This window comes from Sorex araneus, chromosome 1 (genome assembly GCF_027595985.1).
Source record: "Sorex araneus isolate mSorAra2 chromosome 1, mSorAra2.pri, whole genome shotgun sequence".
NCBI lineage: Eukaryota > Metazoa > Chordata > Mammalia > Eulipotyphla > Soricidae > Sorex > Sorex araneus.
In genome coordinates, this window is record NC_073302.1 from 224259563 (window position 1) to 224324190 (window position 64628).

At 45.1% G+C, this 64628-nt stretch overlaps 2 protein-coding genes across 2 annotated transcripts; one reads left to right on the forward strand and one right to left on the reverse strand.

The window, feature by feature from the left end:
- The first annotated feature begins 1031 nt into the window (after positions 1-1031).
- On the forward strand, positions 1032-22313 carry EBPL (EBP like). The gene is made up of 4 exons (XM_004604613.3): positions 1032-1250; positions 13451-13520; positions 19787-19925; positions 21822-22313. The coding sequence occupies exons 1-4, from the start codon at positions 1080-1082 to the stop codon at positions 22060-22062; spliced, it is 621 nt and encodes a 206-aa protein (XP_004604670.3). The 5' UTR covers positions 1032-1079; the 3' UTR covers positions 22063-22313.
- Positions 22314-47369: 25056 nt separating this feature from the next.
- ARL11 (ADP ribosylation factor like GTPase 11) lies at positions 47370-47918 on the reverse strand. Its single transcript, XM_004604614.1, has one exon. It carries the CDS (start codon positions 47916-47918, stop codon positions 47370-47372), a length of 549 nt encoding a protein of 182 aa, XP_004604671.1.
- Between the last annotated feature and the right edge of the window lie 16710 nt (positions 47919-64628).

Here is a 64628-nt window from a genome sequence, read left to right on the forward strand (position 1 = left end):
TTGGTCAGTACGAGTCTCTTGTTTTTTTGACTATCTTCTTAGGGTGTAAGTCTGCAAGTGGAGAGAAGGGTAAAAAGCAAACAGATTTTGGCAACATGCAAAGACAGTGACTAGGATAACGTAGAATAAAACTTTAAGAGTGCATATGGAAAAGCAAGGTCTGTGGGAACTAATCAAGGCTTTTGGGCTGCCCTAGTCACTGAAAATCCTCAGGAAAGTTCTTTAATATCTCTGAGCCTGTTTTCACATTTGTATAACAGGAGAACACCATGTCCTTACACAAATGGGCTTGGTGAAGATCAAACAAGGTAGGTAAAACTTCCAGCTCCAATCTGATAGGACCCATTCTCCCTTTTCCCCAAGTTTCTGTTTCTTTACTGGGTTTAAAAAAAAAAAGTATCAAAACAAGACACTGGGCATTATAAATAAAAATAAAAAGCAAGCAAGCGTGTGTGCGTGCGTGCGTGCGTGTGTGTGTGTGTGTGTGTGTGTGTGTGTGTGTGTTGGAGTGGTAGGTGGGAGGTCTGGGTAACGATAGGGACAGTGGGAGAAAGAAAGTTCAGCAACCAGGGGCTCGTGTCTACCGTCATCACATGCGCCCCTAAGCCCACAGCGTCCGGGTGGCCCCTGGCAACACAGGTAGCTCCACATCTTGGGGCCCAACATTGAGTCCGCTGCCCAGTTCGCTGAATAGCCGAGTATTCTCAGAGTCGTTACCTGGCCCTTGAGTACCGCCCCTGCCATCACCATCACCAAGTAAAAGTCTAGTGGGGGTCTGAAAACCCGTGTTTTCTGCAAGAACTTTTTGTCTATCCATCAGGAAAAAATTCCATCTGGACTTAACTTTGCGGCTTAAGGTTTTGAACAACCTTGCCCCAAACGACAGTCCTCTGGGCTTGGTCTGGGTTCGAGTTGGATCTGGTAGGAGCGTTGTCCTGCCTCCAGGGAACACCCCGCAGGAGAGGCAAGGCGGGAGGGCAGGCCCCGCCCCTCCAACAGGCCCCGCCCCTCCCGGAAGCCCCGCCCGCCGCTCTCCGGGTCTGGCAGGGGTGCGGCGTGCCCGCCTGCGAGCCGGGAGCATGGACGCAGGCCCGGAGCCGGAGGCCTCGGTGGGCGGCTCGCTGCTGCTGGCCACCGCGCTGCTGGCCGCGGGCTCCGCACTGGGTCTGCTCCTGGGCCGCGGGCGGGTGGCGGCGGACCGCGGGGCGCTCGCCTGGCTTTGCTACGATGCCCTGGTGCACTTCGTTTTGGTGAGTAGCCGGCGCCGGGGACTCCCCTGGTCCGAGTCCCGGAAGGACCGCGCGACCCTCGGCCCCTCCGTGCTCGTGCAGGAAATCTGCAGGACTCGGGAGTGCCGGAGCCTTCCGCGTGCCCGACTCTTGGCCGGGCTCTGCACCTCCCCGAGTTCCCGATTCTGCGGAGCGGTTGCAGATTTAATCAACCGAACAGAAATGTACCGTGTTAAGTTAGTTTGATCGTAAGCTGCTCAAAGGCCCTGGGCTCACCTGAGTTGGTATTCTGCGCCTCATTGTAAAGAAAGGAGTTGGTCCAAGACCGAGCGGTAGCTGGGAGAAGTGATGAAGCGTGCAGGACGCGTCTGCTGGACCCTACCACGTCTTCATTGTGTGACCACTCTGCGCCAGGCATCCTTGAAAGGTCTAAATCATTAATAAAGTCATAAGTGTTTGATTTTTACATAGCCCCATAAATTAGTTGTTATTTCCCCATGGGGCACGGGAGAAAGCAGCTTCTGCAAAGCGAGGAGAAAACGAGGCACGTTTCGGCCACTAGCAGAATTCTGAGTTACTTCTTTCCAAAGCTTTGCTCTTCGTGTCATGCCAGGTTTAGAGAATGTGTCCTTAAATTCAGCCGATTTTACAGGTAGCCAGGTTTTTATTTAAACAATGCCAAAATGTTATCGTGTGACTTTGGCTTCCCCCACCATCTCTTATTTTTATTCTTTTTGTTTGTTTCCGGCAACAAGACTGCATTCTTTTTTTTTAATTGAATTACAGTGATACACACTGTTACAAAGTTGTTCATGATTGGGTTTGTCATATAATGTTCCAACACCCATCTCTTCACCAGCTCATCAGTGTACATTTCCCACCACCAGTGTCCCCAGTTTCTCTCCCCAACCCGTCCAGCCTGACTCTATGGCAGGCACTTGGGCACTTTTCTCCCTCTCTCTCTTTTGTCTCTCTCCCTTTTCCCCCTCTGTCTCTCTCCCTCCCTCTCTTTCTCTCTCCCTCTCACCCCCTTCTCCCTTTGACCCTTATGGTTTGCAATATAGATAATGAAAAGTGAAAGGTTATCAAGTATATCTCTTTACCTATTTTCAACACTCAGTTCCTGTTCAAAATGATCCTTCCCAGCTATTATTGTCATGTTTGTCCCTTTTCTATCCTATCTGCCCTGCTTGCAGGGGAAATGGCCCCAAGGCTGGGGCATAGGCAGCCATATCCCAGCGTCTGATCTCTGGCACCAGCTGAGGCGTTGTGGGGGGGAGGGGCGCCAGAGCACTGCTGGGGATGGCCCTCCAAAAACAAAAAGAAAAGAAATGTGATGTGACACAACATAGCCGGCACTCACACGCTAGTATCTTCCCCATCTCCACTGGAGAAAGTCCAGTGGAGATGGGGGTACCTTCTACCAGCTCTGCTGGTTCTGCCTCTGGAGTTCAAGGGTTTGTTTTCTTTGACTTGGTTCCCTGGCTCTGTTTCTCTATAAGCCTCATGCAAGTGGTATTTCAGGCATATATACCACAGAACCCCCTTCAGTTCTCTCCATGTTGCAGCAAAAAGCAAGTTTTTGTCTTTTCTTATAGCAGTGTATTCCATTGTGTTAATACATTACATTTAAATACTAGTCTGTTCTTAGGGCCCTTGGATTGTTTTTTGCTTTTTGGGTCATACCCGGCAATGCACAGGGGTTACTCCTGGCTCATGCACTCAGAAATTACTCCTGGTGATGCTTGGGGGACCATGTATAGGATGCTGGGAATCGAACCTGGGTTGGTTGCGTGCAAGGCCCTACCCACTGTGATATCACTCCAGCCCCCTGTTTCCAAGTTTTGACTGTTGTGAATAACACTGCAATGAACACAAGAGATGCATATATTTTTTAAAATTAGTGTTTTGTGTTCCTTGGCTAGATACCCAACTACGGAATTGCTGGATCTACTTTTATTTTTTATTTTTTTTTATTTTTTTTTGCTTTTTGGATCATACCCAGCGATGCTCAGGGCTTACTCCTGGCTTTGCACTCAGAAATTACTCCTGGCGGTGCTTGGGGGACCATATGGGATGCTGGGGATTGAACCTGGGTCGGCCGCGTGCAAGGCAAATGCCCTACCCGCTGTGCTATCCCTCCAGCCCCTATATATTTTTTTTTTTTGTTTTTTTGGGTCACACCCGGCGATGCACAGGGGTTACTCCTGGCTCTTCACTCAGGAATTACCCCTGGCGGTGCTCAGGGGACCATATGGGATGCTGGGATTAGAACCCAGGTCAGCCGCGTGCAAGGCAAACGCCCTACCCGCTGTGCTATCGCTCCAGCCCCCATCTGGATCTACTTTTAATACCTTGAGAAATCTCTAGACTGTTTTCCACTGAAGCCCACCTTATATTCCCATCGAGAATAATGAGAGTTCCATTTTCTCTGGTTGGCACTCATCCTTTTGGATGTAGGCAGTTCTCACAAGTATGAGATAACTCATTATTGCTTTATATTGCATGTCCTTGATAGTAAAAGATAATGAGCATTCCTGTGTGCCTGTTGAACATCAATATGTCATCTGGGGCAGAGTTATCTGTTCAGCTCTTCTCCAATTTTTTATAGAGTAGCTTATTTTGTTGTTGACTTTCATGAGTTCCTTTTGTATCTTGATTTTTTTGTTAAGATATATGAGGTTTAAATATTTTCCTTTAGTCAGATGTCTTTTCAATTTAATAATAGTTTCTTTTAGGCAAAACCTTTTTAGTTTGATGGAATCTCATTTGTATATTTGCTTTTGTTTTTCTTGCCTTTGGAGTTGGATTCCTAAAGATATTACCGAGGCCAGTTATCTTGGTATATTTTGCTGTTTCTTTCCTTCAGTAGATTTTATGGGTTTAGTCCATTACCCAACTCTTTAATTTATTCTGAGTTAAATTTTGTGCTTGGTGTGAAATTGTGATCCAGTTTCATTTTTTTGGCAGTGGCTATCCAGTTTTCCCATCATCATTTATTCATGAGAATTTTCTTCATTATATTCCATGCTACAGTTGTCCAGATATGTTAGGATTTAGTTACGGGCTCTCAAATATATTCCTCTGATTTGTGTCCATTTTTGTTCTAATAGTAGTATTTTTACTAATACTGTAGTTTTGATGTAGTTTGCAGTGGGGAGAGTGCTGCCTCCTTTTCTTTTCTCTCAGGATTGCTTTGGCTATTTGGGATCTCTGGTTTCCATAGGAATTTCAATAACATTTATTCTGTGTCTTTGAAGAATGCCTTGGAAATTTTGATAAGGATTTCATTGACTATGTAACATGCTTTGAGTAAGGTGGTCATTTTTTAGTTTATTGTTTACACGGTTTTTCAGTCAAATTTATGACTCTAATGTTTAATATTATTTTATTGGAAATGGTGATATTTTACTACTTTTCCAATTTGGGTCTCTCTTACATTTTTTTCTTACCTGAGTGATTCTGGCTAGAACTCTTAATATTATATTGAATAATAGTGATGAGAGTGGGAAATCTTCTTTTGGGCCTTATCTTTAAAATCTTTTGCTTCTCCCCATTGAGTATATTATTTGTGAGTTTGTCACTGTTGATCTTTACTGCGGAGGTATAGTTCTTAAAATAGGCACTATATCTATTATGCTGAGATTTTATTTTTTAATAATCATAAATGGATGTAGAATCTCACCAAAAGTCTTCACTGCCTCTATTGAAGTCATGATTTTTATTTTCATCTGTTCTTTTATTAATGTCATATATTACATTAGTTGATTTATATATGTTGAATCACCCTTGCATATCTGGATTAAATACCCACTTTGTAAATTTGACCTTACTTGAACCTAGACAAATCTGTGACTAATGTAAATGTCAATGGCTAAGATGTCAAGAAAAAAGAGAAAAGGTTGGTTTTTTTTTTTCTTTTTGGGTCACACCCAGCGATGCACAGGGGTTACTCCTGGCTCTGCACTCAGGAATTACTCCTGGCAGTGCTCAGGGGACTATATGGGATGCTGGGATTTGAACACGGGTCGGCCTCGTGCAAGGCAAATGCCCTCCCCACTGTGCTATCGCTCCAGCCCCAAGAGAAAAGTTTTTAATAATCATCTAGACCTGTAAGTGCTCATCATTTTAGTATGTGCATATACAGGTTATTGGAATAATGAAATTCTTTCAAAAGAATTAGAAATAATAGCCAACATGTGGATATTTTCCTCAACTTCATTTATGGAATTATTTTAAACTATTACTCAATACCAAGTATCCCAAAGAACAGGAGCATTGAAAAGAAGCAGGGACAGCTTTTTTTTTTTTTTTTTTTTTTTTCCGTGCAGCTGGCCCAGGTTCCATCCCTGGTACCATATGTGCTATAAAGGGAGCTAGAAGATCCTTGCATAAAGTAAAATGTATTTCAGCATGTTGGCACACACACACCACATACACAAGCCCCAAATTGCTAAAAATATATACCCATATGTTGGCCACCCAGCTTAGAATGAAACTTGCATTTCAAGCACAGACTATTCAGAAAATATTGTAGCACTATTGTAGCCCTGTCATCCTATTGTTCATCGATTTGCTTGAGCGGGCACCAATAACATCTCCATTGTGAGACTTGTCGTTACTGTTTTTGGCATATCAAATACACCATGGGTAGCTTGCCAGGCTCTGCCGTGCGGGGGGGATACTCTTGGTAGCTTTCTGGGCTCTCTGAGAGGGACAGAGGACTCGAACCAGGGTTGGCCATGTGCAAGGCAAATGCCTTACCTGCTGTGCTATTGCTCCAGTGCAGAAAATACTATATACTTCATTCGTGGCACTTAGGAGTATACCTGATGCCTGGGCTCTTCTCTCCCCGTTCTGAAGGAAATGTCATGGCTGGAGTCCCTTCTTGTGCCCCTATCTGTCCAGGCTACAAAATGTTTCACTGTTTGAATGCACCATGCCTTAATTATTCAGTTCTGAGATGCATGAGCTTTGAGACCAACTACTGGAGACCAATTTATCCATATCTTGATGTCTCTGAAGTAGAGTTTATCTTACAGTTGATGATGAAATATGATCATTCAGCCTGTCCCTATCAATGGGTATGTTTTTATATTGCTACTACACACTTCAGCTAGAACCTTTGCACACACAACTTAGAAAGAGATAGTCGTTGGGACACACGTGAATTGCATGATGCCTTCAAGAAAACACATGCCCTTATTACCTTTGGTTGGAGTCTATTGCAAGAACACCTAAAAATACAGGATGAGGAATGTAAACCTTCATGGAGAACAGAAACCACAAAAAAACTTGTTCACACAGACCCTGGACTGCCTCTCCTTGCCCCTCTAAATTTGACTTATTTTTGTTTGGTTGCTTGTGGGCCACACCCAACTATGCTCCGGGCTTGCTCCTTGTTTCACACTCAGAAATTACTCTTGTTGGTACTTGGGGAACCATATGGGATACCAAAGCCTGGGTTGGTCATGTGCAAGGCAAGTACCCTACCCACTGTGCTATCTCTCTGGCCCCTCTAAACTTGACTTTTCCAGTGGGAGATGTTCACATTTCTGGCTGTAGTCAGTTGCTGGCCCCGTTGTTGGCCACCCCAGAAGTGCTCTGCCTGGAGGTGTGGGCCTGATGATTCAGTGCTCTTGGTAACAGCACTTGGGGCCCCCAGGGCTGGGATGAGGGGGTTGGTCTTACCTGCTGGGGCTCAAACTCAGGGTCTCACATCTGCTAGACATGTGCTCTGCCACTTACTTATTCATCCTGCCCCTATAGAAGGTTTCTGTAAAGCATCACCCTATAATAAAAGGTTTCTCCTGCCCTTTTGCTGGCTTCCAGCTCCTGAAGCAGTGATTTGCTTTCTTGTCATGGAGGTTTCACTGGTTTGGGGGAGTTCATCTAAATGAGATTGTGGTGTTTATAATCTTTCACATAGTATTATGTGCTAATGCATCCCATCTACAGTTGATGAACAAAACATTTGATTTCTAGTTTTCAACTGTTAAATACTGCTACTGGGTGTACCTGTTTTGATGTCTTTGTATGGGCAGGTGTAGGGGACTGGGATTCTTTTTTTTTTTTTCTTTTTGGGTCACACCCAGCGATGCACAGGGGTTACTCCTGGCTCTGCACTCAGGAATTACTCCTGGCGGTGCTCAGGGGACTATATGGGATGCTGGGATTCGAACCAGGGTCGGCTGCATGCAAGGCAAATGCCCTACCCACTGTGCTATCACTCCAGCCCCTGGGAAACTTTACTGAAGCAGGAACTACCCCACCTGGCCTCCAGGCCAGCAGTGACAGTCGAGATGTGGTCTGGTCTCTTCACATCTGCACCCGCGTGCTGTGCCTTAGTCCATCTGGGTTCCTGTAATCAAATACAGCAGATGTTAAGATGTAAACCCGCAGGTTTCTCTCTCAGCTCCTGAGATCAGGGGCCATTGTGACAGATGAGCATCTACCACAGGCTTTACTTCTGGCATCTTCTTGTGTTGTCCTTGGAGACATGAAGACTTGAAGAGGGTGGGGCTCCGGACTCCCTTAGAAACCATGAATCCCATTCCTGGTGACTTCCCCTCAGGCTTTTAAGGTCCCAGAGGTCCCACCATCTGATGCCATCACCCTTGGGGAACTAGGGTAGAAGTTGAACCAAGAATTCGTGTGGCTCACAGTCAGATTGTAGCACTTCTCCAAAAAATATGGAGTGTCATTTTCTTCAGGAGGTTGTTATGGCAATGAAATGACACTTTGTAACTTAGCCCTGTGCATCTTAGACTTGACCAAGACAGGAGCTGCCTGGGAGGGTGGAGGTCTCCAGGGTGTGTCTGATGCCGTGGGTCTGGGGGAGTTCCCTGGAGAATTTGCGTTTATAAACCATCCCAAGAGATGCCTACGAGAGTGTTCATGGATTTCACTGAAATAGCTAGGATGAGAAACTCCAGCCCAGTGTCTGGCATCTAGTAGAGTTTGGCAAAGTTTAATTTTTTCCCCTCTGTTCATTTCTTGATCATTTCCTACCATATTTGGATTAATCTTTTCTTTTCATTTCATGCCTGAGTAATGAAGTGATATTGCACATGGCCAACTGAGACTTGCAAAGCATCCTTTCAAATCGTTAATTTGAGAAGTAATGATATATCTATAGAGAAGGATATATTAATTTTGCTTTATTTTGTTTTGGGCCACATCTGGCAGTGCTCAGGGCTCATCCTTGATCTGTGCTAGGGATCATTCCTGGTGGGACTTGGGGGACCATATGGGATGCCAGGGCTTGAACTCAGGTCGACTGCATGCAAAGCAAGCACCTTATCCACTGTACTTCCTCTCTGTCACTGAGAAGGATATATTCTTTTTGTTGTTGTTTTTGTTTTATTGAAGCACTGTGATATACACAGTTGCAAAACTGTTCATGGTCAGGTTTCAGTCATACAGTGTTTTAACACCCTTTCCTCCACCAGTGCACATTTTCCACCACGAATGTCTCCAGTTTCCCTGCACCACTTCACTTCCCACCCAGCCTGGCTGCTCTATAGCAGATACCTCCATCTTCCATACTTCCATTCTCTCTCTCTCCCCGCCTCTCTCTCTCTCTTTCTCTCTCCCCACCTCTCTCCCCCCTCTTTTTGGGTATATTCTTTTTTTTTAATAGCTTTATTAAATCATTAGACATTCAATATTCCCACACCAATCCCACCACCACTGTACCTTCCCACCACCATTATTTCCATTTTTCCCATCACCCTTGAGCCTGCCCCCATAGCAGGCCCTTAATAATTTATTTTATACTCCTTGTTATAAATAATTTGCTAAAAGGATGATCAAAAAATGTTTCCTTAGAAGAAAGTGGGTGAAGATTGTATGAGAAATTGATGTTACAAGTTAAGCCTTCTATGTTTATAGTTTGTTAATTGAGATTGGTCATCTTCCACATCATATCCCACCCAATCTGGTGTGCTGCTCCTGGTTTATCAGTGTTACAGAGTTTGAGATGTTGCATGGCCAAAATCACGGCTGCACACTCCAGGATGTCCAAAATCTCTAATCGGATGATATAGCTGGAGTTAATTCTTAACAGACCGATGGCTTTAGGATGTGTGCATGACTGCCAGGCTTCTGGAAGTACAGGGAAATGGGGGGAGGGAGCCCATCCCCAACTTTATAAAAGCTGGAGATTTTGGTCACAAAACCGCATACCTGAGATTTTCAGTAAATTGATATCTGGATGAGGCTTGTCCAAGCATTGGGGTCCTGCCAAGAGCATGGCAGCAATTGTGGAGTGTGAAGGTTTTCCTCTGTGGGGGCTCACCCACCCCGCTCTGGGCTCCCCTGAATGACTCAGCCTTGTGTGGGATTCAGAGAATTCTGCTACTTGTAGATCTCTTTCAAGATTTATTTCCAAGTCTCTAAATCATGGCCAGTGAAAGAGCTTACATGGTGCCAAAGGTGCCCCATTCACTCTTACATTAAATTTTGCGCCCATTTTCCAATAGAAGACTCAGCAGCTCTTGCATTTATTTTTACATTTTAAAAGAAAGTAAAAATCAATAATCCCTAACAATTCCACAAGAACCAAGTGCCCCTCCTCTTCTTCCTCATCCTCCTCATCCTCGGAGCTGTGGTCTGGCTCCTCCAGCACTGCCATGATCTTGAATCAAGATATATTCTTAAGAGAGGAAAAATATCTCTAAATCCTACATCAAACTCTGGACTGCCATGTTGGAAGAACCAAAGAACCTGTGTGGTTGGGTTTATCCCAAAGTCCTGAAAGGGACAGCATGGTCCAGACCATGGCCCATCTGTGGAGCATGTTCCCTCAAAAGGAAGTTGCCATCTCATCAAAATGGCAGCTGAGCAGCACACACTCGTGATGTCACCAAGCCTTGGCATGGACGAGCTGGAGGAGGCTGCAGCAGCTGCTGTTTCTAATGCAGCGACGGGGGCTGTTGCCTTGACATGACAGAGTCGAGTCTGACTCTGCTGAGGCCTCATGAGTCAGACTGGAGAATGCTAACACACTTCCACAAGATTTGGGTGCTGGTTCTATTCTTACTCTGTTCTCCCACTCTTAATAACTAATGTTGCTCTGTTTTCTCTGGCTCTTAGTTATACATACTTTAAAAAAATATATTCAAATACAAGCTCACCCATTAAAAATACACACAGAGATTACAGAAAAAAAGAACTGTGTTTTTTTCTTTTTGTAAAATCTTTTCTGCTAAGTTTTTTGGTAAGTGTTGAAAAGAGGGAATATCAGGGTTGCAATGAGGAAGCTGAGCATTCCCGACAGAATAATGTTTGAATCCCAGAGATCGGTGCCCTTTTTAAATACTCTGAGCTTTGAGGAGAGCATATAGTGCCAATGACAGTGTGCTTGCCTTGTGCGTGGTTGGCCCAGGTGCAATCCCCAACGGCACATATGGTCTCCCAGAATACCACCAGGAGTGACCCTTGAGCACAGAGCCAGGAGTAAGTCCTGAGCACTGCCTGGTGTGGTCCAACAACAAACAACAAACAAAAATATCTGAGCTTCAACGTGTAGCTGTCTTAATTTCTGCCATACCCTAATACATTGTTAACATATCAAGTCTACAAAAATGAGACTGAAAAATGAGACTGGCTTTATAACTTAATTTTCTTTGGCATGATACCGTTTAGCTTTACAGCAGTTTTTTTTTTTTGGGGGGGGGTTACACCTGGCGATGCACAGGGGTTACTCCTGGCTCTGCACTCAGGAATTACCCCTGGCCGTGCTCAGGGGACCATATGGGATGCTGGGATTTGAACCCGGGTCGGCCGCGTGCAAGGCAAACACCCTACCCGCTGTGCTTTCTCTCCAGCCCCCTACAGCAGTTTTTGCTGGCTCTCATTCCATCTTGTTATAGAGCATCAATTATGTTCTTTTTTTTTTTTAAAGAAACTTATATATCCAGGTACTAGATTTTTTTTTTTTTTTTTTTTTTTGCTTTTTGGGTCACACTGAGCGATGCTCAGGGGTAATTCCTAGCTCTGCACTCAGGAATTCCTTCTGGCAGTGTTCAGGGAACCATATGGGATGCTGGGAATCGAACCCGGGTTGGCCACGTGCAAGGCAAACACCCTACCCACTGTGCTATCACTCCAGCCCCCCAGGTACTAGATTTACAATACTGTTTCCTTGCATACATCATCGAACTGCACACTCATCATGAGAGGCCAGTTCCGTCCACTGTGTCACTCCTATACACTCCCCCATGGAAGCCCAGTTCTGGGCAAAATTTCCAGTCTTGAAGGCCGTTTGTTCTTCTCCCCCCCGTGTTTCTGTTGAATCCCACATATGGGAAAGGTTGCTCTCTAGTTTGTTTTTGATTGTGGAGGTGGTAATACCCACACACATATAGAGGAACAGAACTAATCTAAAATTCCACTGTCATCCCCATTGCTCATCGATTTGTTCGAGCAGGCACCAGTAACATCTCTCATTGAGAGACTTATTGTTATGTTTTTGGCATATCCAATACGCCACGGGTAACTTGCCAGGCTCTGCCTTGCGGGCGCTACACTTTCGGTAGCTTGCCGGGCTCTCCGAGAGGGGCGGAGGAATCAAACACTGGTTGGCGGTGTGAAAGGCGAACACCCTACCGCTGTGCTATCGCTCCAGCCCCTAAAATTCCACAAAATTGGAGATAAATTGATTTAAAAGGTTTTCTTTTTTTTTTCTTTTTGGGTCACACCCGGCAATGCACAGGGGTTACTCCTGGCTCTGCACTCAGGAATTACTCCTGGCGGTGCTCAGGGGATTATATAGGATGCTGGGAATCGAACCTAAGTCTGCCGCATGCAAGGCAAACACCCTACCTGCTGTGCTATCGCTCCAGCCCCTAAAAGGGTTTTCAAAAACTGCATCTTTCTTTTTTTAGAGGTATATACATTTTAAAAACTAATATTTATTATGAATAATTCTATGCCAGTATAGTTTAAAGTTTTCATGAAATCTTAGATCCTATGGGTGTAAAATTTAGTAAGAGTGAAGAGAATTAAAATTGTAAGAAGAAAATCCAAATAGGCTTATAAAAGTATAAAAATGTGCTTTATCCAAAGAAAGGGACTATTGACTTTATGTTAGAAAATATCATATTACAGATGCTACTTAATTATCTGCATTAATAAGTTATTGAAGATTATATTGAAAATCTCTATAGAATTAAAAAAAAATGCCCAATACTTGGCTGGAATGTTAGTACAGCAAGTAGGATGCTTGCTTTACATGCTGCCTATCTCTCTTTTTTTTTAATTGTATTGAATCACCATGAGATAATTAAAAGCTTTCATGTTTGGGTTACAATCACACAATAATCAAACACCCATCCCTCCACCAGTGCACATTCCCCACCACCAATATCCCTGGTATACCCCCTCCTTTCCTACCCTACCCCTGCCTCCATGGCAGACAATATTCCCCATAATCTCTCTCTACTTTTGGACATTATGACTTGCAACACAGACACTCAGAGGTCATCATGTTTGGTCCATTATCTACTTTCGGCACCCATCTCCCATCCCAACTGGTTCCTCCAGCCATCACTTTCTTAGTGATCCCTTCTGTATTCCATCTACCTTCTCCCCTCCACTCATGAAGCAGGCTTCCAGCTATGGGGCAGTCCCCCTGTACATGCCACCTGTCTCTGTGTGATCCAGGCACCATGTGGCCCCTATGGAGCTCCACCAGGAGTGATCCCTGAGCGTCGTCAGGTGTGGCACAAAAATAAATGAATATTTTGTAAAACACCAATCATACAAAGAACATGCCATGTAAATAAAACATTAATTCATTATTAAATATGTAGAAAGTCCCTTAGTGAGTTAGGAGCAGCCAGACCCTTTTTAGTCTAGCAGAGGGCAGCCGTTGGCACCTGGGCAAGTGCCACATGCTGGGCAGCTTGTCCTGTCTTTTGAAGAAGCTTCTTTACACCTGCACTTTTCAAACCAAAGGTTCTGGCCTTAAGCACTTGTCTTCATTTGCTCTCCTTGCCTTCCCTTTGTTGTTCCAATGACTCTATGTCCCAGGCACTTATTTTCAGTGCATCCAAGAAACACCAAAACTGAGGGAGACTGTTAATTACATTTTTCATGCATCCATCAACCAGTACCACTGGGTTGTCATGCAGGATCCCAGAGAAGAGCTGTGTGTCCACAGGGCCGCCTTGTGGTTTGACACTAAATTCAACTTCATTTTCCTTTCTCCTTTCTAGGAAGGCCCTTTTGTCTATTTGTCTCTCATGGGAAATATTGCAGATTCGCACGGATTGATTGCTGCATTGTGTAAGTAACTAAACGTTTAATTGAAATGTTCGAGGAAATGATTTGAAAGTGTGACCGTCAATTAAATTATGCCCATATCACTTAGTATATAATTTCATTAATATATGATGTCCAAAATGGACAAATCTACTGAAACAGATTATAGATTACAGTCCATCTTGGGTTGGGAGGAACAAGGAGTGACAAGGTAATAAGTAGATTTTTTTGTTTGGTTGGTTGGTTGTTTTTTGCTTTTTGGGTCACACCCAGTGGTGTACAGGGGTTACTCCCGGCTCTGCACTCAGGAATTACTCCCTGGCGGTGCTCAGGGGATCATATGGGATGCTGGGACTTGAACCCGGGTTGGCTGCGTGCAAGGCAAACGCCCTCTCCGCTGTGCCATTGCTCCACCCCTAAGTGCAGGTTTATATCTGAGTTAGTGAAGCGTTCTAAAATCAGGCTGTGTTAATTCAAATCTACAAATAAACTGAAACCCATCAAAACATATGATTTGAACATTTTAATTCATGTGTATTATGTGTTAATATGGCTTTTTTTTTTTATGTAGTGCAGTAGGACTGGAGCGATAGCACAGCGCATAGGGTGTTTGCCTTGCACGCAGCCGACCCAGGTTCGATTCCTCCATCCCTCTCAGAGAGCCTGGCAAGCTACCCATGGCATATTCATTATGCCAAAAACAGTAACAACGGGACAACAGTGCTACAGACAGTGCTAATGTAGTGCATGCAAATTTAGGAGTATGGGGTACTTATTTTTGTTTGTTTCTTTGTTTTTTGGGTTTCACCCAGCAGTGCTCAGGGCTTACTCCTGGCTCTGCACTCAAGAATTATTCCTTGTGGGCTCAGGGAACCATATGAGGTGCTGGTAGGCTGTGTGCAAGGCAGATGCCCTACCTGCTGCACTACTGCTCCAGCCCAGTGTGACATATTTAAACTGGATGTTTTACATACTTTTAATGTCAGTTTTATAGATGTATGTGCGTGCGTGTGTGTGTGTGTGTGTGTGTGTGTGTGTGTGTGTGTGTGTGGTGTGTGGTGCCAGGAATGAACCCAGACACCTCATACGTGCATTTTGTTGTTGTTGTTTCGGGCCTGGGGCCATTTCTGAGTGCTCAGGGCTTTTTTTTTTTTTTTAATTTTTATTTTTTTATTGAATCACCATGTGGAAAATTACAATGCTTTCAGGCTTAAGTCTCAGTTATAAAATGCTGAAACAACCATCCCTTCACCAGTGCCCATATCCCACCACCAAAAAAAAAAAATAGTACACCTCCCATCCCATCCCTCCCTCCCCCCGCCTTGTAACTGATAAATTTCACTTCACTTTCTATTTACTTTGGTTACATTCAATATTTCAACACAAACATCACTATTATTGTTAGGAGTACCCCACTAGAATCAGACCTGTTGTGAAGGGATATAAGGATATTAGGTTTTGGATTTCTGTACTTTAGCAACTAAGTCCAGGGAAATTTCTTCCAGGTATTGGATCATTGCAAGCTTGTAAACCCCATCTGTGGTTGTCATAATATGGCGGTCACCACACCCTTCACCCCCAGCAAGAAAAAGGCGAGAGAGAAATACCTTTCCCCTCCTGGGTGGGCATGGGGCCATGGCTTAGTTCTCAGTCTGGAGACATTCTGTGAGGAGCTGCCCATACAGAAAAATTTAGCTGGCGCCTGGAGTCACGTTCATGCAGCTGCGGAGAGGCTCAGGGCTTCTTACTGACTTTGTGCTCAGTTAACACTCTGGGTTGGTGTCCAGGGGACCAGATATGGTGACCAGAATTGACCCCGGGGTCTGTCCTGTGCAGGGCAAACACCTTACCAGTCCATTGATCTCATACATTTGTCTCGTGTCACAGAGATGCAGTCCCAGCCCATCAGCTTTATATCTCTGTGATCTTATAATTCCAAATACTTCCTGTTCTACAGCAAGATTAACTGTTTTTCCCCGTGTTCTTCATCCTCCCTACCATAGATCTGTCGGTTTTGGATGGATTTGCTGTGACCGCTACCCATGCCTTATGTCGGTTTTGACAGGGGCTGTGCACCCAGAATGTCTTTTGCCTCCACTACAGAACCTGGGAAAATAACTCAGGTTTTGATTGTGCATTGCTGCGTTGCTTTTGGCCATTGCTGCCCTGTGTCTGAAATTGTCCCCTCTGGCGGGGATGTGGTTGGGTCTCCTGTTCACCCAAGAGTCAAGAGACTTGAGGGCTGAAGCAGCTGCAGTTACTGCTGCTCACCACAAAGCTCGAAGTGGCTGTGACGTCCTGGCCAGAGGCTGCTCCAGGAGCCCGAGACTCTCTGAGACCATCTCTCTGAGGCGCCCGCTCTTTGCACTCCATGGGGCACCTTCATTTTTCTTTACAAGTTTTTTTTAAAAGGTGAAGTTACAAAGTCATTCATGATCGGGCTTCAGGCATACAATGTTTCAACACCCTGCTCTTCACCCGTGTCTGCTCCCCTCCACCAGCGCCCCACATCCTCACTTGCGTCCCACCCAACAGTTTGCTTCTAAAGGGGAACTCTGTGTGTGTGTGTGTGTGTGTGTGTGTGTGTGCGCGCGCGCGCGCGCGCGCGCGCCTGCACTGTGGTTTACAGGACTGTTAGGGTTACTGATAAGATTTCATACCTAACACTTCACCACCTTTTGGCACCACCTCCCCTTCCCAGTTGACCACTTCCCTCCACCATGATGTTTCCTGCCCCCCAGCCCTACCCATGCCTGTGCTCCCAGCCCCCACAAGTGTCATGTTTCCTGCTAAATACCAGTTCCTATGTTCTTTGTTTCTGTTGTCTTTGGGTATTTGTTGTTCCACCAATAGGTTTTTTTAATACCACCCATATGAGAGAGATCATTGTGTGTCAGTCTCTCTCCCTCTGGCGAACTTCACTCAGCATGACACTCTCCGTGTCCCTCCATAGAGCAGAAAATTACATGACTTTATCTCCTCTTACAGCTGATAAATATTCCACTGTGTACATGTACCATTATGTTTTTTCACCCAGTCATCTATTCTTGGGTATTTTGGTTGTTTCCAGATTTTGGCTATCGGGGTGCCAGTGTCTTTCTCTGTTTTGTTTTTGGGCTTTGGGGGTATATTACAAGAAGTCGAGTTGTTGAGTCAAACTGAAGCTCAATTCATAGTTTTCTGGGGGAATGTCCGTATTGTTTGTTTTCCAGAATAGCTGGTCCAGTTGGCATTCCCACCAGCAGTGAATGAGAGCCCCTTTCTCCCCACATCCGTGCAGGACTGGTATTCTTGTTCTTTGGGATGTGTAGGATGTGTGTCGTGCCCTTTTTGGTTAAGAAGGGCTCGAGCAGTCAGAGATGGAAGTTGGCCTGTCCTGGTCACTGTTCTCTCACTTGATTGACCTTCTGAAGATCAGAGAAAGTGAACGGCCTAGATTTTATTCATCCCCGTGACATGTAAATGTATCATGTGACTGTTATCAATCTCTTCCACATTTACATTTTTAGGAAGTTGAAGGAAAACCTGGGAGATAGTACAGGAGTTAAGGCACATCCCTTGCTTGCAGCCAGCCCAGATTTGGTCCCTCGAGTCATTTGGCAATTTTTATGGTGCCACGCCTGCCTCCCACAGCCCCGCCTGGTTAGCCCCATGGAGCCCTGACTGGTGTGGTGTCAACCTGGCAAGTAGCATGGCAAGCCGCTGTCCGTCCTGTCTCCATGGGGCAGGCTATGTTGGGCCATGTCACTCCAGTGGCATGATTTGGCCCCACCGAGATGCAGTCAGCCCCAGCAGAAGACTATGTACATGCTGAGTGGTTTTCTGTTTGGCATAAGATCCATGTCACCATCCACTTGCTCAGGGAATTAAGGCATGAGTGACTAGGGGCAGCATTCCTGTGAATGGTGAACACCCGTGGACCTTCGGTCCCTAAAGCATTGCCATGTTACTGCAGGTGATTTCTTAGCCTTTGGCTGCACCGATGGCACCTTGTGCCATGTCAGTGTGTTGGCGTTTGGAGGGGGAGCTTCCAGCTGGTAACTGCATGCTCTGTGGGCTGCCAGCTCAGGACAGGGAGCAAAGCTTCGCCTGGCCTGCTGATGTCCTTTCCCACAGTCTCCCTTCAGCCTGAGTCTGTGTGTTTTCTCGGGACACAGCCCTTTGTCCCCGGCTCTGAGGGACCCCAACAACGGCCTCTATGAGATGGGAACTTGGTGCTGCTCGGAGTGGCCAGATAAACTTGGCTAATTATTGCTTATTCCTACATTTACTGGCAAATGTAAAACAGTATCGAAAGGAAGGTCCTGTGCTTGTATGGTGCTTGCTTGCTTGCTTGCTTCCTTTCTTTCTTTTTCTCTTCCTTCATTCCTTCTTTCCCTCCCTTTCTCTTAAAACTGATCATTTGAGAATTTAGATCTAGCGTGTATTACTGTGATAAGAGAAAGAGGAAGAGGAGGAGGAGGAAAGATGAAGAGGGAAGGAGAGAATAAGGAAGAGAAGGAGAAAAAGTGTCAGAGTAAATACACAGAGGAGTGGGAGAAAGGGAAGAAGAAGGCAAGAGAAAAGAGAAGGAGGAATAAGGGGCTAGAAGACTCTAGCCACTCTAAGACTCTTGGTCCAGCTCTGAAATCAGATTTCTGCCTTCATAGATTTTTCTATAAGAAACCGGTTATCTTTACGGATTTCTTAGGACATTCCTGCTTGGTCTCAACACGGTGGAGCCTTTGTGGAGACTGTTGTTAGTGAATCTGACCCAGTGACATAGGAAGACTTTGTTGCCCATTTTGGGGCCTCCCTGTCATCCCCACTCAGTTGTTCCCAGCACTCAGCATTCTTTTTCTCTCCAATTATTAATAAATATGCTTTTAAAGAAACATTTATTTATTTATTCACTGTATTACTGTCATCCTGTTGCTCATCAATTTGCTTGAGGGGCACCAGTAACATCTCCATTGTAAGACTTGTTGTTACTACTTTTGGCATATCCAATACACCACGGGTAGCTTGCCAGGCTCTGCCGTGCGGGGGGGATATTCTTGGTAGCTTGCCGGGTTCTCTGAGAGGGGTGGAGGAATCAAACCTGGGTCATCCTCATGCAAGGCAAACACCCTACCCGCTATGCTATTGCTCCAGACATTTCCCCATATCTTACACACTTCATATTAAGAAATTGAAAGTAAGGAATTACTATGTCTTTAACAAGGTAAAAGATCACCTCTGCAAATTTAGAATGTGTCACATTCATTTAAAATCCTGCCACTTTCGGATCGGCATGAAAAGTTTCATGCTAAGTGAAATGAGTCAGAAAGAGAGAGACAGACGTAGAAAGATTGCACTCATCTGTGGAATATAGAATAACAGAGTGGGAGACTAACACCCAAGAATTGTAGAAATAAGTACCAGGAGGTTGACTCCATGGCTTGGAGGCTGGCCTCACATTCTGGGGAAAGGGCAACTCAAAGAAGGGATCACCAACTATAATGTAGTCGAAGGCCATGTGGGGGAAGGGAGTTGCGGGCTGAATGAGGGCTAGAGACTGAGCACAATGGCCACTCAACACCTTTATTGCAAACCACAACAGCTAATTAGAGAGAGAGGACAGAAGGGAATGCCCTGCCACAGTGGCAGGGTGGGGTGGGGGGGAGATGGGATTGGGGAGGGTGGGAGGGAGGCTGGGTTTACTGGTGGTGGAGAATGGGCACTGGTGAAGGGATGGGTTCCCGAACTTTGTATGAGGGAAGCATAAGCACAAAAGTGTGTAAATCTGTAACTGTACCCTCACGGTGATTCACTAATTAAAAATAAATAAATAAATAAATAAATAAATAAATAAATAAATAAATAAAATAAAAATAAAAAAATGAAAAAAATAAAATCCTGCCACTTTCATGAAAAGGCATGGAATTAAAGAGGGTGCATATATGAAAGCTCCCTGGATATGAAATATTTTACAAATATAAGATGATATCATTTGTGTCAGGTGGCCAGTGCACTTGTCTTGAAGGCATTATGAAGAGCAGTGAAAGAAGGAGAGAGAAGGACATGGTGATACTTTTGATCTTCTCCACAAGTGGAGAGAGGCCACTTTTATCAACTGCCATCAAAATGATTGTTAAGAGCTGGAGAGATAGTACAGGGATTCAGTGCTTCTCTTGCATGCAACTGACCTACGTCTGATCGCTGGTTTCCTGTCAAGTGCAGAGCCAAGAGTGAGCACCACCAGATACAAACCCTGCCAAAGAATAAAAATTGCCAAATGAGTAACAGTGTTTTACTTTTCTTTGTTTTAGGGAAAGAATATGGCAAAGCTGATGTGCGGTGGCTTCATTCTGACCCCGTCATCCTGTCTGTGGAAATCCCAACTGTTGTACTGGATGGGCCTCTGGCTTTGATCCTCGTTTATGCCATCATCAGAGAGAAATATTATCGGTTTGTATACTTCTGCTCTGCTAAAAAGAGGCGAAATATCACCTCTACCAAGTGGCATTTGAAATCAGTTATGACCACATGTTAGATGTAAAATAGAGTAGAAGGATTGTGGTGGCACCAGGATAATTTCAGACGGCTCACACAAACAAAAAAGGAAATAGTATTGTGGTAACAACCCACTCAGCACGCAAACCAGCCGCAGGCTTCACAGCACGGTGTGCTCAGACTCCAGAGCTCTGGAGATGAGCAGGTTGTATTTCCATCTCCCACACCCCCGATCACTCTTGAAAACTCTTCTTCCAACTTGACAGAAAGGAAATTCTTTCATATAATGCTGAATGAGACATGCAACATAAATAAATCTTCTCAACAGCAAGTTGTGGGTGGTATGAGGAATGCAGAAGGTTGGAGAAATATGAAAATTAGTCAAATCTGATTTACGGAAAGTAAGCCAGACTCTGAGCCTTGATAAACATTTTTGTTTATTTGTTTGGGTTTTTAAGGCCAAACTCAACCGTGCTCAGAGATTACTCTGTATGCAGTGGATACTCCTCTGTATGCGGAGGGAGCAAGGTAGGATTGGCCCTGTGCAAGGCAAGCACCTTACCCCTTATTCTGTCTGTCTGCCCTGGACTCTGGGATTTGGACCATCCTCCTCCCTCTTCCTTCCTCTCCTTACGGACAGACAGCATGCTCTGGACAAATAAACTGCTCTCCTGGGCATGAGTCCTTAAAATAATGTGAAGTTAAGCCCAATTGCATTCGATACCCTGCCATCTCATATAAAAGAAGCCTTATTTAAAGTTCCATCATAAAATTTTAGACTTGAAAGTGACCTCAGTGGTCATTTAATCCACTTTTCTCACCCAATTTTAAACCAATAGTTGGCAGGAAAAATTCAGTTTGTCCTTAGTGTCTTGACATAGCTTTGATCCCATGAACTTGGTGGTTTACTGCGTGTCCCCAGTAGGTCATCACTGTATCACTGTATCACTGTCATCCCGTTATTCATTGATTTGCTTGAGCGGGTGCCAGTAATGTCTCCATTCATCCTAGCCCTGATATTTTTAGCAGCCTCTCTTTACTCGTCCTTCCCAACGGTGCTGCATTGGAGGCTCCTTCGGTGTCAGGGGAATGGAACCCATCATTGTTACTGTTTTTGACATATCGAATATGCCACGGGGAGCTTGCCAGGCTCTGCCAGTTGGTTATTATGTCAAATATGGGCCATACTTCTATTGTTGAGTATTTACTATGTTCCAGGCACAGGCCTCAGCCCTTTATCTAAGTATCTCCTTAAATCTTTGCAATAGTATTATTGGGGAAGACTCTAATTATCATCCCCTTTTACAGTGGACAAAATTACAGCTCTAGGTCTAGGTCTGTTATTGCTGGTTCAGGTGTACCTTCACTAACTCTTCCAAAACAGGCCAGGATACTCAAGAAGTTGTAGTTAGCCCTGAATAATCTTCTAGAAAGGATAATTCTTTCTCCTATAAAGAATGGGTTTTTTTTTTGGGGGGGGGGGCTGGAGCAATAGCACAGCAGGTAGGGTGTTTGCCTTGCACGCGGCCGACCCAGGTTTGATTCCCAGCATCCCATATGGTCCCCCGAGCACCGCCAGGAGTAATTCCTGAGTGCATGAGCCAGGAGTAACCCCTGTGCATCACCGGGTGTGACCCAAAAACAAAACAAAACAAAAAAAAATGTGGTTTTTTTTTTATAAGTTAGATTGACTTGCCCTATCAAGAATACTACTAGGAACCTGGATCCAACAACAGAGAGGTTTCGTGCTGCAGTGGACTGTCAGTTCCAATCTTGAGGAAGAGTTGTCTGCTGCTGTGCACGGGCCGCAGGACTAACAGTCATCTCTTGTTTGTTTGTTCTCTCTGGCAGGCATTTTGTGCAGATTACCTTGTGCGTGTGTGAATTGTATGGCTGCTGGATGACCTTTTCCCCAGACTGGCTCATGGGAAGCCCCAACCTCAAAACCAACAACTGGCTCTACTTATGGGTCTACCTGGTATTTTTCAATGGTATTTGGATCCTGGTCCCAGGACTATTACTGTGGCAGTCGTGGGTTGAACTCAGAAAAATGTATCTCAAAGGGACTGGCTCAGGGAAGAAGTCCCAGTGAGTCCCCAACATGATCCCTGTTTTCATACTCTCTCAGCTGGAATGGACAACAACTTTATAGTTTCTGTTGGTGCTGTCTTGGTTTTTGAGGGGTGTCACACCTGACAGCGCTCAGGATTTACTGTTGGGTCTGCGCTCAGTTATGTTTGACCAAAAAAACACAGCCATGACATGTGTGACACTCTGGTCAACCCCAGAGCATGTATGTGCCTCTTGTTCCAATAAACTGTCCCATATGGCCTTGGCATGTGATTGGTGTTGCCGTCTGGATTTGTGCAAGAACACTGACATTCACACAATAAACAAGGTCACTTGACAAAGTAATTCTCAGCATATACCCCCATTGTACACCCATCCTACACTTTTTTACATGATTGTTCCTTAGCCACCTATTTCCTGTAGCTTATAGATAGCAAGTTTTCATTGTTGCTTCTTTCAATTAAATGGCAATATCAGGAAAATAAAATTTTGTTTGTTTAGAAGCCACACCTGGCAGTGCACAGGACTTACTCCAGGCAGTGCTCATGGAATGATGTGGTTGCCAGTAGTGGAACCCGCATCAGTGTGTGGTAAATGCCTTGCCTGCTGTGCTATCCTCCAGCCCCAGAAAAAAAATATTTAACTTAGGCTGATAACACTTTTAATTTCACATTGTCCCACAAATAAAGATAATTATTATTAACTATGATTAAGCATGGTCCTTTTTTTTAAATTCCAAAGAATCTTATTCTGCTTCAACTTTAATGCCTTCATGAGCCTTTTAGTTACCAAAGTAAAACCGGAAATGAAATATTTCTGTTTTACATGGTCCTTAATCAAATTTGTGAAGCCAACAACAATTGAAAGAAAGAAAGAAAGAAAGAAAGAAAGAAAGAAAGAAAGAAAGAAAGAAAGAAAGAAAGAAAGAAAGAAAGAAAGAAAGAAAGAAAAGGAAGAAGGGGCTGGAGTGATAGTACAGTGGGTAGGGCACTTGCCTTGCATGCAGCTGACCTGGGTTCAATCCCTGGCATCCCATATGGTCCCCTGAGCACCGCCAGGAGTAACCCCTGAGTATCACTGGATGTGACCCAACATAAGGATTTAAAAAAAGAAAGAAAAAGAAAAGTAATAGAAATTTGTGAGTGGGCTAACACCTCATTGTTGAGTATTAGGGTCTCATCCAAAAAGATGACTGACTTATAATGTTCTTTTTCAAAGAGGAAGACTTTTAGCTACTTTAGAGAAATACATACAACATTATTCAAAAAGGGTGGGGTGAGTAGAGTAATAGTACAGCTATAGGACACTTTTCCTGTTTGCAGCTGATCTTGATTCAATCCTGGCAACACATGTGGTCCACCACGCCTTACCAGAAGTGGTCCCTGAGTGCAGAGCTAGGAGTAAGCCCTGGGCACCACTGGGTGAGGCCAAAACAATAAATAACTAAGAAGAAACATATGCAAAATACGTGCAACCAACATACACAGTGGACAGAAGTGAAGCACACACATAGCCCTTACATTCAGTGGCAGGAGAGAAACATGAGCACATGATGCGTTTTGGAATGCTAGTTCAGAGAGAAGACTGAGTTGGGAGCAGTTCCACTTACAGATGCAGCACCTGCCTTTTCCACTCAGTTCAACGCTCAGACACATTCTCTGTGCAGTACGCACCCCTCCCACTAGGCTCGGATCCATTGTGGTGAGGACCACCGCTCAGATAACCCAGCCTGTATCCCCCAGCCCTGGGCTTCTCGCTCAGGACAGTAGCTAGGGGCCTGGATGCAAAATTGTTTTCCCTTTTCAGAGACCGAGGCAGAGTGGGGTGTTGGAGCTTTTAGGATGAGAACATGGAGACTACCGTTTTTTCTCTTTTTTTCCCCCTGTTCTTGGCCTTCTTTGCTGTTTTGTGATCACAAATAAGAGCATGAAAACATGAAGGGTTTGGACATTAAAACTGACTTTTCAACGGCATGAGTGCAAGAGGTGTTTTCGGGCAGAAAGGACAGAGTTTTGGACTGACAGTGGTGCCCCTGTGGGTGCACCCAGTCGGTCACTGGGTCACTCCTGGTTTAGTCAACGCTTGCTCTTAACACCCCCATGGTTTTTGCAAGACCAAATTCCTTATGTTTCTCCTACTGCTTAAAACACCCAGAGGGTTGGACCAGAGAGAGCGTGGCTGTGGGGCGTGTGGTGGGGGTTTGGTAAGACACTGGCTTTTGTATGTGCTTGACCCTGGATCAAATCCCCAGACTAGGAGTGAAACCATGATCCCAGCCAGTGTCATACCCAAACAAAAATAACAAACCAACAACAAAACCTGAATACTAGCTGACTACAAAATCTATTCCGCAATTGATAAACATGCCAAATAAGTTTGAGGAATATTAAATTAGCACATTAAAGGCTTTAGAAGTCTACAATAAAGATCACTTGTATCACTTGTCACTTGTCATCCCATTGATCTTCGATTTGCTCGAGCAAGCATCAGTAACATCTCCATTCGTCCCTGTCTCGTAGCCAATGATATCTGCTCGCTTCAGGAACAGGAAGAGCGTCAAACTGTTCATTGGTGTTCATTCAAGGTTTTGACAAAGAAGTCTGACCATCTCATTGGTGGGCAGCTGCACGGTCTTTTGACGTTCCGTGGAATCCAGTCAGTAACAGCTCTAGACCAGCAGTCATCTCTGAATCGCATTACGTGTCCAACCCATCTGATTTTTGACACCCTGGCAAACGAGACAGTGTCCCTGATTCCTGACCATTGACGGAGGTCAGAACTCCAGATTCCTTCTCTCACTTGAGTGAAACGTGATATTCCAAGTAGAGCTCTTTTGATTCCTCTTTGGGATACCCGAATAGCATTCTCATCCTGTTTTGTAGGGCCCAGGCTCTTAGGCATATGTTAGTGCAGGAAGAACGGTGGAGTTGAAAAGATGTGCCCAGAGCTGGAGGTTCTTTGTCCTCTTAACCTCTTCTTTGACACTCTTGAAGGCGTTCCATGCTGCTCTCTTCCTCCCGGGCAGTTCTGGCGCCAAGTCGTTCCTCGTGCTGAGTTATTGACCCAGGTACACATAGCTGCTGCATTCGGAGATGTTCATTCCATTGAAGGCAAATGGAACGTCAGGGACTAGTTCATTTTTCATGAACATTGTTTTGGTGGGATTCAGCTGCAGTCCGACCTTTTCACACTCGCAGTAGGCCAGCATTTGTGCCACTTGGCTAATGTTTGGCATTATGAAAACAATGTCATCAGCGAAGCGGAGGTGGTGTAGTTGCTGACCATCTATCTTCACTCCCATTCCTTCCCATTCCAGTTGTCACATTACAATAAAGATAAGTAACTTATTTAATCAAATTATTTCCACCTAATCTATGTACCAAACCATTTTGACCACTGGGATGATGTCAGTGTCTTCAGCGTTTCCTTGAAGTTTCAACATCTCTAACTACTTGGAGGTAAAACTTTGAATCTACTTTAGAAGTCTGTCTTTAGCTCGGGACATTAGAGGTCACTGATGTTCATTTCTGCCCTACCCTGCCACCTCTGTTGTTTATTGCCTGGGAGCCAGCCCTAAGAAGCATATTTGGATGAATATACAAAATATATAAAAAATGTTTTTCACTGGATTATAAATTCTCTCTATTGTAGGTAAGTAGGCTCCTAAAAACAGCTTTCCTCTCTCCAGTGTTATTTATACTAAAATGACATACAAACTCACTAGTACATAGTATGTGAATTGCAAGCTCCTAGTTTCCAGATAAAGCTGAGACGAATACCAACACTACCAACTGAATATCAAACTTAAGGATGCTGTTTCTCTGTATTTCAGCTCTGCAGCTCCTGAAGCCCTTGCTCGGAGGTCCAGGCTAGGTCTATGGATTGCAGTACAAAACTGAACAGCCAAACTTGGCCAGAGAAAGGCTTGATGGAAATTAGTATACAAAATATTTGAAAAATTCTTTGCTTTTCTTTTATTTCATGGTTGGAGGGGCACACCTGGCAGTGCTCAGGGCCTACTCCTGGCTCTGTACTTAGGGATCACCTCTGGTAGGGCTCTGGGGGCCGTATGGGATGCTAAGGATCCAACCAGGATCTGCAACTGCATGCAAGGCAAGCATCCTACCCCTTGTACTATCTTTCTGGATCTTAGGTTGATGTGTGTGTGTGTGTGTGTTTCTGTGTGTGTGTGTGTGTGTGTGTGTGTGTGTGTGTGTGTGTGTGTGAGAAGCAAGATTTATTTTACTGAAACTTCCTTAGAAGATGGAAGGGTAGAGAAAGACAGGAAATACATGTTCAAGAGAGAACTTCGGAGTGCAAAAAACAAAAAGACAAAGAGACAAGCAAACGGGATCCATGTTTAAGGAACAATACAGGCTAGAAGCGCAAGCCTATTTTCATCATTATTATTAAAGTTTGTGAAGCTCCTGTTTGTGTATTAATTTGGATCTAAGGATGACTTATAAAGAGAATAATTTGTTGGGGCTGGAGTGGTAGCACAATGGGTAGGGTGTTTGCCTTGCACGTGGCTGACCCAGGTTTGATTCCCAGCATCCCATATGGTCCCGTGAGCACCACCAGGAGGAATTCCTGAGTGTAGAGCCAGGAGTAACCCCTGTGCATTTCCGGGTGTGACCCAAAAAGGAAAAAAAGAAAAAAGGTTGATTGTTGCTATCCTAGATATACATAGAGCAGTCTTCTGTTCCCAGGGTCCTTCTAGAATGTCTACACCTCCTCTATCCGCTTCCTTGGGCCCCTCAAGGAACCCAAACCTTTCCACTTCAACATTCACTAATTCACATTAAAATGTTAATAACTAATAATGATTATATTGTATTACCCTTCTTAAAGATCTCTATGTTAAAAGCATCATACAATTGAAAAACATTCAATGCTGAAAAAAATGAGCATTTAAGAGAAAAAAAGGAAAAATAAATAATTATCCAAGAATCATCAGTGAGAGCCACTATTGCAAATTTAGTTGCTTCTTCCCAAGCTGTTGGTTTATATCTGGGGCCAGTTTATCTTCTGATAAACCCCATATGTACATGAGAAAACAACTGTGGGTAGCATTTCAGAATGTGCTGCCATTCTTGAGAAATTAATGTACTAGTAGGGTAGCAGTTTTCATTTATTTTTGGAAACTAGTTCCTGAGAAGCTTATTGTGACATATATCAAAATGACATCTCAGAGTCTCTGACTGGTCACTGCCCAACTCTTCAAGAGAGGGATCAAGTGTGCTAAGCATGCTCCTATATTCTATCCTAGGTACTTAAACTTTTCTCTTCCAGAACATTCTCTCTGTCTCATGGGGTTGGAAGGGAAGGAATCTGGACCCCTGGACCCTCATCTGTGTCACACAAGAGACTCTGGGTGACTTTGGATTGTTATTTTGTCCCCTATCTGCACAACGGCTGAGAAGTGTCTTGAGGCTACAGAACTCTTGAATCTTTCATTATTTTTTCAGATACTTTTAGGAGCCCTTGGAAAGGTCTAGTGTATAAGGGACACTGAGTCACAGAAGAGTTGGTCACTCACTCAAAGCCACACAACTTTTTAGGACCCCATTTACATAAGAGCGTGCTTTCTAACCCAGAAATGCTAGACGTTTCCCCTGAACCTTACACAATATGAAGGTCATTTAATTTTGTGATTTTTTTATATGATTTCTTTTTTATTTCTTTTGTGGAAGGGGGTGGGGGCGACCACAGCTGGTGATGCTCGGTGCTCAGGGGTTACTCCTGGCTCTGCCATGGCTGGTCTTGGGAGACATGCGGTGTCAGGGATGGAATTCAGGCCAGTCTCCTGCAAGGCAAGCCCTGCCTGAAGTGCCATCTCTCCAGAACCATTTTTTTTTTAATTTAAACACCAACCCTAAACACATTTCTGACCATCTAGCGATGCCTTCCTTCAATCAGCTCTCAGTTTCATTGTTTGAATTTGTGTCCTGTATGTATTCTTCTTTCTTTCCATTTATGGGTGACACCCAGTGGTGCTTACTCCTGGCTTTGCACTCAGAGATCACTCCTGGAGGGGCTCTGCGACCACTTTGTGGTGCCAGGAATCAAAGCCAGGTGGCACATGTGCAAGACAAGCGGCCACTCCTGTTGGTATTTTTCTTTTCTCTCTCTCTTTCTTTCTTTCTCCCTCTCTCTCTTTCTTTTTCTTCCTTTCTCTTTCTTTCTTTCTTTCTTTCTTTCTTTCTTTCTTTCTTTCTTTCTTTCTTTCTTTCTTTCTTTCTTTCTTTCATCCTTTCTTTCATCCTTTCTTTCTTTCTTTCTTTCTTTCTTTCTTTCTTTCTTTCTTTCTTTCTTTCTTTCTTTCTTTCTTTCTTTCTTTCTTTCTTTCTTTCATCCTTTCTTTCATCCTTTCTTCCTTTCTTTTGAATCACCATAAGATACAGTTACAGACTTAGAAACTTTCACAATTACATTTCGGTCATACAATGATCAAGCACCCATCCCTCCACCAGTGCCCATTCTCCACCGCCAGTGTTCCTAGTATCCTTCCTGCCACGCCCACCCCTTCCCACCCCCTGCCTCTGTGGCAGGCACCTTCCTTCTTACTCTCTCTCCTTTTGAGTGTTATGGTTTGCAATATAGGTACTATGAGGCCATCCTGCTTAGTCCATAGTCTACTTTCAGCACACATCTCCCATCCTAAGCAAGCCCTCCAACCATCATTCACTTAGTGGTCCATTTTCTATCCCAGCTGCCTTTTCCCCCAGCATGTGATTCAGGCTTCCAGGCCGTGGTGCAATCCTCCTGGCTCTTATCTCTACTGTCTTTAGGTGTTAGTCTCCTATTATGTTACTTTATATTCCACAAATGAGTGCAGTCATTCTATGTCTGTTCCTCTCTTTCTGACTCATTTCACTTAGCATGATACTCTCCATGTCCATCCACTTATATGCAAATTTCATGATTTCATCTCTTCTAACAGTTGCATAGTATTCTATTGTGTAGATGTACCAAAGTTTCTTTAACCTGTCGTCTGTTCTCAGGCACTCGGATTTTTTCCAGATTCTGGCTATTGTAAATACTACTACAATAAACATACAAGTGCAGATGTCATTTTTACTGTAATTTTCCTGCATCTCCAGGATATATTCCCAGAAGTGGTATTGTTGGGTCATATAAGAGCTTAATTTCTAGTTTTTGGAGAAATGGCCATATTGTTCTCCAAAAAGACTGGACCAGTCGCATTCCCACCAACAATGAAAGAGAGTCCCTTTCTCCCTGCATCTGTCCCAGCACTCGTTGTTCTTGTTGTTTTTGATGTGTGCCACTTTCTGTGGTATAGGATGACGTCTCATTGTTGTTTTGATTTGCATCTCCCTGATGATTAGATATGTAGAGCATTTTTATGTGTGCCTTTTGGCCATTTGAATTTCTTTCTTTTTTTGAAGGGGGGTCATACGCAGGGGTTTTCTGGGCTCTGCACTCAGGAATTACTCCTGGCAGTGCTTGGGGGACCATATGGGATGCCAAGAATTGAACCCAGGTTGGCTGTATGCAAGACAAATGCCCTACCTGTTGTGCTAGCTCTCCAGACCCTGAATTTATTTTTGGAGGAAGTTTCTGTTCATTCTTCTCCCCATTTTTTGATGGAATTGGAGGGTTTTTTTTTTCTTTTTGGGTCACACCCGGCAATGCACAAGAATTACTCCTGGCTCTGCGCTCAGGAATCACCCCTGGTGGTGCTCAGGGGACCATATGGGATGCTGGGAATTGAACCCGGGTCGGCCGCGTGCAAGGCAAACGCCATACCCATTGTGCGTAATAACTCCAGCCCTGGAGGGTGTTTTTTATTTTTGTAAAGTTCTACACATGTCTTGTATATCCTAGATATTAAGCCCCTATCTGATGGATATTGAGTAAATAATTTTTCCCATTCCATGGGCTCTTTCTGTATCTTGCTCACTGTTTCTTTTGAGGTGCAGAAGCTTCTTAGTTTAATGTAATCCCATTTGTTTATATTTGTTTTCATTTGTTTGGTCAGTGGTGTTTCATCCTTGAAGATGCTTTTAGCTTCAATATCATGGAGGGTCTCCCTACATTTTCCTCCATGTGCCCTATGGATTCAGGTCTGATATTGAGGTCTTCAATCCATTTGTATCTGACTTTTGTGCTTGGTGTTAGACAGAGGTCTAAGTTCTTTTTTTCCTTTTTTTTTTTTTTTTTTGCATGCGGTTGTCCAGTTTTCCCAGCATCACTTGTTAAAGAGGCTTTCCTTGCTCCACTTCACTTTTCTTGTTCCTTTTTCAAAGATTAAGTGATCATATACTTGAAAGGCTGTGTCAGAATATTCAACTCTGTTCCATTGGTCTGTGAGTCTGTTTCTAGGCCAATACCATGCTGTTTTAATTACTACTGTTTTGTAGCACAGTTTAAAATTGGGGGTGTTGGTATTTTTCACTGGCCAGGCAAGTAGTCTGGTGAAAGCAGTTAATTCGTAATGCAGTGCTTTCTCTAGGCAGAGGGGTGGCAGGGTGAAAGACACCTTCTTATTCCCACCAAAGGATCTGGGGGGTGGGGTGGGAGTGGGGGTTGAGTGGCGGGGAGGCACAGCTTTCTAATTCAAGGTAGAATTGGTTGAGTAAAGCTGAACAGATTTTTGGCACTTCTGGGTAACCTTTTCTAAACTGGACTGATTTCAGTAACTCAGGGTGGGATTTAATTAACGGAGCTGGAAGCACCAAGGGCGCTCCTCCCCACCTCTTTGACAAGAGCCGAAAAATTCAGAGCCTGAGCCCCGACCACAGAGATCTGTGTTCTGTCACAGCGGCATCTAGTGGCCCTGGAGTAGTAGGACAGCTGTGTCAGAGGGTGCATTTGAGGAGCAATTAGCTCTGTCCCTTCCCTGGGGCTCTACTCCCCTCTCTCCCGTCCAAGCACCTCAAGCCTGGCTAACATGTGTGGCTAAGAGCACTGCAGCATTAGTCCCGCTCTCACGGCATCCTCCTCCCAGGCTTGTCAGCTAGTGCCTGGAAGGATGATTGGATTTGACCCGCCTGGATTCTGGGCCCCAGGGTGATTTACTGTCCCCCCCATCCCCTGAAGCTGGTGCCCAGAGTCATTAATTTCTGGAGCCTTTGGAAGAAAGATTGAGTGTGGAGGAATGTGGGACAGTGATAATATTCCTTCTTTTCCTCTTTTTTGTTTGTAAATGTTTATTAAATATCAGGATTTTTTTTTTTACAAAGCAAAGATCAATAGCAAGAGGCTAAAGTTTTGCAAACTATCTACAAAAGTAAAAAGGCTTAGTCAACAAAACCAGCTACTCCTTTTATTTTTTTTTAAGTTTTATTTATTTATTTATTGCTTTTTGGGTCACACCCGGCGATGCACAGGGGTCACTCCTGGCTCATGCACTCAGGAGATGCTGGGAATCGAATCTGGGTCAGCCGCATGCAAGGCAAACTCCCTACCCGTTGCACTATCACTCCAGCCCCAGCTGCTACTCCTTTTATAAAACCAAACCATTCATTTTCCCCTATGTGCAGATCCTTTAAAAATCATTTATTGGGGGCTGGAGCACAGCAGGTAGGGTGTTTTCCTTGCATACGGCCGACCCGGGTTCGATTCCCAGCATCCCATGTGGTACCCCAAGCACCGCCAGGAGCGATTCCTGAGTGCAAAAGCCAGGAGTAAGCCCTGTGCATCGCTGGGTATGACCCAAAAAGAAAAAAAAATAATGTATTGCCAGTCCCAAACAAAAGCAATTTTACAACAGTATTAGATCATGTGTTTAGTTCCTGGAGCTATAAATGTGTTTTTAAATAAAAAATCTCAATGCACAAAGACTTTTTAATAGAGATAACACAAATCATATTTTGTTAGGTACAATAATGTGGTTGATACAAAATATATCTTGGAGAAAGCTTCTCCTGGCTGATGAGACCCTTTCTTCCAAAACGTCTTGATTGTGGATCTCATTCCTCGCTTCCTGCATGTTTCCAGGCTCTCAGTATAGGAGCCCACTTTATTTTGTCTTGTTTGGGGAGGGAGCCTCACCAGATGGTGCTCAGAGATTGGACCCAGGTTGGTCACTTGAGAGGCAGTGCTCTCCCACCGTCCTCCCTCTCCAGGCAGCCCCCCTCATGGCAGCCTGTTTCTCTTCCAGGTCGGTGGGTGGCATGAGCTTAAGAAAGTGGTCCTCCCGGGGGCCGCATGTGTGTGCAGCCTCTCCGCAGATGCACAAGTGACTCCAGACACCAGCTAAAGTTTCAGCATGGGCAGCTCCTCGAAGAATGTCTCCAGACTGAGAACTAAGCCGAGGCCCCATGCCCGCCCAGGAGGAGAAAGGTAAAAGGTATTTCTCTCTCTCGCCTCTTCCTTGCCAGGGGTGAAAGGCGTGGTGACCGCCATATTATGACGACCACAGATGGGGTTTACAAGCTTGCAGTGATCCAATATCTGGAAGAAATCTCCCTGGACTTAGTTGCTAAAGTACAGAAATCCAAAACTGACCTCATATCTCTTCACAACAGGTCTGACTCTAGTGGGGTACTCCTAACAATAATAGTGATGTTTGTGTTGAAATATTGAATGTAACCAAAGTAAATAGAAAATAAAGTGAAATTTATCAGCTACAAAGCAGAGGGGTGTGGGGGGGCGGGATGGGAGGTGTACCTTTTTTTTTTTTTTTGGTGGTGGTGGTGGGATATGGGCACTGGTGAAGGGATGGTTGTTTCACCATTGTATAACTGAGACTTAAGCCTGAAAGCATTGTAATTTTCCACATGGTGATTCAATAAAATAAAGTTCTTAAAAAAAAAAAGAAAGAAAGTGGTCCTGCGGGGATGCATCTTAGCAAAAGAACGGGATATAAAACCACACAGGCATGAGTATTCCTCTTCAAACTCTTCTCTATTCGTTATATTGTCTGGTCCTCACCATGATCCTGTGGCTCTGCAGACAGGCCTCGTCATCTTCCTCCTAAATCAGAGGAACCTGGCTAACCCTCTGCCCAGGGCCCGCAGGAGCAAGGTGGGGAAGCCTGAATCTGGCCAGTCCCTGCTTTGCCACCAAACAGTGCTGAGTTGGAACCTGCGTCTGCCCCTCCCAGGTGATGGAATGCAGGACAAGATGTCTAACTCATGTTTCTTACACAGGAATAGATTGTGGTTTTGGATACAGCCATGGCTAAGATGTACATAAATTAAACAGTAGGCTGCTCTTACCCAAATACAAGTTCACACATTTATTTCACTTTGGCTTGGTCTGTAAAATACACAGCATCTATACTTGCTTCTAGGTGAAGAGTCATCTAGCTAGAGAATCTGCTAGCAAACATACCAAATTAAGCAGGCCCCGAGCAGAACCACGCAGAAACTTGGAGTTTGAGAAAAAGCAGGTAAAATGCTCAAAGCTGTGGCTCCAGGGGGATTTGGACAGTCAAGTTGGGAAGCTCAAGGTTCAGGTGTAGTTAGGGTTCATGCTACTGTCTGGGCCTGGCAGTGAAGACCCACACCCTGTGAGGATGGAGGGTTGGGGATCGTGCAGAACCAGAAGTAACCCTTGAGCATCACTAGGTGTGGCCCCTAAACAAAGTAAACAGTTAGAAACTTAACTGCTACATACTATTAACTAAATCACAGACATTGGCTTTCACCAGTCATTTGATGTCCTTTAGTTGTTATTGTTTTTCCAGGATCCTACATTAGATGTAGTTGTTGAATCAGTAACCTGCTGGTGGAGAATTTCACTTACCTCCTGTCTGGAATCTTCTTGAGTCATCCTCTCAGCTTCAGGAAGGAAGAATGGTGGTGAAGCCCCGGCTTGTCCAAGAACCCTGTGACCTGTGTCTGTGTTAGAGCAGAGCCACCAGCTGGCCTCCTGCCCCCCACAGAGACCTCAGACTCTAGGCATCAACGGCTCCCCTTAGAGAACTTGATCTTCTCCTGGAAATGTTCAAGGAGAAACCTTTGCCAGTGACCTGCTTGAGTGTGGAATGCTGGTGTCTAAGAATAAGGCCCCTTCCCAGATAAGACGAGACAAACTTGTCATCTTCCATTCTTGGTTTGTTTTTCTTCCTGGGGCACGAAGTGATATTTCTACCCTTGCATAAATTCCACTCAAAGCATAGGCTACAGTTGATCAAAAAGTGACTTTTTCCATGAAAAGTTGAAGAACCTTCTAGCTGCTCATTGCCTAAGACTTCAGCACTTGCTTCTGAACAGTAGGATAAGAGCAGGGTTTGCTGGTTTGCCTTGTGCCATTCTGCACCCACTTGGTGTCTGATTTCCAACATGTCTGGGGAAGGGGCAAATGGAGGGTGATTGTTTCTAATCATTCCCATTTGTTGAAATGACTCCCCAACCTAGGGAACTCCTGGACCAGCCAAGCCAGTCTGCACGCTCCAGCCGGGGCCCCTTTTCCTCAGTGCCTTGAAGCCATATCGGTCACATACACCCACATCTTCCCTCAGACCTCGTTTCTGAGTGTGGAGGGCCTTGTTGAGAAGGAAAGAGTCAAAAGATGAGAGATGACCTAGAAACACTGGCAGAGCCATGCAAAGCACTGGTGGCAGGTCGATGCAGCAACACTGGTCCTGAAATGTTGACATTGACTGTGTTGTGCCCTCCATCCTGTCCCTCTGTGCTACCTGCAGAGGTGGCTTTATCTCCTCATCCTGGAAGCCCTCGGACCCCTCATGAAGCCAAAGATTGCCAAAGAGGGGCCAAGTCATTCACCAGCGCCAGTCAGACCACTATGCCAAGAACCAGTGTACCTGGCGGACACTCAGAGGCACCAACGAGACAGAACTCAGAGGACTCAGGGCCAGGTCTTGATGCCCAACACTAGTTACAGGAGCAACAAGGAAACAAAGCATGTGCTGTGCGGGCCTTCCAGAAGTTCCTGGGTCACCGCATCATTGAGCCTGAGGTGCTGCGGTGCAGGCGCAGGCGCAGGCGGCCTCTCCGTGGAGAGATCACTCAGTGTCTCCTTGAACACTGCAGAGTGGGTAGAAAGAGCAGTGTGCCTGGCTCCAGACTCTAGTCCTCTGCCAGGCTGCACGGTAAGGAAACAGCTAAGGACCAGAGATAGTGCAGGGGATAAGACGCTTGCACACACCTGACCTGGGGGAGCATGATGGGTATGGCCCCAAACCTAAGTGCAGTGGGGAGGGAGGGAGCAAGGGAGGGAGGGAGGGAGGGAGGGGGTAAGGGAGAGAGGGAAGGAAGGAAGGAAGGAAGGAAGGAAGGAAGGAAGGAAGGAAGGAAGGAAGGAAGGAAGGAAGGAAGGAAGGAAGGAAGGAAGGAAGGAAGGAAGGAAGGAAGGAAGGGAGGGAGGGAGGGAGGGAGGGAGGGAGGGAGGGAGGGAGGGAAGGAGGAAGGAAGGGAGGGAGGGAGGGAGGGAGGGAGGGAGGAAGGGAGGGAAGAAGGAAGGAAATTTGGATTTGGGGGCTGGAGTGATAGTATAGGTAGAGTGCTTACCTTGCATGTGGCTCACCTGGGTTTAATCACCAACACCACACATGTTCCCCACACACTGTCAGGAGTAATTTCTGAGTGCAGAGCCAGAAGTAACTCTTGAGCATCACCGGGTGTGACCCCAAAACAAAACAAAACAAAAAGAATTGTTGAACATGTGATACATTCTAACAAAACCATAGAATGACAACAATGAAAGTAACCCTATTGTAAATCATAGAGGCTAAATTTAAAAACTAAATAATTACTTACAGAAAATGGTGGGTATGTGGTGCACCTCCAGCATGGCTGTAGGCACAGCTGTAACATTCCGGTGGTTCCTTTCTCGCACCTTCTTTAGCTCTCAACTTCCAGCTTCAGTCCCCAAGCACAGCTGCCCCGGAGGTGTCTGAGGACGCGCTCACATTACAGGGCCAACATGCTGCTGCCGCCTTCTTCTAGGGACGTCCTTGTTTAAGCAATTGATTCCCCACTCCCGACACTGTCTCTGGTTCCCAAACACCACAGAGCCAGGCCAAGCCCTGAGCAGCACCTGGTGTGGCTCCCACAAAAAAGAGAAGGGACAAGCTGAGTCCTGGGGTGAATGCGTAGCTGTAGAATTTCACAAAGAAATGGAATTGAGTTTGGAACTTTGTTCCCCATCTCCGGGGCTTAGCTCCCAGTCTCCATGCCTGTTTCCTCAGCTGAGGGGCCAAGGTAAGAGGAACGACTCGGCACCCAGGACAGACCCTGCTGGAATTTTCCGTGCTGATGCTGAGAGTGCTTCAGACCAGGATGCGGCCGAGGGGCTGGAAAGGAGATTATGTCCAGCAGGTTACAGAATGTGTGGCTTTGGGTTTTGGGGGGGGGGGCGGTTATTTTGGTTTATTTAGTTTGGGCGGCACAGTTGGCTGTGCTCAGGGATCTTTCCCGATGGTGCTCAGGAGACTGTCTTGGCTGCTGGAGATCAAACCTGGGCCCTACCCGCCCCCACCCTGTTGTCAGCGTGGCATGCACCAACTTCATTTCAGAACAAGTTGGGTCTGGAGAGAGCTAAGAGTGGAATAAGGGTTAAACAAACAAAAAAATGGGAAGAAGGAAGAGGAGGAAGAGAAGTAATAGTAGTAATAGTTGACATAGCAGTTTGGGTCCTCAAACTCGATGCATCTGGTGTATTTTTAACGTTCTTTAGCGTGACAATATTAACAATAGCCTTTTGCCTGAAGCCAGGTTGTCAGTTGAAGAGCAGGGGCCATGTTTGATTCTCCCTGCCCCTGTAGCTCTCAGGCACTGAACAGTGTTCTGCACTAAGTAGGAGCAAGAGACACATGTTAACTAGAAGAAGGCATGTGTTACCTAATTCTCCTAGAATTTGGCCAGATGTCCCCTACTAGCATGTGATTCTGTACCAAGGCAACTAAGCTTGAGTTAGGTTAAATACTTTAGCCTAAAGGGTTGGTGTGCTGTTTGAAGTTTGGTCCCCTGGCACTGTAGAAGAGAGAGACAGAGACAGAGATATAGACAGAGATAGACAGAGACAGAGAGAAAACAATTAGCTCAAGATTAGACAGTTGGCTGAGTGCCCTAAAACAGATGACTTGTTAAAGAAACTTTGATACATCTACACAATGGAATATTATGCAGCTGTTAGGAGAGATAAAGTCATGAAATTTGCTTATAAATGGATAGACACATAGAGTATGATGCTAAGTGAAATGAGCCAGAAAGAGAAGGACAGACATAGAAGGACTGCACTCATTTGTGGAATATAGAATAACATCACATGAGGCTGACACCCAAGGACAGTAGATACAAGGGCCAGGAGGATTGCCCCAAAGCTGAAAGACTGCTTCATGAGTGGAGGGGAGAAGGCAGATGGAATAGAGAAGGGATCACTAAGAAAATGATGGCTGGAGGAACCAGTTGGGATGGGAGATGGGTGCCGAAAGTAGATAATGGACCAAACATGATGACCTCTTAGTGTCTGTGTTGCAAGTCATAATGCCCAAAAGTAGAGAGAGATTATGGGGAATATTGTCTGCCATGGAGGCAGGGGTAGGGTAGGAAAGGAGGGGGTATACCAGGGATATTGGTGGTGGGGAATGTGCACTGGTAGAGGGATGGGTGTTTGATCATTGTGAGATTGTAACCCAAACATGAAAGCTTGTAACTATTTCATGGTGATTCAATAAAATAAAATTTTAAAAAAAGATTAGATAGTTGGTAAAAAGCAACAATGGTGTTCTAATTCAGTCTTTTTTTTGGACTATTTTAGTTGCTATTAAAAAACAGACTTTTAATCCTACATAGGTTTGAGAAGAGAGCATCATCGTGCAACAGCTGTGCTTGCTCCCTTATGATTACCATCTGCATCCTACTCTTTTAGACTAGCTGCAGACTGGATTCCAAAAGTGAGCCCAGCTTCATCTAAACAGCAGCAGTTTGAGAAGAGTCGGGGCAGCGGGGGGCCACGGGTGGCAGCCTTCTCTTAGGGAAGGCTTTCATAACCTGAAAATCGTTACACACACATTGAGGTAGGCAGGTAGGTGTCCTTGGCAATGAGTTTCTACAAGTAATAAAACCATGATCTAAAAATAGATCTTAACCCTGTTGCCAGCCTCATTTGCCAGACACAGAAAGACACCTTGGAGAGGCATGAAAAGTTGTGAGAAGACTCTGAATGACGTGCCAGTACCAGCCCGGAGAAGACTGGACACCTCCACCTGGCCTCCGCCAACCACCGCCACACACAGAGGGGAAACTACAGCAGGAAGAGAGAAGGTGAGCGAAGGCCAGCACCGGCGACAGTCCTTCCCCTCCAACAACATGCTACAACAGCTCGTGTCTGCACAGAGAACTCCAGTTCAGCACCATCTGGAGAAAATCCATCCCAGCTTCCCAAACGCTGATGAGTTCTTCCTCCTTTCTCCAGTGAAGCTCACGTTCTCGCTGGAACTTTTCACTCTCCGCTTTTTTATTTGTTTTGTTTTGGTTTGACTTTTGGGTCACGCCGAGTCAAGTGCTCAAGACTTAACTCTTGGCTGTGCTAGGGATTCAAAGGGACCAAACGTGGTGCTTGGGTTTGAGCTTGGGTCAGCTACATGCAAGGTGGCTTCTTAATGCCTGGGGTATCTCTCTGCCCCTCTGCCTCTACTTTTAATAAAATTTACTTTGCCTGGGGGCTGGAGTGATAGCACAGAGGGTAGAGCGTTTGCCTTGCACGTGGCTGATCCGGGTTCAATTCCCAGCATCCCATATGGTCCCCGAGCACCGCCAGGAGTAATTCCTAAGTGCCTGAGCCAGGAGTAACCCCTGTGCAATGCAGGGTGTGACCCAAAAAGCAAATAAATAAATAAAATTTACTTTGCTATTAATCTAAAATTATTTTCTGTCAGAGGAGACAGATGATCTGAGAAACCTGGGTGGAGGTCAAAACTAATTTTACTTGCCCACAGAAGAGAAAATCTTTGCTCCAGCCTATGAAACCTGGGTCCCCCAACACTGTGCAGCCCAATGGCTGCTTCAGGGGACTGGCAGAATCAAGGTGTCTAACCTAAGGTCTGGGCCCTGAGCACTTTCCAGGGAGACAAGGTGGGCTGAGCAGGGCTTGGAGGCTTGCTCTCTGCTCACAACTACTTCTGAGTTCACAGGCTCCCCTCAGCTACGCTTCTCTACTCTGCCTCTATGTTCCCATGAGTTAACAATCATGGCCACCTGGGTGAAAGCCAGTGCAGTGCATGGGGGCTGGAGCGATAGCATAGCAGGTAGGGCATTTGCCTTGCACATGGCCAACCCGGTTTCGATTCCCAGCATCCCATATGGCCCCTAAGCATTACTCAGAGGTAATTCCTGAGTGCAGAGCCAGGAGTGACCCCTGTGCATTGTCAGGTGTGACCCAAAAATCAAAAAAAAAAGAAAAAAGAAAAAAAGAAAGAAGAAGAAAGTCAGTGTAATTCAAAGAAAAAGTAGAAAAGAACTTGTGAAAATGTTATGGTGTCATGTTCATAACCGAGAGATAACTTCTGCTGTGCTGCCTCCTTCTATGAGAAGATTTGAAAGTGCTTTCATGAGGATTATTTTGTTTCAGCCGGCAGTTTCGTGCTCACCATCTGCTGCAAAAAAGACTCTTGTGTCCGGCTGAGAATGTAGGGCTGTAAGAAGGCAGGATTAGTTTTCATCTGGAAATGAGAGGCAAAACAGTGTCATTTCTCATGGAGAATTTTTTTACATGTAGTTCTGCCGCTGTGTGGCCAAATTTCCCTGAGTTGTGAGTGTGTCAGAGGAGTGCGGACCACAACAATGAGGTAAAAATATGAACCTTCCTCCCCCTCCCTCCACCTTTCTCAAATAGTTTTGTTTTTTTCAGAGTTGCCAGTTTTACTAAGGGTGTGGGAGGGAAATGGAGGGGAATCACACTTCACTGCACTGAGAAGTGTTTTGTTGAGTCAATTCACAAGAGGGAATTACAAGCTTCTAGAACTTTCTCCTAGGAGAGGTGTGCTGGAGATGACCATTCCTCAGTCAGTGTCTCAGAACTTTCAGTGCTTATGTTGAAAGTGCTTTGGATGAGAGTGCGGCCGAGGAGAAGCTTTGGTCGAGAGATGCTGGGAAGGTGATTATGTGCAGCAGGTTACAGGATTACTTACATGTGTGTTTTACTAATCACAGACACAAATAGAAACTCCAAGAGACACAAATAGAAACTCACAGAGCCAGGCCAGTGGGGTCTGTGGGGTAATAGAATGAAAAAGCAATCTTCTGCCAGCCCTGAACAATTTCTACAGAAAGTGGTGAAAGAAGTTTTGTTACTGAATAAGCCTAATGCAGAAGGTGTGTCCTCCTCAAGCCATTCCCTGAGACTCTCTGAGAGAGCTTGACGGCACCATTTGTCACACACAGTTCATCCTCGATTCACTTGGTAATCGGGGTTGTCCACTGTGCCACCTTGTTGGCTTTAATCAGAAGAAAAACAATGTTTGTGTTTCCTACTTGCATTTCTCTCATTCTCACAGGGTGGATCTTTGACCATGGAGCCAGGCAGCACCCCTACCCCCACGTGAAGCTGACGCTTAGCTAGCCTAGAGCTGGGGAACTCGCATGGATGATGACATCCAAAGGAAGGCTCCAAATTCTTGAGAAAGGCCCTCCTAACTCCTAGAGCTGCGTAGACAGAGTTCAGAGTCCTACAGTCTGTGAGATTCAGGTGAAAGAGCCTCAGTTTCCCCTTACCAGCTGCTTCAAGCTGCTCCATTTTAGCGGTGTCCATTCCACCCTTCAGACTTTCCTGCAAATTCCTGGGCTCTTTCTGGAACTGAAGAAGTTAACAATTTCACCAAGACCAGAAATTTGCCTCAGGCCTGGGACTCACAGCAGACTAAGGTAATGTGACAATATGATGATACCTGGGCATGCGGTAAAATATAAATCCTAAAAGATCTCAAATAAAGTCGCCAGCCTACATGGGAATGAAAGATATCAATCTTATGTCAGCAACAAAAATGGACCCTAAATTAACAAGACAACACTGGGAACCTGCCCCCACGCCAGGCTGTCTTCACTGGGGCACCTCGGAGCAGGGCGGGTTGAGTTTCCCTCCCCGCCCCAAGCAGAGCCCTGGCAGACGAAAACCTCCAGAACCCAGGCACAGCCATGCTCGAGGCCACACTCCACATGCTCGGATGAGCCTCACACATGAAGGAAATTGGCAGAGAAGCCCAGATATGTGGGACCCGTGGCTGAGATCTCCAAGCCTGCTCAGATAGGGACTGAGCATCCTCCACCCAGATCCCCAGTTTTCCAGTAGCTAGGCAGCCACAACCACAAACCACCATGTAATCTCATCAACAGCCAAGATCCAGAGACTATAATACAAAGCTCCAGGAAGAGAGCGATGCAGAATCTCACAAGGCAGAGCCTGGCAAGCTACCCATGGTGTATTCAACATGCCAAAAACAGTAACAATAATGGGCTTCATTCCCCTGACCCTGAACTTGACAGGGACAAATGGAGATGTTACTGGCTCCTGCTTGAGCAAGTCAATGAGCAATGGGACAACAGGTGATACAAGTGATACAGGTGATCACTGGGAAACAAATGGGAATCCTCTGAGGTTTTTGTTTGATAAGTTACGTGAAAACCCTGTTTTTCCTGTAAAAATCCTAAAAAAGGATCCCTCCTTAGTCCTATACTAAGTTCCTTTCACTGAGGTTTCTTTCACTTCTACTTTTCGATAAACCTTCCTGTTTTTTGACTCTGAGCATTTTTATTATTCAATATTTTCATTCCTAAAAATATTGAAGGAGGGCTGGAGCAATGGTACAGCAGGGAGAGCATTTGTCTTGTGTCCAGCTGACCCAGGTTTGATCCTCAGCATCCTATCTGGTGCCCTTAATACCTCCAGAGGGAATTCCTGAACAGAGCCAGGAGTAACCCCTGTCTCCCCAAAACTAAATTTTTTTTTAAAAAAATACTGAAGAACCTGAGAACTATGGCTAAACACAGAGACCTGCTGTCACTCCTCCTGCATCAAATGCACTCCAGAAGAAAAACAATATTTAGTTCAAAACAACTGTGCTTTGGGAACAGAGAGACAATATTACAAGGATGAGGCACATACTTGCACGCAGCTGACTCTGTCTTGATCCCAGCACCCGAGGTGCCCTGAATATCACCATGTGCAACCCAGGAGGCCCCCAGCATCACCAGATAATCCCCAGCACTGCAGGCTGAGAAGCACCGTATCTCCTGGCCCCTGCACTGAACCTCTAACCAGTTAAGTAAGAATAGCCAGGAGGAGCCCTGGATCTCCTGAGCACCATCAGGGAGCCCCAGACAGATAAATATGTTAATTCATTAAGCTATTAAAAATGGAAACTGGTCCTCTTGGATCTTCTAGATGTCCCTGTGAAACTGCAGCAGAGACACTGACCGGTCTAGAGGAAGGAAGGCTATGGACACTGAGTTCCAGTGGAAAGGCTCACGGATGAGATGTGCCTCCGGGAGTAAGACACTCTCTGGGACCGCCATGGTACCGACAGTGAGCAATCTGGAGGAAACTCCAAGCAGCCTTCCAAAACAGCGCAGTCTGTCTCCTGTGTGAGGGCACTTTCTCTGGTCACCTGACTTTTGCTGGCACTCGGGTTCAGAACCCAGAGTCATCTTTAGCCTCTTCCTCCCTCAGCTGTTTTCCTTTAAAATGACTCTCAAAGAGGCTGGAGCGATAGCACAATGGGTAGGGTATTTGTCTTGCACGTGGTTGACCCGGGTTCGATTCCCAGCACCCCATATGGTCATCTGAGCACTGCCAGGAATAATTCCTGAGTGCAGAGCCAGGAGTAACCCCTGAGCATCGCCAGGTGTGACCAAAAAGAAAAATAAATTACTCTCAAAGACCCAGAAGGGTCTTTGAGAGAAAGGTGAGGGAGAGAGAGGGAGGGAGGGAGGGAGAGAAGAAGAGACTGAGGGAGGGAGGGAGAGAGGGAGAAGGGAGGGAGTGGTAGGGAGGGAGAGAGAGAGAAGGAGCTGTCCTGGTTGCAGCTGCTGCCTTTGGTTCACCCCCAGCAGGGCCACATAGCTTTTCTCCTGAACAGCCAGTTCAAATTTCACTTCCCTGACCAAACGCCTGGTTATGAAAGTCCCAAGTGTTGCCCAACCAGGATTTTTTTCCAGTTTTGTTTCCTGTTATAACACATCACACCCACCCAGGCCTCAGCCCAGACTCCATTTTGGCCCCTCCAGCTCGCCAGTCTGTGTCCACTCTCCCTTGTGCTTCCGCGGGTCTGCGCACCTGAGACAGCTCCTCCTTTCCATCTGATGATGGAGATCCCGCCTCCCCGCCCCCCAGTTCCTACTCTCGAGGGTCCCCAGCTACACAAGAATAGGTCTCACTAGGACACGCAAACCCGGTTCCAGATTCAAGCAAGTCCCCACCTCTGCAGTTCTTAGCTTCAAATTCTACAACATGAAAATGATACCTATGGAGAGTCTCTGGCAGAGTTGAGAGGATTGGAGAAAATCTATGAAAAGCACCAAAACCCAGCACCTAGCCCACAAAAGTTCTCCAGAGTTTCTGCATTGAGCCTCCTTCCACGCACTTTTTCACGGAGTTGTGTCTTACTGTTGTGCCTGTCAGGTTCCTTGTTAGGGTCCGGTGTCGATAATTTCCCCCTCTCTGAACCCGCACAAAGAGTTCAGCCAGTAATGCAACACACAAGTGGAGTTTATTAAGCCAGCTAGCTCGGGTCAAGCTTCGAGGCATGCAGGCCCAAGCAAGACCCCGAACAAGGGAAAAGCCACAAATTTTATAGTCAGTGCTTACATGATAGCCTGCACATATTTTGTTATGAATTTTAACAAAAACATAAGTGAAAAAGCAAGTTTCATAATTCAGAAGAAAACATACTTTCAAATAGTACAAACAAGCAGTTACAGATAGGTGATCTAGACATGTTTTCAGAACATTCTGGCAGCTGCCCACCCTGCTGTGTCTGGGTGGCTTCTATAGACAGTGAATAGCGGTTATGAAACTATTTGCCAAGGCCAAGTTTTCAGCCCAGTTGTCCTTCTCTTGCAGATGGCCAGGGGGAAGAAGCAGGGTTTTAAGAAAAACAAAAAGGTTTAAGTAAAACAAAATGTGGGGCTGGAGCGATAGTGTAGCGGGTAGGGCGTTTGCCTTGCACGCAGCTGACCCGGGTTCGATTCTCAGCATCCCATATGGTCCCCCGAGCACCGCCAGGAGTGATTCCTGAGTGCAGAGCCAGGAGTCAGTCCTGAGCATCGCCGGGTGTGACCCAAAAGCCAAAAAAAAAAAAAAAAAGGTAAAACAAAATGTGAAGTAGGAACTAGGCATGATGGAGTCGTTCCTGCCCCGCTCTGTGTCCAAAAGCCTCAGCTGGGAACTAAACTCTTTTTCCAAGTTGTGTTTCCAGTTATAAAAGAACACGAGGCCCAAAACCAACCCTGGACTTAGACAGTCTAATCTTGTTTTTACTTACCCCTTTGCACTTTCCTCTGCTTAACACAGGAAATCATGAAACACACGCATTGACAAGTCTGAGATACAGTAAAGCATACTTAACCCAATGCCAGAGGGGAGACCCAGCTCTCTGCAGAGCCTGGGTGCTGGCACTGTTCAAGGGCCAATTTATGTTCTACCACTCCTTTGAGGTCAGACCTCTCCCTATAAGGGAGAGGATTTTAGCTCAGGAGCATAAAGGTTATCCAATCTTTAGAACTATTTCAAATGAGAACTGGTGTCTGATGCAAGCTTCTTCCCATTTAAAAACTCAGATAATAGAAATATTCCTAGGATTGATGAAGGAACAAGCCATGTCAGTTTTTTGTTTTGTTTAGGTTTGTTTTGGGGCCACATCCAGTGGTACAAGGGGTTACTCCTGACTCTACTCAGGAATCACTCCTGGCAGTGCCTGGGGTACCATATGAGATGCCATGGCAAACAGCCTCCCCGCTGTACTATTGCTCCAGCCCCAACATCAGTTATTTTAAGGTTTTGGGAGTCACAGATACTTTGAAAGTTTGGTAGAAACTATAGATCCTCTTTCCTAGAAAAATGAACTAGAGCATCACATTTTACCAATAATTTCAGAAGCTTTATGGATCTTAGGAAGACTATCCAAATGCCTCTCTGTAGTGCTATGATCTACTTTATTTTTATTTGCTTGCTTGTTTTTGTTTTGGGGGCCACACCCATTTATGCTCAGGACTTATTTTTAGTTTTTTGCTCAGGGATCACTCCTGGTAGTACTAGGAAAACATACATATTGTTAGGGATCAAAAAATGGTCAACTGTATGCAAGGCAAGCACATTAACCTCTATACTATCTCTCTGGCTCACGACTTTAATTTTTACTATTTAATAAGAAAAGATATTGAGGGCTCTGGGGTGTGGGTCAGAGCACCACCCCACATACCAAGTGCAATTTCCGGATCAAATTGTGGGTATGACCCCCACAGCGACAACAAGTGTGTGACCCGTGGCACGTAGCAACCAAGTATACAGAAACCACAACTGAGTCACTCACAGACATGCAACAATACCAAAAGGGAAGGGAATGAAGAGATTTATTGGTCTTATACTTACCATCAGAATTCATACTACCTTTCTTAAAATCTGGTTCATATCTTAAATATCTTAGTACCTTTTGAACTCTCATCCATTGTTGAGAGTTTAATCTGGTTTCATCTCTATATAAAGCAAAACAGAAATCTCTCAAAAAATAGAAATATAACTCCCATCTGACCCCACAATAACACTTCTTGGCATCTGTCCCCAAAACACAAAAACATTAATTCAAAAGGATATATGCAAACCTATGTTCATCACTGCACTTAGAATTATAAAAAAGATATGGAAAGAAATCAAATGTCAAACTACAGCTGAATTGATCAAGAAATTGTGGTATGAGACTGAAGTGATAGTACAGCAGGCAGGGCGCTTGCCTTGCACACAGCCAACTCCAGCACCTCGTATGGATCCCCAAGCCCACCAGGAGTGATCTCTAAGCACAGAGTCAGGAGTAAGCCCTGTGCACTGCTAGGTGTGGCCAAAAAACACACACAAAATTGTATTATATATATACAATGGAATACTGAAAAAACAGATGATTTGTTGCAACAAATAGATGGAATCAGAGATTCTGTGCTGAGTGAGGTCAGTGAGAGGAAAGGGACAGGTACAGAGTGATCCCTCTTATGTGTGGTACTTAAAGATACACAGCAAGAGAGCAACAAAGGGCCAAAAGCAATATAATGAGAGAACTCAGTGTGTAAGGCCATGTGTGGGGGGTGTGCTGAAGAGAGGGGCTTTGTGGTCTTTGGGGAAGAAAGGAGGGTATACCAGTGATGGGGGTGGCGTTGGAATTATGTGCACAGCAAACTGTTATTAACAATATCATAAACCATGCTACTTCAATCAGAAAAAAAATCTGTGTTCTTTGTTCAATTTTGTTGCTTGACATATTTTTATTAAACACAATTACAATTTTTATTTACTTGATAATTTAAGTCCAGATAGGTACTCTAAGAAGGAGAAGAGAGAAGAATATAAGAAAGTACAAAAATGAAGCAGTCAAATCATAATGCCTAAAATTAGAGTAAGAAAGATTGTACCTGCCACAGAGGCAGAAAGTGGGGTAGGGTGGGGTGGCAGGTGGGACACTGGGAACAATGGTGGTGGGAAATGTGCACTGGTGGAGGGATGGGTGTTCTAGCATTGTTTGACTGAAATGCAGTCATGCAAATTTGTAACTGTATCTCATGGTGATCCAATAAAACTTTAAAAAAATATGAAGCAGTCAGAAGATGTGAGGACAGAGAAGGTTCTTTGGAGAGGAGTATGGGCTTCAGAGGGTGTGAGTTACTGGCCCCCTACTGGGGACTGAATCCACTGGATCTAAGGCCACTGCTCCATGTGAGTCAGCCTGCCCACTCTGTCCTTCTGGCTCTGGACACTTCTTCTCAGACTGACCACAGTACATGCCCAGTAGCCACGGGGAGATCACTTATAAGCTCATGACTCTGCTCACATGCTTCTCTGACTCTTTTGAAATCTCTTTCCCTCTGAATTTATTATGCAACCATGAGTTGCTCTCTTGCTGCAATTGCTCTGTTCACACTGGGTAATGAGGCATTAAATGAAGTGCGTTGCAGTATGTTTTTCTCTCCCTGAGAGTACCACTAGCCAAAGAATATTTCATTTTCAGCATCAACTCCAATGACAGTAAGACCCAAGAACAAAATTTCCTGTAGGAACTCAGAAGGAATCCTTATTTGGTTAAACAGTGGTTAAGGTCTCTCAAGGATAAGCTTGCTCTTCCAATCCCTAAGAAGGAAGCTTACTGTTTGGTCCAGGTCCAGCTTTTCGTGCTCATATCAGGCCCTGCCCTCCCTGCGGTCACCTGAACACATGATGGCTGCGGGACTTCAGAAGGCTCCCCAGGCTCTGCAGGGCCTCCGGCAGCCCCACCCCAGTAAGGGCACTGCAGGCCTGGAGCTCCCAGCTGTGGCCCTGGAATCGCTCCAGGCCCAGCCTGGCTCTGATCTCCATCAGAGGCAGAGCATCAGGTGCCTCCTGCTTGTTGGCCAGCACCAAGAAAGGGACGCTGGCCATGTGGGGATGGTCTAGGACTGCTGTGAGCTCAGCCAGTGCTTCAGGTAGGCGGGCCTCATCAGTGCTGTCCAGCACATATACAAGGATGTCCGTCCCTTCCAGATAGTCCTTCCAGCTGGCTCTGAGCCGACTCTGGCCCCCAACATCCCAGAGAGTCAGAGACACATGCCCTGGCATGTCGAGAGGCTCCACATTGAAGCCAACCGTAGGCAGGGTCTTCACAGGCTGGTGGCCCTTCAGTCTGTACAGGAGCGTGGTCTTGCCCGCCGAGTCAAGACCCATCATCACCACTTGGGCTTCCATTCTGGGGCCTCGAGAAATCACAGAACCCATGCTGGCCACGATCCAGCCTAAGGGAGAAAGGCCCGGCATACATATCAGCCCTGCTTTGCTGAAGGAGTATAAGTCCACAGTGACCCGGGAAGGAGGAGTTTCTACTGCAGAGGTAACTAGCTCTGGGCCACTTCCCATTTCTGACTGAAGCCTCCAGAGAGTGCGGGTGCACAAGTCACCATCAGCAGATATCCCCGAAGAGGCCTGCTTCAGAGAGGACAGGGGATGTGGGCACACATTTCTAGGAAGTTTAAACAAGAAGGCAAAATGCAGCTCTAGTTAGACAAAGCTCAGGCCACGGAAGTAGTTGAAAGGCATCTCCAGATCTGGCTAGTCTGCGGTGGCTTCTCAACACCTGTGAGTCTCATGACCAAAATGGACACTCCTGGGGCTCTCACAAAGAGAGCGGTGTAAGGCAGGATGCTTCCACCAGAGCCACACTGGGTCCTCTGAACTTTTGGAAATGCTGTTGAGATTTACCCGAGGGCACATTTGCTGAGAACAGAGACTTGCCATCATTGTCTTAGCCAGACACTACACAAGTTTTTTCCAGGAATCTCAAGCTTTAAGCCTCAGAATATCTCCTCTCTGCTTAGTCAAGGGAAACCTAGTCGAGATCAGTGAAGGAATATCTCACCCTCAAGAGGATCCCTAGGCTTCCATGGGAGGAAACCATGACAACTTCTGTTCATTCTTCACCTGTCGGATGAGAGCAGAAATTAAACTTACCTCAGTGTTGTGAACTGTGGCTAAAAACTTCTCTGTGTTTCTCTTCTCCCAGGCAGCCGCATCTGCTGGTCAGCAGTGTCCCCAGAGGGAGATGCAAAGGCAGCGTAGTGACTGCAGCTGTTTCTTCTGTTTCTTCTTCCTTTTCCCAGGTTGTGGGTGTGGGGCTTCCTCCATGGCCCCTCCCTCATCCCTGGACCTACCAGAGTAAATGAGCGATTCAGCTCCTTTGAGTGAGGCCCAGTACCAACTCAGCTTTGATGCGGGAAGGAGAGGGCCCAGTCAAGAGTTGTGTGCAAGATCAGCTACATTCTTCACATTATTTTATGTTCTTTTACATTCTCACAATCCCGTGACCTCCTGAGTGGGGAATTCTGAGAATCAGACTTGAAGTGTGTGTTGACGTTCTTCGGGAGTCTGGAGATATTTTTCATTTACTTAGGACTGTTGTCCCCATAGCACAGGAATAACTGAATAGAAAAGAACAGCTTTGTTGGCATGAGAACAATGTAAGTTGGGAAGGACGTCCACCAGTGTGGGCTGGAAAATGGCTTCACAGAGAGGGAGCAGGGCTCTGCTTCAATGCCCAGCAGTGACAGTTATGTCACAGCTTGGACATACTCTGGGTACAATTCAGGCAAGTCGATCATCATCATGAGGGACAACATGAATATGTACAACTGAGGGACATACAACGAACACACATCACACATACAGAAAATGAAAGAAACAGCATTGGGGCATGCTTTAGTGAAGAGGAAGGTGACGAAGGAAACGTCACTGCCTACTGTCCATTGGCTGCTACTGTCAGTCCGACCTGGGGTCCTTATCAGAGAAAAAGTATTTTAAGATCCTGTCTTGGCCCAGTTGGAGCCAAAGGAATGTAACAAGGTAGCTACTTCTAGGGAGAGGTTGTCACACCCAAACTACAAGCCTCTGCCACTCTGTGTCAGTTCTTACTAGTCCAGCAGAGTCCTGTGTCTTCAAGGGTGTAGAAGGAAGGAACAGGCAAAGTTTCAAAAAGTTTTGATGGGACTATGTTTTAAAAACTGCTGAAATAGGACTACAATATCCTAAAAATGTGTAGCTACGTTGACAGTGTTGCAGGTGACTTGTGTGAATTGGGGGCAAAAGAGAGTAGCCTCCAGAAAGGGGAGGGCCACAGTATTACGCTTTACTCGCCTTGACCCCCTGGAGAAGTGCCAACAAGGGCTGGCCTCAAAGTCTAGCACCATCCCAGCCATGGCAGAGAGCTGCAGCTCACCAGCTCCGTTGCTAAGCTGTGCCTAACTCTCAGGCTTTTCTCAGGAACGTGGAGCCAGGCTGAAGCAAGGAACTGGCTCTTCGCAGGAAAAGGAAAAGTCAATGTGACCCAGGCTTTCTCTGGTCTGTCACTTAGCCTCACGAGAAAAGAATTCCAGGAAGAAGACAAATAGTGAAGTAAGATTAAGTTTATTCGGCATTATGAGAGAGGAGAGTTAATGTGACAACTTCACGAGAGAACTCAGACTTCTTCAGAGTGGAGAGAGTCAAGAACACATTCCTGAACAGAGTTGAGGTGAATTCCTCAGATGAAGAATGGGGCCATCAAGTAAAAGAAAGGAATCACAAGTCTCCAGTTGAAATGTGCGTGGCCCCCAGAATAGGGTAATATATCCCTTTGCCTGTGCAGAGTGATTTTATTAGCTTTTCCCAAATTGCCCCTATGGCCTACTATTAGGGTATTGCAAGGGGGAGAACTAGATCTGTGAACTCTTTGAAAAGTCTATCAGAGTCTCTGTTACTAGTTGCCCTCCTCCCAGGAATGTCCAGTCTACTCAGATGGGTTCTGGATTTCAAAGGCTTTTTATGCCTTCGGGCTGGTTTGATTGTTTTTTCCTAATCCATATTGCCAGAGTCCCCTGTCTGCCGAGACAGGCATATCTAGTGCCATATCTGGAGCGCAGGGGTGCTGTTTCACTGTTTCCAAAGCCCAGGTAAATGCTCATGGTCTCCCTAGCAGGGCTGACGATATGTTGGTTTCTTTGGTAAATCTCTCCCGCTGCTGTGTCCAAGGCCTTAGAAATGGGCTTCCTGCTCGAGGGTCTTCACTGCCAGGCTACAGGCTGCCTCTGGGAGCCTCCAGTGCCCCTCCCTCTTTTTCTGTTTGTTTGTTTGTTTGGGAAGTGTCACCTGGAGGTGCTCAGGGGTTACTCCTGGCAGGCTCTGAGGACCATATGGAATGCCACCCGGTTGGCCTTATGCAAGGCAAGTGCTGTGCTGTCATTCCAGCCACCACCTCCTTTTTTGCAATAATACTGTAGTACTTACTAGCCCCGGAGAATAGTACTGTAGTACTATTAGTAATGTACTAATTACTAATTACTAATAGTAATGTAAGAAGTTACTGTATTACTTATCAAAGTACCCAGTTCTCTATACCCAGTTGTCATTATGCTACTTCTAGTAGACATTTGAAAACAATGCCCTTTCTCTGACACCCTGTTATCACATTCATCTTTTCTCATCTTTCTTCTCTTTTCTGGCAGAGTTTCTTCAACAATCCACAGCCCAGCCCCCCTATTTCCTGTGTTTTGCTGCACTTACTTAACAATAGGTTTTCCTTTAATAGTCCAGATTAATTATAGCCATGCCCACTGTGGCTGTAACCAGAGTGTACATACTCTTCTATGTTCTGATTCTGTCATTTAAATTTATATAGAAAATTACACTGCCTCACTCCTACAAAATCTCCAATACATTTTATGTGTGTTGACCTCAAAATCCTATTATATCAGCAGAAACGTGATGATATACTTCCAAGGTCTGCATAAAGTAATGCTCAATTAAAGATTTTGTGAATAAAGTCTCTCTTCTTGATTTGGGTTATTTCCATTGAAGATTTCCAGAGTTGGAATTTCCAGGACAGAAGAAATGATTATTTTATGACTTGCTATGATCTTCCAATATGCAATCTATGAGTTATGCCTGATTTTACTTGTTGGATTTTGCTTTTTGCTCATTTTTCCTTATAAGCAGCCTCTCCATCCCTACCAGCTCCCAGATCCATAGAACCCATTGTTTTGAACTCCCAGACATTCATCAAAGGGGTATTAGCTAGGTAGACTGGTCCAAGGCCAGTGTTGCCAGGAAAAGTTCCAAGGACACTGGAGAAAGTAGAAAATATATTCACTGAGGAAGATTTTGACATATTAGTTATAATAACTATAATAAACTTACTCAGTTCATTTGTGTTGGGCGTTTTCTTTCTCTTTTTTTCCACATCACCACCGTACCAGTAGGATGAAATTGTTGGCTCCCTTTCATGGAGGAGAGAGGGGAGCCCGCTTTCCAGATGCTTATTTCAGAACATCCAGCTGCCAGAACAGAGGCAACTGATGCTCTTTGTCGCACCTACCCAGAGGCAAGGAGCAAGGCAGCTCCAGGACGGTTGGCAGCTCAATTGCATCATCCAATAGGGTGTGGTCCTTTCCTTGGTTGACAAACAACACCCAGCATTTTACCCTTGAACAACGGAATTAAAAAAAAAAAACTGAAAGAAGGAAAAGGACTTATATGTTTGTAGGCATGCCATAATCTTATCAGGAAAGAAATATTTTTCAAAAGCCTCCCACGCTCCCACGGACTATGAGAATGAAATTACTTGGTTTGGACAGACTGGGATCATCCTGAGTACACTGTCTGTCTCTTTGAATAATTGGGGGGAAGCATTCTATGATGAGCAAGAAGAAAGCAAGGATCATGTTGTGCACGACAATGACTGCCATGCTTTCCAACATCTTGTGGGAGAAAATTCTTACAGTGCATTGTTGTCTTCCAGGACGTTAGTCTCCCAGCATGTTTTTTTATTTTCTTTTTGGGTCACACCTGGCGATGCACAGGGGTTACTCCTGGCTCTGCACTCAGGAATTACTCCTGGCGGTGCTCAGGGGACCATACGGGATGCTGGAAATCGAACCCGGGTCGGCTGCGTGCAAGGCAAACACCCTACCCGTTGTGCTATTGCTCCAGCCCCCTTCCAGTATGTTTTAACAGGACACAAACACACGACACGTGTGATAGGTGCTCATACTTCTTGTTTCTGTAGCATGATCATTCAGTCCAGATGAAGAAATGAGAAGGAATACTGCAATAATCCTTGCCTCCTCTCTTGCAGTTAGGGATAGGGCAGGGCAGTGTGGCTGGACTGGGGAGGCTCCAGCCTCTGTCAGGAGGAAGGGAGGCAGAAGAACTAGGGGAGGTGGTCTGCGATTCTTTATTACCAGGGGAAATTGCTCAATCTTTCCAAACCTCAGTGCAAAGTAAGAGGGTTGTAGCAGGGAATCCCTGGAGTTTTGTTCATGTCTGATATTCTGTAGATACAATAAAACTTATGCTGAGCAGTTGTGAGCAGCATTCTAGACAGTCTCTGAGCACTCTATACAGTTTGTCACATTACTTAAGAAAAGTTTTATTTGAAGTACACCTGCATGCCATATAAGTGGGAAGATAGACATTGTTCTTGCTTATGAAATAGGATATCATGGGACAATTAAATATCGACAGTAATATTGCAGATGCTTTTAGAAGTTTTTGCATTTTCAGTATAATACTTTGAATATCATTTTAAATGACTTATGAGTATTTTAAATTTACAGCACAGATTATCTTCCAAAACATTTCTTTTTTATTTTTTTATTATTATTTTTTTTTGGCTTTTTGGGTCACACCTGGCGATGCACAGGGGTTACTCCTGGCTCTGCACTCAGGAATTACCCCTGGCTGTGCTCAAGGGACCACATGGGATGCTGGGATTCGAACCTGGGTCGGCCACGTGCAAGGCAAACGCCCTACCCGCTGTGCTATCACTCCAGCCCCAGCAAAAAATTTCTTTTTTAATTAAATATTTTTATCTTCATAAGGTTGTTCATGATGATTTATTACATTCAATACCCCAACACCAATCCCACCATCATTACCCCTTCCCACCACCATTATTTCCAATTTTCTCAACCACCACCCAAGCCTTCCCCAATAGCAGGCCCTAAATAATTTATTTTATATTCCTTGTTATGAATAGTTCACTAAAAATGATCAGAAAATTTTCCAAAACATTTCTGATGTTTTGTTTTTGTTTTCAGGAGACCCTCACTGGCGGTTCTCATTGTTTTCAGCCTGTCCAGGGCTGCTCCTAGCAGAGCTGGGAAAAATATGGTGCCAGAAATGAAACCCAGGGCCCCTGCATGCCCGCAGTCTGTGGAGCCGTCTCCCAGGCTCTCTGATTCCTGCCTTTCTGGAGATACCATCTCTAAGAGTGAGGACAGGGCAACACTGGGGGAAATGCGTGCTTGTCCTTTCATGCTGCTTCTTCCCCCCTTTGAACAGAAATAGTATCTCAGCAGTGGATCTCTTTGTCTCAAAGAAAACAAAAACACAGGAAAAGGAAGCAGCCCTAGCTATCTGCTTTCTACAACAGGAGAAAGATCTGAAGTTTGTTGGCTCTGCTCTAGAAGTCTCCTGACATGTACAGGAGAAAACACAGTGGCCAGATATCCAGGAAGGATAATGTGGAGTTGAGATGCATGCTCATGTGTGTGAGTGTGTGTGTGTGTGTGTGTGTGTGTGTGTGTGAGAGAGAGAGAGAGAGAGAGAGAGAGAGAGAGAGAGAGAGAGAGAGAAATTGTGATGCTGTTCAATTAGTCATATTTTTCTGAGTTAGATGACCACTTTGTAGTCAGAAATTTGATACTTTTCATTTCTCCTATGAGTAACTATTACTCTAGGCCCACAATGAGTCTACTTCGGTTTTAAGTTAAAAGTATTATATAAGTCATGATGATTCAATTTTTCTGTAAAAGAGTCAGGCCATATGAAAATTTCAGGACAAAATTTGTAACTTTATTTTCTAACTTTATTCTCAGAATAGTTGGTTTGCTCTTTTGTTTTTTTAACTCCCCCCTTTTCTTTTTGTGGTGGTGGTGACCGGGGCTCACACACTGGGTTAAGAGTTGATGGAATACTTGATTGCAGCATGAGGGATTCCAAATGGTAGTGGAGAAGCATCACACTTAGCATGAGGTCAAACTCTCAGCTTCATGTCTGCAAGACAGGCTCGCTTCCACTGAGCTATTCCTGGGCCCCTGATGTGCTTCTTACAGTTATTGTCCTAAACCCATACATTATGCATATAATACATATATATTTGCAGGGCCAGGAATCTAGCCCGGGGTCTTACATGCAAGGCAGGTACTCTCTCACTGAATCACATCCCAGGCACTAACTACTCTTTGTTTAGGGAAGGATGTGAGGGGGCAGCTGGGACCACATCCTGCAGTACACAGGGGCTAATCCTGGCTCTGTTCTCAGGAGTGACTGCTGCTGGTGCTGAGGGTACCATGAGTGACACCGTGGATTGAACCTGGACTGGCCCAATGCAAGGCAAAATCCTTAACTCTGGTATTATTTGGGTTTGTTTGTTTGTTTGTTTTTGCTTTTTGGGTCACATCTGGTGATGCACAGGGGTTACTCCTGGCTCAGGCACTCAAGAATTATTCCTTGAGGTGCTCAGGGGACCATATGGGATACTGGGAATTGAACCCAGGTCGGCCGCTTGCAAAGCAAATGCCCTACCCGCTGTACTATCGCTCCAGCCCTTAACTCTGGTATTATCTCTTTGGTCTCCCCAATATTTTGAGACACATATTTATTCATATATTGTTATTCTTTGGTTAAGTCTTTTTATTTTTAATATCAGGGATCCATCCTAGGGCATTACATATATTGAGTATGTGTTGCTGTCACATACAGAACCAGGGAAAATGAAGCATAAAGCATTCACCTACATAGATCATATGGTGGGCTATAGAAGAAACCTCAAAAATTATGAAAGAGGAGCCAGAGAGACAGGATAGCAAGTAAGGTAACTGCCTTGTGCATGGCTGACTGGGGTTTGATACCTGGCACCCCATATGATCCCTCACCCACTGCCAGAAATGATCCCTGAGCAAAGTCAGGAGTGTCTTGAGTACAGCCAGGTGTGTCACTCCACACACACACACACACACACACACACACAATAGTATGTTCTTTAAAAATAAGAATTAAAAATATAAAACACAGCTGTCCGGCGGGCTCCACAATGCCAGAGAATGCTTCGCACCCCAGACTGAGCCGATAACACTGGGATGCCCCAGTTGGATCAGGTGCAGTCTCCCCGCCTTCTTCAGATGGAATCCCGGCGACCATGAGCTTGTACAAACATGGCTCCGGTATCTGAGGACCAGAACCATTTTTCCAAGCCATGGGGCCACTTATGCAGCTGTGCAACCTTCCCTGTATCACTGTCACTGTTATCACTGTCATCTGTTGCTCATCAATTTGCTCGAGTGGACACCAGTAACGTCTCCTTTGTAAGACTTGTTGTTACTATTTTTGGCATATCAAATATGCCACGGGTAGCTTACCAGGCTCTGTTGTGTGGGCGAGATACTCTCCATAGCTTGCCAGGCTCTCTGAGAGGAACAGAGGAATTGAACCCAGGTCGGCCACATGCTAGGCAAATACCCTACCCGCTGTGCTATTGCTCCAACCCAATTGTTCTTGTACCTTAGCTATTTAAAATCATGAGCTTTCTACACCAGATACTTTTTTTAAAATTATAAACATTTTATTATTTTTAATAGTTTATTTTTAATTAGTGAATCAATGTGAGGGTACAGTTACAGATTTATACATTTTTGTGCTCATGTTTCCCCCATACAAAGTTCGATAACCCATCCCTTCACCAGTGCCCATTCTCCACCACCAGTAAACCCAACATCCCTCCCACCCTCCCCAGTCCCATCTCCCCAACCCCACACTGCCACTATGGCAGGGTATTCCCTTTTGTTCTTTCTCTCTGATTAGGTGTTGTGGTTTGCAATAAAGGTGTTGAGTGGCCATTGTGTTCAGTCTCTAGTCTATATTCGGCCCGCATCACTCTTCCCCCACATGACCTCCGACCACATTTTACTTGGTGTTCCCTTCTCTGAGTTGCCCAGAATGAGAGACCAGCCTCCAAGCCATGGAGACAACCTCCTACACCAGATACTTTTAACAATTCCACAAGAATACAAACATGCCTTCAGACACAGAAAAATCCCTTTGTTTTTTACCAAACTTTAATATTAATATAGAAAAAAAACCCACTCGAACTGCCAATGTTTATGAAAACATGAGGAAACCTTATTTTAATAAAGTTTAATTATTTTAATAAAGTTTAATGCTCCAGATGGAGCAGATGCAGTCTCCCCGCCTTCTCCAGATGGAATCCCAGTGACCATGAGCTTCTACAAACATGGCTCCGGTATGTGGGGACCAGGACTATTTCTACAAATCATGCGGCCACTTATGCAGCCATGCAAACTTTCCTGATATACAAAAAGATGCTCAGGAATGGCTCCTCCACTCCTGAACAGCCATGATCCCAGAGGCACACAAACCAATCTCTGAACACAGTGTCTGCTGGCAGAAATGCTCCTGGACTGTGAACTAAGCTATGGCCCTGTGCCGCCTGGGAGGGGAAGGGTTTTTGTCCCTCGGCATTTTCTCCTTTGCGGCAGCATGGCGACCGCCACCTTTCAGAGCCTAGACAGAGAGGTAGAAGCTTACAGTGACAGGGTGCGGGAAATCTCACAATGGGGGGCGGGGGTGGAACCGGCCCTGTTGCCCACGCAGATGAGACCCCAAGTGGCCACCCACTAACGGCTCCTATGCTTCTGAATGGCCATGATCCTAGAAGCACACAAACCAATCTCAGAACGCAGCAGCTGTTGGCAGAAATACCTATGGAATTAATAACTAAAATACCAGAATTCAAAAACCGCGCAGCTGCTGTCGTGGATGTGTGACATCATATGCTCTTCATTATCAGCAATAGAAAACAAATGATTTAATGATGCTTTTTTGGCAGGTCCGATTGCTGGGGGGAAATTCCAAATAATAATAGTGGGCTTTTTTGTCGAAAATTGAATGTAATCAAAGTAAAGAGAGAGTGAAATGAAAATCATATGCACACAGGCAAGTGGGGGGTGGGATGGGGAGTATACTGGGGTTCTTGATGGTGGAACATGTGCACTGGTGAAGGGATGGGTGTTTGATCATTGTATAAACTGAGACTTAAACCTGAAAGCTTTGTAACTGTTCTCACAGTGATTCAATTAAAATATATATATATATGTATGCACATATATATAGAACACATAAATTTGATTCAGAAAGAGAGTGTCATAAGGAATTAAAAGGGGGGCATCACTATAGCCTTTATAGATATTAAAAACTGAAAAGGTAGGGCTGGAGCCATAGCACAACAGCAGGTAGGGCATTTGCCTTGCAAGTGGCCGACATGGGTTCAATTCCCAGAATCTCATATGGTCTGAGCACTGCCAGAAATAATTCTGAGTGCAGAACCAGGAGTAGCCCCTGTGCATTGCCAGGTGTGACTCAAAAAGAAAAAAAAAAGTAAAACAAACTGAAAAGAAGATGTTAAGCACAAAGTATAATATTGTCTAATAACTCAAATTATCCAAAGACAAACAGCAACAGCAATTATCACTTATTTTACTCATAAACAAATTGGAATAAGTCTTGAAGAGCAGTTCTTAAAGAGTCAAGTTATATAGACAAATTGCAAAGTCTGACTACACAGATAAAGTTTGCACATTCACCAAATTATATTTAGAGTCTAAACTTTAGATATTAAGTTTTTGAAGTATTTTTGCAACATAAGTTGCATGTTTTTACTTATTAATTATAATTTAACTTTTAAAATCCATACATATTACAAACAGGAAAAAATTATTTGTATTTCAATAGTGAATCAAGACCAGTATTTCTCAATTAGTGTGTGTGGGGGGTCATAAGATGCCTGGAGAGCTCCCAGAATATTAAGGAGGCTACAGGTGAACTACCATATAAATGAAGGGCCATACACAAGACTACAGGGCTAACAGTGGAACAGGATGTCCACAGGCAAGAAATAAGGCCAGAAAGGGACCTCAGTCAGGAAAGGGCTGAGTAACGATGATCTAGACAATGGTCAGGTAAATAATCTAAGTCAGACTCTTCCTTCAGCCCTGCTGAAATGGTTAGATTAGACGACACGGTAAGCTGTTTAAGCAAACTAGAGCGACTCTTCCTGAAGGCCACCTTCGTTCCTTAAAGGATAAGGAAAAGCTGCTTGGAGATAGATGCTAAAGAAAAGAATGAAGACAGGATCTGTATCCTAATTGCTGGTGCCGAGCTGGTTTGGACCATCTCTAACCCTGAACAAGGAGTGTAGCTTCCCTGGACCAATGTGACCTGGTGGCAGAGGGAGGAAGGTATGGTGGGAAAGCAGAGCATCCCTGGTAATGGCTGTCGGCAGAATAGGATTTTTTCCCCAATATCCTTTGGGTCCTTAGAAAACATGGCTTAAGTTGGGGTCTTGACTTTGATTTATATCCTGGTATGGGAAATATGTGGAGGATGGGAAAAACTGAGAAGGTGGGCAGAAAATCTAGAGTGTGAAGAAACTTGGGTTGTCAATGGCACCCTCCTTTGTTCTAAAAAAGATATTGACTCTCAGTTACTGGACTGAACTGATGTTCTCTTCAGAACTCTTGGGCAGAACATGCTTCTATACCAACATGTGGGCACATCCTTGTGAACCCTCCATTTGAAAAGGGAGGCCATAGAGAATTCTCCGGGCCCCATACAGAGATGATATCTCCAGGACACCCTAGATGGAGTAGATGCAGTCTTCCCGCCCTCTCCAGATGGAATCCCGGTGACCATGAGCTTTTACAAGCATGGTTCCAGTATGTGGCTATAGCACTATTCCTCCAAAGCTTACTCGGCCATGCGACCTTCCCTGATATACAAAGTGAGCAATGGAAAATAAATGATCTAGCCTCTGTCCCTGCCCAAAATTAGAGAGAGAGTGGTGACACACGGGGCCTTGAAGGATGGGGATGAGTGGAACCGGCCCCTTTCCCCGCCCCAACCAGGTCCCAAGTTGCCACCCATGAATGTGTCCTGGCTCCTGAAAGGCCATGATCCCAGAGGCACACAGACCAATCTCGGAACCCAGAGACTTCTGGTAGAAATGCATCTGGACTGAGCATTAAACTACAGCGCTCTGCCACCCGGTTAGGGAAAGGTGTTTGTCCCTTCAGCCTTTTCTTCCCCGAGGCATGGTGACTGCCACCTTTTCAGAGCCTATTGGACAGCCAGGTATGAGACTGCAGTGCTGTGACACGCGGGGCCTCATGGGATGGGAATGTGGAACCGGTCCCTCTCCCCGTCCCGACGAGGCCCTGAGTTGCCTCCCACAAACGGCTCCTGGCTCCTGAACAGCCATGATCCCAGAGGCACACAAACCATTCTTGGAACCAAATGGCTCTTGGCAGAAATCCCTCCAGACTTATCACTAAAGTATCAGAAATTCAAAATACTCTTCATGTCAGCAATAGAAAACAAATTATCTAATGATGCCTTTTCGGCAGGTCTGAATGTTGAGGAAAATGCCAAATAATAATGGTGGATATTTTGTCAAAATATTAAATGTGATCAAAGTGGAGAGAGAGTAAGGTGGAAATCATCTGCCACACAGGTGGGGGGAGGCGTAGGATGGGGGGTATACTGGGGTTCTTGGTGGTGGAGGGTGTGCACTGATGAGGGGATGGGTGTTTGGTCATTGTATGGCTGACTGAGACTAGACTGGAAAGCTTTGTAACTGTTCTCACGGTGACTCAATTAAAAAGAAAGAAAGAAAGAAAGAAAGAAAGAAAGAAAGAAAGAAAGAAAGAAAGAAAGAAAGAAAGAAAGAAAGAAAGAAAGAAAGAAAGAAAGAAAGAAAGAAAGAAAGAAAGAAAAAAGAAAAAAGAGGCCATAGTATGTTGTGGGGCTGGAATGAAAGTACAGCGGGTAGGTTGTTTGCCTTATACATGGCTGACCCTGGTTCCATCTGCAACACTCCATAGGCTCTTTTGAGCCCATCAAGAGTGACTGGCCCCTAAATGCAGAGGCAGGAGTAAGCCCCGAGCACTATCTGGTGTGTCCCTGCCCCACAAAAATGTATATCATCTTAATATTGCAAACATTTTTAGCCCTTGCATTTATAAAACTAAGAATGGCATCTGTAATATAACTCACAGGTTAATTATTTAGGATTTATTGATGAGATAAATTCCACAAATTGTTTCCTTGCTTATGAAGTGCTGAAGCAGTGTGCCTCGTCACAAGGGAAAAGTGGCTTAAGCTTTAGCAGGTTTGGGAATATTGGGAAAATATTATAACTGGATGAAGAGATACATTTGAAAATGAAAAAATTAACCAAGCCTATGAAACATAGTCTTGCTGGGCAGAAATTTCTCATCAGGCAAAAGCAAATCTAGGTTAGTTAGTAAAATAAAATAGACGCAAAATAGATGGGACCAAGACATTTAACACTAGGTTTGACCCAAGCCACACGGTGGCAGGCTTACTCTGTTGTGCTTCATCCTGACAAAAAAAAAAAAAGGAAGGGGGAGGGGCGGGAAGTAAGGAAAAAACCTGCAAAACACTTAAGAAACAGCCCCTATCTCGAAGGCCCCTGAATATTATTTTACTTTTTGCTTTTTGGGTCACACCCTGCGATGCACAGGGGTTACTCCTGGATCTGCACTCAGGAATTACTCCTAGTGGTGCTCGGGGGACCATATGGGATACTGGGAATCGAACCCGGGTTGGCCATGTGCAAGGCAACCGCCTTACCCACTGTGCTATTGCTCCAGCCCCACCTGAATATTATTTTAAAGATGTCAGCAACTTGATGTTTTTATTTTAGTTTTCCAAACTTTTATTTTATTTACATATTTATTTATTTTTGGTTTTGGGTCACCCAGAAATGCTCAGCACTTGCTCTTTTTCTCTTTTTTCTGGCCTCAGGGATCGCTCTGGTGGTGCTGGGGGGTGAGGGAGGGAGGTGACCACATGGGGTGTCAGGGATAAAAGCAGTTCAGCCACATGCAAGACAAATGCCTTGACCCTTATTCTATCTCTCCAGCTCTAAGCTTCCCCCCACATTTTTTTTACCTTGAGCACAGAAAGAGTTTTATATTATAGTTACTGATAGTTACTCATATTTGACTGAAAGTCTTAAGCAGCTTATTTTTCCCCTAATATTTTTATATTTATTTTGCATGGCTTTTTTTAAAAATAAAGGAAATGGCAGTCCACAATGCTTTTTTACACCTGAGTAATAGCTTATAGTTGGGGAGTAGTGGTAGAGGTGGTGTTCTCTGGTTCAAGGGAGAGGAAGTCACCTGGACCGAGGGTAATGCAGTGAATTATGCTATTTGAACCTCTAGATTCCATCCTGACACCAACTCATCCAGCAGACCAGCCCCTGCACATGAGCCTCCAAGCTGTACTGGTACTTTCCTGTGGCCCAAGATGAGACCAAGGTGCTCCCAGACCTGGTGGTGGTTACATTGCCCCAGTCAATGATACAACTGAAGTTGAGTCTGTTCAAATGCACCAGAAACCCTAAGGGGAGCTCTTCCTGGGGATGGTGGGGGCCTCACTGTTAAGAACATGTCTCTAGAGGTGTTGTGTGTGGTAGTGTGGCTGAGGATAGCAGCAGTGACCCCACGGCAGAAGCAGCTCAGCTTCACAGCGCAGGTGATGCTTTGGAGCTACCCGCCAGACCAGTACTGGATATGCACCTGTGCGGGGTGGTCCCACAGCTCACACTGATTACAACTTTGCTCAGCTGAAGAAGATTGATTGTGGCTCTGGGGGAAAGCTTGGGAATGGCCCCAAGTTCTTAAAATCTTGCTGAGCTGCCATATGGATATGGTTTCTGGGAAGCCCATATATGTTGGAAGCTTTTCTGACTACCCTCTCCCGGGTTATTTTACTGTTTGTGACATGAGACTTCAATAATTTGACTCTCTTGCTTTGTTTTTGGGCCACATCTGGTGGTGCTCAGTGTTTACACCTGAGAGACCCTTCCCACGAGTACATCTCAGGGTGGTAACCGGGGAGGGACAGCCCGGGACCTTTGGAGATTTAGTCCCGCTTACCTGAGCCTTGCTTGTGGAAGCTCTTGGTCACTGGGATTCCATCTTGAGTAGGCGTGGAGACTGCACCTGGTCCATCTGGGGTGCCCAGTGAAATTGGCTGGGTATGGGGCCCAGAGAGATCTCCTGTTGTGTGGTATCTTCCGGGACTCACTGCTGTGTCTCTGGCTTTTGATGTCTTTTGAGATTTATTTATGGGTCTCTGAAGCAAGGCCAGTAATAAAGTTTACAGGGTGGCGCTAGAGTTGGTTCATGGGGGTGACTGCCAGTGCTTCCATGTGTACTGGGAAGTGGGGGGAGGGGGCCCACCCCAACTCCGTGAAAGCCTGGAGATTTCAGTCACAAAACCTGCATACCTCAGCAGATTATATCTTGGTGAGGTCTGTCTTGAGATGGTGGAGTCGGGCCGGGGGTATGGCAGTGATTTTGGATTGTGGAAACAAGCGGCTGCTGGGGGCTCTGCCTGGGCAGGGACAGGCCAGTCTGTCTTTTTTTTTTTTTTTTTTTTGCTCTTTTGGTCACACCCGGTGATGCTCAGGGGTTACTCCTGGCTCTGCACTCAGGAATCACTCCTGGCGGTGCTCAGGGGACCATATGGGATGCTGGGAATCAAACCCAGGTCGGCCGCGTGCAAGGCAAACGCCCTACATGCTGTGCTATTGCTCCAGCCCCCAGTCTGTCCTTTTCTGACTTATTCCAGTCTGTTCAGCCATGTGTGGGTCCAAGATTAACTGTGGCTTTTTGTCTCTTTTGAGATTTATCTATGGGTCTCTGACATAAGGCCAATAACTGAACTTGTATAGCTGAGTCAGAGGTGGTTTGTGGGCATGGTTCCCACATACCTAACTCTTGGCCATTTAATTTCTTGGCAAACTTGGTCTCAAGTTGTTGAGGTCCGGCCAAAGACACAGTGGCAACTTTGGGGAGTCAGGAAGCCTGAAGGCACCATCAGGCTGCTGATGCACTCACCCTGCAGGTACAGGTTCACCTGTTGGCGGCATCATACCCCTGAAGCCCAGATTAACTTTTACCTATGCAGAGAACTCCAGAAAAAAAATAGCCACTGGAGAAATTGTATTTAACCTCCTGCAGAGAGCCATTTGGGATTTGTTATCTCAAGTTTATGTTCTCCCTTAAATTAATATCTTTGCTTGTTTTTTCCACTCTGGAGAAGCCTGTGTTCTCTCTTGAACATGTGTGTCTTCTGCTTCCTCATGTCTAAGTAAATTTTGTTCAGTAAAAACTATCTTGCTTTATTATTTTGCCTCATCCAGAATTCTGTGAGGGAAGACAATGGATCAGGACCCCTGTGCCAAGGTTCAAACTGACTTTCCTTTCCTGTAAAATGCAATTCCTTGTTCCTGCCTGAATTCACAGATCCAGAAGGAATTAGGTTGTAGGGACCATTTGCAAAGCCGTGCAGAACAGGTGTACTCCAGGTGCAGCTGGATGACTGCTTTGTGGGGCTGCTGGAACATAAGCCTCTGCACCATGTAGATGCTCACAGTAGACTTTAGAAGTTTGATCAAAGCTAGGTTTTTCCCTGGGTGACTGAGGTGGGTCTAGCAGAGAAGTGGAAACACTTTTTTACTTAAGGCTATCTCTTTTAGTGCCTGCTTTACCAAGACACTGGCAGCTGTTTCCTCGTATTATTTTATTTGACCCACGTGCCTTCACCTTTAGTATTCCAAGTGATAGGGTTGGGGAGATAGTACAGGAGGGAAGGTGCATCCGTCATAGGCAGCCAACCCTTGTTCAATGCCTGGCACCACATCTGGTCTCTCATAACTGCCAAGGACCACACGTAGAGCAAAGCTAGGAATAGCTTTAGAATCAATATCCTTGTACATTCCCCCTTTTCCCCCTTTTGAGTAGCACTGAACATGGCCCAACATCCTGCACCCAACTGCTGCCCCAAAATATT

Bases quoted from the DNA above. Each gene is read 5' to 3' on its own strand.
- ARL11 (XM_004604614.1), bottom strand. From the start codon at position 47,918: ATGGGTTCTGTGATTTCTCGAGGCCCCAGAATGGAAGCCCAAGTGGTG.
- EBPL (XM_004604613.3), top strand. From the start codon at position 1,080: ATGGACGCAGGCCCGGAGCCGGAGGCCTCGGTGGGCGGCTCGCTGCTG. The intron at 13,521-19,786 runs GTAAGTAACTAA...TCTTTGTTTTAG, and splicing joins CGGATTGATTGCTGCATTGT to GGAAAGAATATGGCAAAGCT. The intron at 19,926-21,821 runs GTTTGTATACTT...TCTCTCTGGCAG, and splicing joins ATCAGAGAGAAATATTATCG to GCATTTTGTGCAGATTACCT.